The following is a 60,052-nucleotide window of genomic DNA, read 5'->3' on the forward strand; positions in this document are numbered from 1 at the left end:
GACAAATATGGAGATCTGGAGGGAGCTGCTTATTGTTGGTTCCCCCTGGGAATTCCCTGGGTTTGGGAAAGCCTTGAGCAAAATGCCCTCATGTGTGTGTTGGCCGGGGCGGGGAGGGAGGTTGCCCATTCTCCTTCGTCTCATCTAGTTGTGAGAGCCTCATAGAAAAAGGCTAAACTTTTGGTGGCTGAGGGAGCCAAAGAGCAATTTTGCTTTGTTTTTAAAGTCAGATAAATAGATTAAAGAGCTGTTGTTGTTTCAAAAACCGCTGTGAGAAGGGATGGAAGATTGTAAAGTGGGAGGGAAGAAAATATGATTGTGACTCATGGGAAAAGGGAACCAGCTCTGCCTCGCAGAAAATGAAAGTTTCCTTTCAGAGGAAAGAGCTGTCATATGACATCTGTATTTGAGCAGAGAAATGAGGAAGTGCAAGGAGCACTGAGAGGCTCTGGAGTAGAAAGAGGATCCCTGGGAAGAAAGACTCGGAGGAAAAGACACGGGCAAGAAAGGGAGAGGCCGAGAGAATAGGCAGGTAGCCAGGCTGATAAAGAACTCAGATCCCAAGGCAGGGCTTGCATGGCCTCGCTGGGGGCCCGGGAGGAGCGGAAGCCCCTCATAAGGCAGGAGGAGGCCCCTGACAGGCCTGCCACATCTCCCTTTGAGGGCAGGAAGACTGCCTGTGCTGCTGTGCTGCTGGTGGAGATTCTGGAGCGAACCGCTTTTTTTGGCATCGTCTCCAACCTCGTCCTGTACCTCAACAGCAGCAACTTCAACTGGGGCGGCACCCAGTCTTCGCGTGCGGCGTTGCTCTTCTTGGGGGCCTCCTACCTGTTTTCGCCCATCGGGGGCTGGCTTGCGGATGCTTACCTGGGCCGCTACTGGACCATCGCATTCAGCTTCCTGCTCTACTTGCTGTCGGCCTGCCTCCTGCCAGCCGTGGCCTCGCAAGATAGTCGGCTCTGGCTGTGCGGGGAGATGCCAACTTACCCAGTACAACCCGCCTGCAAAAATGGTAGTACGGACTGCAACCAGCAATTGCCAAGTCAATATTGTGCCCCTGTTATGTACAGTGGTCTACTGCTCCTGGCCCTGAGCATCAGCTCTGTCAAAGCCAACCTCACACCATTTGGCGCTGACCAGGTAAGAAGAGATCTGAGCTCACATCTACCCTTCCTATTTAAACAAGAAGGATACCGGTGCACTTTGCTCCTTGTTTCATGGGCTCCTTCTGTCTTCAATATACGTTGATTGAGTAAACACAATACCTCTGAAGTACATTCGAAATGGTTTGGGTTTTTTCCTTTTAAAGAATTCTGGGCAGTTTGATTTATTAAGGGTTGCTGGGAATTGTAAAGCTATGAGGGGGAAACCAGAGGGCCCAGCATTCTTTGAGGGAAATCATGTATTTTGGATGTGCTTTAAAGGCAAAGTATATATGCAGCCTTTGGCTCATTGTCTCCTGACTTGTTGAAAGCAGAATGCATTATTTGTGTTAATTTTTGCATACTACCTTATATCCTGCTTTTCAGTACAGATTTTCAGCAATAGCAATATAAGAAAACACAACATAAACCTAAGTGAATTAAATAAAAAATAGAAAAGGCCTCCAGAAATTTAAAAGTTTTTACCTGCAGCTGAAAAGATAACACGCTCAGTGTTAAGCGAACCTCTTTGGGGAGGGACTTCTAAAGTAGGGGCCCTGACTAAAGCATCTTTTTCAGTATGGAGGCTTTTCTTCTTCTTCAATAGTTTTTCAATTAAATGTAGCTTTTGTCTTCCTATGTGTTATTTTCTGAAAAAGACAATAAAAGAGTTTTCTTTTTTAAAAGTAGAATTATTGTTATTATTATCATCATCAATAATACTAACAACAATCCACCCTTCACTCTAAGATCCCAAGGTGGGTTAAAACAATTAAAACACAATGTTAAAAACAACTTGAAACAACTTGCAATCACAGAAATAAAGCAGGTCTTCAAAATAAACATCTAAGCTGTGAAAAGGCAGGGTAAAAAGTCCATCTTCAGGATTCAGCAAAAGCTGTGTAATGAAGAGGCCACCTCCATGATAAGGGAATTCCTTCTCCCAGGTCTCCAACCCCCTCCCCCCCCCAAAAAAAAACCTCTGAGGGAAAGAGGTGTTCTTTCAGGTATTTGGGGGCCCAGATCGTTTAGGGGTTTAGCATGAGAAGGGTTTCTGATGTCTGTACCAATAGGGTCAGTACTTCTGCCATGCTCAGTTTCCACCCAGAACACCATTAAAACCAAACAAACATGTGGAAAAGCATCTGCAGCCAGGGGTCTTTCAAATTTGTAGGAGATTAGGCAACTTCCGACTGAGCTCCTTACAAAGAACGAGGAAGAGCAGTATCTCCTTCCCCCCTGAGAGCGAATTGAATTTCCCTTATCCTGGTCCTAGAATGGAGCTACTTGTCTGCTTGTGGCAGAACTAGAGCTAAACCGGATTATTCTCCCCAAGTTCTCCATGCTATTTGTGGGTTGCAACATTGGGGGATGGGGGCAATTTTACCAAATATTCTTGGTGGGTTTATTTATTTGTTTTATGACCTGCTTCCCACGTTGGATATTGGTGGGTGAAGGAAGCAGTGGGCTAAGAGAGGACTGGAAGGAGTAGAGACCAAGCCCATTGCTTCCTTCAACTATATTAAGCAACACTATTTTATTGTTTAACAAAATAGTAGTTCAGTGGCAGAGCATCTGCTCTGCATGCAGACGGTTACAAGTTCAATCCTTGGCATCTGGTAGGACTGGGAGAGACCTTTAATGCTAGAGAGGCACTGCCAACTGGTGGAGAGACAATACTGAGCTAGATGGACAAGTGGCCTGACTTGGTATTGGCCAGCTTGCTGTGTTCTTATTAAAGCTAGCTCCACAGTTGTGCCAACATTTAATGGATAACAAAATTCAGGAGGCCATTTTGGTAAATATCCTCCAGAATGCAGCTAAAATCCCCCAACAGAACACAAAAAGAGCTTGCTGGATCAGGCCATTGACCCATTTTAGTCCAGCATCCTGTTCTCACAGTAGTCAACCAACAAGCAAGACTGGAACACAACAGCACTTTCCCGTCCTGCGGTTTCCAGCAATTGTATTCAAAAACATGACTGCCTTGAACTGTGGAGGCAGAGCAACGCCATCACAAACCCTCCAAGTGCCTCTATTTTCCAGGGACGTCCCTGATTTAGAGAAGCTGTCCTGGATTCTGATTTGATCCCAGATTGTCCCACTTTTCCTTAGGATATGCCTATTTTCATTGGAGAAATATTGGAGGGTATGGAGTTATGTGACCTCTGAGCCGTCTGAAGGCAATCCTGTATAGGGAAGGTTTCTTTTAATGTTGGCATTTTATTATGTTTTTATATGTGTTGGGAGCTGCCCAGAGCAGCTGGGGCAACCCGGTAAGATGTGTGTGGGGTATAAATAATAAAATTATCATGGAATGGGACATCTCTATTTTCATCGGAGAAATGTTGGAGTGTTTGGCATCATGGCTGGTAGTCTTTGATAGCTCTTTCCTCCATGAAAACAAAAGGGCCAAGCTTCAAAAGGAGTTTGAAAAATAGAAACCATGTAAGAAATTTATTTTCTGAATAAATCTGGCTTGGTAGACGGACCAGTAGAATGGCTTTGGTGTGTGCCCCCCCCCCCGGGCAAAAAAATCTAGGAGACGTTCAGTGTAGCTCCTGCAGTACTGATTGCCCCACCTTGTCCAGAACATTCCAGGTTAACCTTTCATCACCTCTCCTTTTTAGATTGCGTCTTCACAGTTACTTAGTAGCTCCAAAGCCAGCGCAATCAAAATGCTTAAACTCCCGCCCACCATCCAGTTTTTGTGCATCTTCATTAAAGCTGTCCTACCCCACCCACTTCCCCATAATTGTTCACAAGCCAAGAAGAAGCCATTGCCTCCCTTGCAGTGGATAAGTCTTCTCCTCACCAGGGTTTGGTGTGTCAGGATACAGCTGCCTCTGTCAAACTCGACCTCAGGGCCCTCTTGGTTTGCACCTCATTCAAATATCTTTTGTGGTATCCCACAAAAGAGTTTTCCATGTGTGCACATCAGCCTTGCAAATAAGACCACAACAGTTATCAACCCCTATAAATGTTTACTAGTCCTAGTCCACTTATACTTGGACGGAAAGGACCCATTGTCTTTCAGGTTTTAAATATATCCCTTGTCGGTCACATGGAGACAATTCTTACAGGGATAAGTCACACACAAGCAACTTGTCTATCCAAATATGGTCTCACTCCCCTGTGCTTTTAAAAATTTGAAGGTGACGGACCGTGGCCGGGATGCCACCCGACGTTTCTTCAACTGGTTCTACTGGAGCATTAATATTGGGGCTGTGATCTCTCTGCTGGTGATTGCCTTCATCCAGCAGAATGTGGACTTCCTTATTGGCTACGCCATCCCTGCTGGCTGCCTGGCCCTGGCCATCATCGTCTTCCTCCTGGCTGCCCCCACCTTTGTCACAAAGCCTGCGGCTGGCAGTCAAGTCTACCCCATGTTCCAGTTGGCCTTCCAGAAAAGCTGCTGTGGCCAAGCAATCCAGAAGATGACCACCAAAACCAGGTAAAGCAGAGAATATCTCTTTTGGCTGGCCAAGGCCATTTACTATATGGGACTTTCCTCTGAACAGTGCTGGATATGCGCTTAAGACTGGCATGAGCACCACTCAAAAAGCATGTTTGTAGCAGTTGGTTTAAAAAACAAAACAAAACTTCTTTAGATCAGTCAGAAAGGGTTAAGCATTACCTTCCGGCAAGGAGTTACCCTTTACCTAGACGGCATTAACACAGTGCAGGTGTACAGATGCAGCAAATGAGATGGCAGAATCTTGAGGGAATTATGGACTTTACCACTTTAGGATGCAAGTAGGGGGTGGTATTAAAAAAAACAGGGTCCACCAGATAAAATGGTTCTTGTTTGGTCTGTTCTCTTTGATGTTAGCTTTCTACTTTCAGAGAGTTTCTTAAACACACACACACACAATAATTTTTTTTAATGGCATCCCCTGCTACAGTCTGAAGTAATACAGCCTATTTGACCTCTTCATTCTGCTGCATTTTCAGACAAGGCCACATAAACTTATCCAAAGGGAATAGCTTCTTAATTAATTTAATATTCTATTTTTTCTATAATCTAGTGGGAAAAGGCACAGTGAAAATGTGACTAGCGAAGTTGAGCCCTGGAATCATTGGGAGCTCTCATATTATTTGGTTGGCCCACTTGTGTTGTGTGGAAAGGGACCGTATAAAAAGACCCCTCAAGAAGGGCGGAAAGTATCTTCCAGTTACAGTAGGTGAAACAATGCATGCTTCTCACTCACCAAGTGCACTGGAATCTGCCAGATAAGATACTGAGTCAGGCCATTAGTCCTTTGAGAGCAAGGGTGGGGCATCTTTGGTTCTCCAGATGGTGTTGGAGTTCCCATTATTCCTTACTACAGACCGTTTCTGAAGGGTCTGATGGGAGCTGTAGTCCAACAACACCTGGAGGGCCACAGGGTTCCCCATTCATGGACTAGTGCAATATTGTTTGCACTGACTGGCAGCAGGTTTGCCAAGGTTTTGGATGGGTTTTTCTTTGCCCTGCCTAAAAATGTCAGGAATTGAACCTGGAACCTTCTTCATCCAAAGCATATGCTTCACCACCCACAGAACTCTCTTTACAGCAAAGATGGAAAACCTGTGGTCCTTCAGATGTTGTTGAACTACAGCTTTTGTTGTCCTTGGCCATAGGCCGTGCTGGCTGATGGGAGTTGTGGCTCTCTATGTTATCTGATGCCAAGTTTCCTATCCCTTACAGCAGGACAGGAGAAGAAACAATTCTCACTCTACTTCCAACCCATAGGAATGCACTCTCAGGACCAAGGCTCAAAGGGACTGTGTGGACTTTGTGGGAAATAGATGGGTACTTTGTCCACCTTTGAACAGGTTGTTGAGTTCCGGGGAATGTCACTTCAGGCTCTGTAATAACAGTCTTGATTCCTATAAATGAAGTGAAACTGCTATTTGGGGATAAGAAGCCCACATGAACTCATCTGAAGCCTGGAGTGTGACCCTGGTCATGTTATAAAAGCCCTGATACGCTTTTGCTGTTCCTTTTATCTACAGAACACATAGTAACCAGTCAGAAGTGGAGGCTAATGGCTCACTTTCAGGTCCAAGAACCCAGCCTGTGGGGATGTCACATGAGCATATTGCCAACTTCCAAGTTATCATGAAGATCCTACCTGTGTTGCTCACTCTCATCCCGTACTGGATGGTCTATTTCCAGGTAGGGCATGGCACCATTTCCCAATTCTGGTCTGAAGCCCTGATCCGTTTAGTGCTGTGGCCCTCTGGATGTTGCTGAACTACAGCTCGCAGCATCCCTGACCGTTGGCCATGCTGGCTTGGGCTGATGGGAGTTGGAGTCCCAAAACATTTGGAGGGTTACAGCTTCCCCATACAGCGACTGAAGTTAGAAGGAGTGGAGGGTTAAAGGATGTCCTTTCATTGCCAAAATGTTCTTAAACCATGTGTGACTTCATACTTTCATAATAATAGCACATAATAGTAATAGTGTGGTGATCAGACTGCAAGGTTCCTAGCAGGGCTAGATTTGGACCTTTAGAGGCCCTAAGCACTTAAAGGATTTTGGTTCCATCTTCTATATCCAATTCAAAGTATAAACAATAAAAAACCATAAAATAAAATTTATTTTTTGAAATGAAATGAAAGATGGGAAATAACATTTAGTTTTATATATTTGTATAAATAATGTTTGTGTTTGTTCAGCTGTACCATATGGTCCATGGTAAATCTGGCAATGGGAAATTTCTGTGGTGCCCCCCCCCCCGGTGACCTAAGGAGGGGCTATAGAAAAAACAGGGTGTCTGCCCGTTTCATTTCCCCCTTGGTTCCTGTTGGCTTTTACAGCACAGCTGTAATGTTGACAAGCAGTTACTATAAAGTGAAATGAAATGCACGTTAAAAGCAAAGCTATGGAAGCAGAGGTGTTTCTATTCCCATACATTTTTTCCAACAAGGTCATAAATCCTTGTTTGTAGGTGAGTGGGTTGCCAGGGAAATGTGAAACCATTTATCCCAAAGAGATATTTGTGAGGGGAATGGAGCAAGCGTGGCGGCAACAATAAAACAGATTATTCTAAATGTTAAAAATTGCTTAGGAGGCTGTCTGTTTTGATACAAGCTCATGGTGTTTCCATACAACACGGTTTCGCTTATCCACTCTGAGGTACTATGGCACTAAGTCAGCTGTTGAGAGAGGTCTTCCTTCTCCAAGGCACCAGGCATCTCAGCAGGGATAGGAAACTTCCAGCTGTTGCTGGACTCCATTTGCTATCACCCCTGACTGTTGGCTATGCTGGGTGGGCTTAATGGGAGTTGGAATCCAACAACAGAGGGCTACAGGTTACCTCCCCCTAGCATTCTTTTTAATGAATCCATAATATGAATGAATAATATGCCTTTTAACTGATTAACCAATTCATGATTAAAATCAGAGTTGTGCCAAAATGGGACGACGATACACATTGCACAGAATACACAGCCTCTTATGTAATCAAACACACCCAAACACACTTTCACTGATTGCTGGAGATAGGTCTGCAAAACAGTGGGGAAATGGTACCTCATTCTGAGTAAAAGTAGGTGCCCTTGCTATGGTTGGCTTGGTGATGTCATCATGTAGCTAAATCTGATTGGCCAACTACAAGGCAACCCATCCCTGAGGTGCTCAGATAACGAATATCACTGTTCTTGCAGCACCTGCCCTGCAGATGGCTGGGAAACCAATGTGTACTGAAGACCCATGGATGGGTATGGGCACATCAAAGAAAGCCATGTGCATCTGCTTATTTATAAGGACTTTTGAAGTTTGTTAGTTTGTGTAGGCATGTGCTACATTTACATCCCTGACTTTGCTCTATGACGGAACTCACGGTGGCATACAAGCGTTCTCCCCAGATGTTCTTCCCATCCAAGCACTGACCAGACCCAGGCCTGAAACATGGTGCCTGGAGGAGTTTCTCTGGGTGACTCCTGGGGGCCAGGGCATTTTGGGGCTCCCCAGTGTTTTTTTGAGGGGGATGGGACCCTCAATTCTCAGAGGGCCATGCACATGACATCAGGACATCACCTTGGGCCCCCTCAAATATCTGGAGAAGCTGGCGCCTCTGCAAAGCTTCAACTAAGTGGTTGCATAATGGGACTCAGACCAGAACTTGGGCCCTACCTTCCTGTTTTCCATACTTTATTAGTGTTTCAGGGCTGCAACATATCCTTTGCTTGCAATGGATGAATAAGAGTTTATGGCAGATTCAACTAAGTTGTTTTGGGGTTGGTTTGTTTTTTGCAATTGTGACCCCATATATTACACAGGCTGACCCCATTCCTGTGTTTTTGTTTCCCTTACTGAAACCCTTTTCTGGTCTCAAGAGACATTTCTTCATGGTTCTGGCTGCTTTATATGACAGAAGTTAGGGGGTTTTGTACCATGCACAGGATTTAGGTGATAATTTCTACTTTTGTAGCAGAGGCAGCTGAATATGCAAATGCAGTCAGATCTGCATATCTAGCCACCAGGGAGAGAACACATTAAGTGTTTCTTATTGGCATTTAATATGATCGGGGATTTAAACAGCTCTGGCTGGCTTTATTAGATGCATTATTTGTGAGTTTCAGGGAGACTTGTTATCACTGACAATGATTTATGAGTTCCTGGATTTTACAACAGATTCATCTGTTTGTAAAGTTGGTGCAAAATTGTTTCCTTATTTCTTCACATCAAGGAACAACACAAGAATAGTTGTCTGTATGTGGTGGGCATTGTCAATGACGTCCAGACATTTGATCACCACAGAGCTTATACCAGTGGTTCCCAAACTTTTTTGGTTCCATAAACTCGTTCCCAGTGCTGCTTACTCTACCTTAGGAGAAGTTTTATTAGTAATTTGCATGCACCACTAAGGAAGATAATAACACAATAAAATTCAAAGCAGTAACAATTATTTGCACATTTATTAAAAATCCAGTTGAAACTATTTAGTTTAGTTAATTCAACAAAATTGATTGGCTTGATCCAGATATACCAGCTGCTCAAAATCTGATTGTCATTTACACTTCCAGTGCTTTCCTGCTGCCCCCTTGCCTCTTAACACCCTCCAAGTAATTCCCCCCTTTGGGAACCACTGGCTTAGACCTTGACAGTCAGCTGGGTTGGGGTCAATCAAAGACTCGTGATCTTTCTAGCTGAGCATATATATCTTTAATGGCATTCCTCTTGTCTCGCGTTTTAGATGCAGTCAACCTACTACCTGCAGGGTCTGCACCTCTACATCCCCAACATCTTTCAGAAGAGTCAGCAGAACAACAGTGCTTTCTCAGTGGCTGCAGATGGTCACTACACGGTAGGCCATGAGAAACATTGCTGTGTGGTTTTGTTAGACCTTGAGAAGATGGTGTAAGACTGTCCAGCCCAGATGACAGAGCTTGTGCCAAGCTCTGTGCTATATGAAGGGGATGAGCTGTGGTGACTTGGGTCACATTGTGACAAATGTGGCACCCATCACAACAAATGTCTCTTTTAAGTGGAGGAGATATGGGTGCTCAACAGCTCCGATAAAGAGGCTTAGCCTGTGGTGAATGTGTTAAGGAACAACAGGGCTTCTTCAGGGAAGGGACATAAAGCAACAGCCTGGTTCTTCCCAGAACAACATTCCTCCTCCTTTGCAACAGCCCAGGCACAAGCCCTGTTTTTATAGGCAGAATAGCTGCTGACAAGCTGCATGTGACTCTAGCAATGATAACAGGCCTCAGACACCACAAACAGAAGAGAAATTGTTCCACTTCCCCTCAGGCCCCAAACTGTGTTGTGCTAAGCTAAGGGGAGAGTTGAGATGGGAGTAAGGATGGGATGTATATGCAGGAGAGAATGAGGGATTTTGGGGAAAGGACTCAGGCATTCATGTTGGCTTTGGACTTCTTTCTTAAGGGAATGCCCTTCTATTTCATGAATAGGAAGCAGTCTCTTTTATTTGAAGGACTTAAACGGCATTGATTCCCCCCCCCCCCATCCTTTCTGATATTGCTTGCCCATCTCCTCAGCTTGGTAGCTGCAGTGGCGTAGCGTGGGTTGTCAGCACCCGGGGCAAGGCAAGTAATTTGCGCCCCCTAACCCATGGATTTGCGCCCCCTAACTCTAACCCCCAGATGTTGCGCCCGGTGCGGCCGGCCCCCCCTGCACCCCCCACGCTATGCCACTGGGTAGCTGTGGTGCTTTTATTACTGTTTCTCAACTTCATTCTGAGGAAAACATCCTCAGAATATGCAGCCATGATCCATATAGTGGTCTCTGGAAATTGCTGTTGAAAAAATGTATGTGTGGGTTCATTTCCTTCTTGCAGGGAGCCAACCATATGCAGAGATTGCCACGAACAGGACTGTGCTTTTTGCACACTCTGTAAAACACTCTATTCTGGGGAATATGATAAAAGCACGATCATGTAATTGGATTGCTTGTATACAACCAACCCATGATAATCAGGGGTGAGAAAGTACACTGTGATATTGGGCAGCCACTACATGTTTAAAAGGGACGCGGGTGGTGCTGTGGCCTAAACCACAGAGCCTAGGGCTTGCCGATCAGAAGGTCGGCGGTTTGAATCCCTGCTAATAGGAATGGGATAAAATGTGTTCGCTGAGCCCGTATCTTATACAGTCTGTATATGATGTTTGTTTGTTAATGTGTGGTGTGCTATGCCTAATAAAGGATTTTGAATTGAATTGAATCCCTGCTATCCTGCTATGGGGTGAGCTCCCGTTGCTTGGTCCCAGCTCCTGCCCACCTAGCAGTTCAAAAGCATGTCAAATTAAATAAATAAATAAATAGGTACCGCTCCGGCAGCAAGGTAAATGGCGTTTCTGTGTACTGCTCTGGTTTGCCAGAAGTGGCTTAGTCATGCTGGCCACATGACCCGGAAGCTGTCTGCAGACAAACGCCTGCTCCCTTGGCCTATAGAGCAAGATGAGCACCGCAACCCCAGAGTCGTCCGTGACTGGACCTAATGGTCAGGGGTACCTTTACCTTTACCTTACATGTTTTGAAGGTTGTACCAATTGGCCACAGCAGTTGGGGACAGTTGACACAACTAGACTAGTGCATTCAAAAATGTTAGTTGAGCAGAAGCAGTCCTGTGGTTCCTTCATCAGTTTGCAACTCAACCCACTTACCACAGCAGGGCAGCCATTCCTGGCACAGTAAATAAGGGTGGGATTGTGAGGGGTGAGCATTTGGGAGAAGCAATAACACCAGGTGTTGAAAGTGGTTGCTGAACTCTGCATGGACCCACTCACTGTGACAGTATGGTGGTGCGTATTGTCCCTTTGCAGCTCCATAGAATCCAAGCCTATTGCAGGACATCCCATCAAACAGGTGTTACCACATCCTCTAGCTTCATAGAAGTGTCAGTGGTACCTGTAAGCAGAGCTTTTTTTCAGCTGGAACTCACTGGCACTTAGTTCCAGCACCTCTCAAGTGGGCACCATAGCCATGATAAGAGAGGCATTCATGGTGAGTTCCTGCACCTCCTCTCCTAGAAAAAACAACACTGTCTGTAAATATATCTGAAGTGTGTGCGCTCTCTCTCTCTCTCTCTCTCTCTCTCTCTCTCTCTCTCCAGTTCCCAGATGCCTGGCTCCTTCTAGCTAATGTGGTGGTTCTGCTGGTCCTGGTCCCACTAAAGGACCGGGTCATAGACCCCTTCCTGGCAAAGAGGAAGCTATTGCCTTCAGCACTGAAGAGGATGGCTCTAGGCATGTTCTTTGGGCTTGCCTCAGTTGTTGTTGCAGGTGAGTCATTCATTTGTCTGTATCAATCCCAACCGCTTCCAGACAGGCAGGGGCGTAGCTAGGGGGTGGTGAGGAAGGCCCCTGTCGGGGGCGCAGGTGGGGGGGGGCACACAAAATTGGCTAGAAAATATGTCCATAAATATGTCTATAAATAAAAATATTGATTATTGCCTCATAAGAAAAGGTTTTAAATAGAGGATCTTTATATGATGTGCGGGGCCCTGTTTTCCCCTCTTTTTTTCTGTCCCACATTCCTTTTTCTTTAAATTTCTGTGGCCAGGGGGCACACTCTGGACAGTTGTGCCAGGGGCAGAAGATCACCTAGCTATGGCTCTGCAGGCAGGTAGCTCCAGGGGTGGAGGAAGGAGGGTGTGGTAGTGGTGGACCGCCCTGGGTATCATCACTGAGGGGGGGTGACAAAATGCCAGGCGCCACTCACCGAGCCACGCATCTCTCCTGGGAGAGACATGGTGGCTTGGGTGTACTCAGGCTCCCACACTGCCCAAACAGTCTGCCCGCCGCCTCCCCCTCAGCTGTGGGGCGGCTGAGTAGGAGGAGGCAGGCAGACTCCTCGGAGGCCCCTCAGAGTGTCCTGCCCCGGCTGGCCCCACCCCATGGGCTGCTGGCCCCTCCCCTGGGTGCAGGGAATGCGCACCGCCCCAGGCACCCGATTGGCTTGCTCTGCCGCTAGGTAGCTCCAAGTGCCACCCAATCATTGCTCTTCCATTGTATCTACCACTGCAACTACAATGGACTTTATGTATCTCACTGTGTTCTGTTCTCATCAATGGGCATGAGTTTTGTGAATGGAACCATTTGAAACTCAGCACACATTCACTATAACCCTTGTGGGTGCCATTATAATCCCATGTTACTTTTAAAATTGATGTTTTAATTATATCACTAAAACACCTATCCAAGTTTTATTAAGAATATTGAAAGAGATAACAGGGGTAATACACCATGCTGCTGTAATACTTCAGTAATGTTCTGACCCTACATTATAGTGTTATAATGCTAGATCTTTCTTTCCTGGTTTGTTTTTTTAATGTTATCCCTGGGAACACATTTTAGTGATAATTAAAACAAAAACAAAAACAGAGTAATAAAATGGTGCTTACCACAAAAATTATAAATAATAAATGCATGCTGAGCAGTGATAGGTTCAATCTCTCAGTATGTTACCGTCCGACATCAAACCCCCATTCTTTAAGAAAGATGGAAGAGTAGCACTAAACGCATCTGCATGTGGGGATTGTGCTGCTTTCTCATTCTTCGGGGCGGGGGGGGGGGGAAGCTGGGCATTCTGTGTTCTGAGGGAAGATGGAAGAATACAGTAACAGGAAAAATAGAGGAAGACAATAACGGGATGGCGATGCTTCCTGCAGAAAGTGGTTGACTAATGCACAGCAATTCTAAAGTAAATGCCTCATAAGGGAAGCACTCCCCAGTTCCTATTTTTAGAGTAAAACCAGTTGAGCCCAAAGCATAAAGGATAATAGCTTTATCAGCCACCTTGCTCCAATAGAATCAGAAACAAGGCTTCAGGAATAAGGAATGCTATTTTATCAGTTCCAGGAATCGATTTGTATTTCATGAAATAGCATGCATTACAGTTGTCCTGTGATTATACTACTTCACAATGCAGATGGGGGATTGTAGGTTTCTGAATTCCTCTGCCATGTAAACAACAACAACAAACAATAAAAACTCAGTTACCAGTACTTAAAAAATAGCACCCTGGGGAGAAAGCTAGGCTGTAACCCTGCATTGTGACATGTTATCCTTCCTTGGGAAGGGAACCTTTGTTAACAAAGTGCATTCAGTCATGCCTTACACACACAAATGCATACTACTTACTTACTACTAGAAGGACTATGCAATCTGTTTTTTTCTGAAGAGCTGCCCTGAGCGTTGCAGTCCAGATGTCCAGGTTGCAATGCAAATGTCAGGATGCTTTAGCCAATGCTGATTGCCCACTAGGCCTGGTAATCATCAGCACAGGCTGTGCAGTCCATATAGCTGCTTCCCTACAGTGTGCGCAGGGGTGCCCCAGATCAAAGACGCCAATGTTTCCCTAGCACATTTTCTGCCTAATGAGCATTACTGTGGCCAGTTGGCATCATCAGGGCATGCTCACAATATATAGATATAGAGTCATTCCAAACCCTGGCAAGGCTTTGTAGAGCAGCAGGGCCACCTTCCATGGCTGGAAGATGGAGAAGGGCAGGACAATTGCTACATCAACCCAGCACAAGAGGAGGGGGAATTAAATTGCTCTCCCCCTTGTTAGAAAGGCCCATCCCAGAGGCCAGCCGGAAATTCCTGCAGAAGCATCTAATGACCCAGTTCTGGACATTTGCAGCATCTGGGAAACTCCTCTAGAACTTCACACTGTTGCTGACATTTAATGTCTTGACTGGGAGCGAGACTGTACTGCTTCCCTGGTTGTCTTATGTAAGCCCAGTTTAGTCATGAGATGCCTGGCATGGTCTGAGGAGTCAGGAGCCAGGTTTGCCCTCACAGTGAAAGGACCATTAGGAACGCCTCTGTATAACTGAAACACCATGTATGTTCCATTCTTCCCTCATGTTAACGAGTTTGTGAGTGCAAGGCACCTATAATCCCTGGATCCAGGGTTCAGGAAACTTGATTAAAATATAAACCAGGCTAGCTTCTTCATGAGGTAATCACCATCAAGAAAGAAAAAAGGAAAGGCGATGAGCCATTGAGAAAGCAGTGGAGAGGGGGCTCTGTGCCGGATTGCAAATGGGTGGGGCTCTTAGATAGTGAGAAGGACAAAGCCTGTTTCTTAGAGAGCAGAGTTTTTTGTGGAGTGACCTAGAATAGGGGAAAGTTGCAGGCTGGAAAGGCAGAGAGAGAGAGTCATGGCTGATTTCTGCTTGAATCCAAGGCTGTGGCTATGGGAGAAACAAGACCCCTCTGAGCCTCCATCATAGGCTCAGGTTGCATATATGTGTAAATAACCATATTTCATAAAGACACCACAGTCTCCGCTGTGCCACATTTACAAAAGGAAGCAGAGGCACCAGGTAAGCATCTGGAACCCCTGAAATCTCACACTGCTCAGAGATTGGGGTGACATGCAACTTTATGTTCCATTCTTTCCCGATACCCTTTTTGTGCTACACTACCTGTAGCGGGTGGCACTGTGGGTTAAACCACAGAGCCTAGGACTTGCTGATTGAAAGGTCGGCGGTTCGAATCCCCGCGGCGGGGTGAGCTCCCGTCGTTCGGTCCCAGCTCCTGCCCACCTAGCAGTTCGAAAGCACCCCTAAGTGCAAGTAGATAAATAGGGACCTCTTTCTAGCGGGAACGTAAACAACGTTTCCGTGTGCAGCGCTGGTGCTGGCTCGCCAGATGCAGCTTCGTCACGCTGGCCACGTGACCCGGAGGTGTCTTTGGACAGCGCTGGCTCCCGGCCTCTTGAGCGAGATGAGTGCGCAACCCTAGAGTCGGTCACGACTGGCCCTGATGGGCAGAAGTACCTTTACCTTTTACCTGTCTCTCAGTCATTATGACCCTTAAAGAACCATTTACACCTCTTGCAATTGTGGCATGATAAGGACTCATTGAAACAGCAATCTGAGGAGGAGGGGAGATTCATTTGAAGCATTAATTGGCAAACGGGAAAGTGCACAGAAGTGTACCACATGGCTCTCTTTTAAGCTGTTAGCTGGTGGAATACTCTTATTAAAGGAACAGCGAACACCCACACCCACACAGAGGCATGGCCTATGATTAAATATATCCCATCTGTGAAATGCATCATTCCTATGGGTCTAAAGGCTGCTTCTGCTCAATAGGTGTTCTGGAGTCTGAGCGTCTGAAATACGTGAACAACAATGGGACCATCTCACAGAGAATTGGGAAGGATGTTTACAATGCAGCCCCGCTCTACATCTGGTGGCAAATCCCTCAATACCTGCTCATTGGAATCAGCGAAATCTTTGCCAGCATTCCTGGTAAGCAGCACAGAAGAGTTTTCTATCGCACTAGCAAGCCTGGAACTGCACACAAGGGGAAAAGCTGCTGGGAGGGGCTCAATGGAAGCCTAAATACAGTTATGGTTTATGGAGCCTTGAATAATGGTTTAAAAATAGCTGGTACCTTGCTCTTCTGATTAACCAACACTCCTTTCTCCCAGGGCTGGAGTTTGCCTACTCAGAAGCTCCCAAATCCATGCAAGGAGCCATCATGGGTCTCTTCTTCTTCATTTCTGGTGTGGGATCACTTTTAGGATCTGGCCTCCTGACATTGCTCTCTCTGCCGGCCGATGGCTGGATGCACTGCCCAGAGGATTTCGGTAAGTGATACAACATCTGCTGCCCTTTAGCTACAAGTAGCGGGTAAAATCTGACTGTGGGGAGAGTTAAAGGGCCTCTTGACATGCCCCTTCTAGGGTCTGGGCTTTGGCCTATATCCAAGTAATAACAGCAGGACAGCGTAGGCAAAAAAGGAACCTGGTGTGTCTGAGAGGTCGCAAAGAAGGTATGTTGTCAGGAGGCTGCTGTAGACAGAGAATACGAGGAAAGAATTGCCTGGAGTGGTGAATGCTGCAGTCCATGGCAATGGGACTCCCTGCTGCTGGCCTGCTTTGTGTACACTAATGGCTCTCCCTTTTTCTGCCCTAGGGAACATTAACAAATGTCGGATGGATTATTATTTCTTCCTGCTGGCCGGGATTCAGACAGTAACCTGTGTCCTCTTTGTCTGGATCTCCATCCGCTATGAGCGCCTCCGCTCTGCTGGCCGCGAGGGCAACTAACATCCTCTGCCTTCTTCCACCGGGACTGCAAAGAGGCGCCAGAGTCCCCTGGATCTCAGCTTGCTGCAGAATCCCCACCACTGTAGCCTATATGGTTAACTGCTGGGACGTTGCAGAGGCCAATGGTATATAAAAGGATTAGAGAAATTAATTGGGGATAGAGCCGTCAGTGGCAGCCAGCCAAAGTCGACAACCGCACGTTCAAAGTGTCATTAACGTCTTAGTTCTTGAAGCTGAGCCCGGGGAGCCCAAATTAATTATCCCGGGATATAAGCCACTGTGACTAAGTCACACGGACCCGTTCTCTGACCTGGCAAAGCTGCTCTCGCTCCTGTGAGTGCTTAGCATTCCTTTTGCAGCTCAGCTGTCCTTTTTGGTGGTGGGATTAAACCCAAAAATAAGAGAGGAGTTCTCCCTGTGTCTCTCCTCCCTCTGCCCCCTCCCCCCCCCCCATGCCCAAGCCAATGACAAGACCATTCTGTCTTTGAGCCACTGTGTAGCCTTCTTGAAAGTCACCTCCTCGGGGAAATTATTCTCTCTGACCAAGGGTGTAGCAAATGGAGATGTGGCTGGTGATGGGTTAAGACATCAAACATATACAGCAAAGCTTTTCACACAACGAAATCTGGTGTGGAGGGATCCACAGTCCTCTTCTGAGAATGGACATCTCCTTTAAGGTGTGCACCATCCGTTACAAAGAGCCAGTTTTGTCACAGAGAAAACAACACCTGTTGCCCTGCTTCTGGGGGGCATGGCTTCTGTTGCATGAAGAAAAGAAAGTGGTGGGCCTGGGATTTGAAGAGCACAACAGTGTTAATGGATTGGGCCCAGAGAAGATGGAAAGGAATGGCACTTGTGGAATGGGGACTTCCTGACTGCTCCCTCCCACCTCACGGCAGGCCTTAGACACAAACATCCAGCAATGGCAGGAGGTGGGGTATGGCAGGGACTGCAATGGGACAGGGAAATCAGAGGAACCTGACAGGGGTGTCTTGGGGAAGCTTTTAGTACTTTAAGACCTCTGTGGATCCTAGCACTTGTATTTTGAACTTATGCAATGTGAACCTATGTCACTTCATTCTACATGTGGGGAATACAGGGATAGAATTATGTTGTGGAATGGAAACATCGGTCACTTTCAATTAAAAAAACAATCACCCAATGTGTTTCTGATCCTGTGACTGAACAAACTTCACTTGCAAACGTGAGCCAGCACAAAATCTAAAATAATGTTTCAATAATTGCTTTAGTAAGCCTTCTTGTGGCCTTTTAAGTCCATCTCAGCATTCCTTTTGGAATGCAAAGAGTAGAATTATCTTTGCAATGCCAAAACCCCAAAAGTGAAAAGCTGGTTTCTGTGTGGAAGAAGCCTGGCATAGATGTGGGTCAAAGGCGACAGGTTGTTCCTAGTGTGGCATCTTTAACTTAGCAGGGGCTTTGATCTGGACCACAGTAGCAATTGCACCCAGCTGGGCTGGATTCCGCTGCAGCTCGTGTCAGCTCAGTGTGCTGGATTTGCTCTTCAGCTGTCGTTATGAATTTTTAAAATTAAAATCAATGCCAAACTCCCTATAGAAACATTCCGTGCTTGACAAGACTCCCATAGAATCCCAGAGAGAAGTTCCACAGGGCCTCGTCTTACTTTTCCTGGTAATATGAAATCTAATCCTAAATGATTTATGACCAGTGGGCCTGTAGCTTATCGGCATATTTGAGGAGTGACAGGAGGACGGAAGGTGGCAGTTAGAAGAGCCTCCCACAGAGACAAGTTTCAACAGCGCAAAGGAGGAGGGAGCTCCTGTCAACTCAAAATGCATGGAGGAGGGTTTTTTTGGCAGGTGTCTCCTGCAAGGATGGGGAAAGCGATACTTGCTGAATTTCCTTCCATACAGGGAAAAATTGGTGGTAGGATAGCATCAGCTCTAGGTTGGGCAAGACACCCCTTCTGCACTGAGTCCAGCACCTCATCACAGTTCTCACCAGCTGCTGCCCCTCTTCCTCTTCTGCCTCCTCCTGCTACCACCTGCTTGTTAGCCGCAGAAAGCCAAGGAGCACCCAGGCAGGTGAATAAGCAAGTAGGTTGCAAAGCTGGAGAGGAGGAGGTCCTCTGGCCACAGAGGTGTGGCCCACTGGCGACGACTGACTGCGCCAATCCCTCAATGCCGGTCCTCCTCCTGAGTGCCTGACCTGAATCTGGCTAGCAGGGAGTGTTGCCCATGACCAGCCAAGCAAGGAAAGCGCAAGCGAGCTATCAAGTCCAAAACACAGAAACCTTCGTTATTTTCAATTATCATTTATTTTTATTAACAATGTAAGAATTAAAAATCTTCCATAAATAAAAGGACTTGCCTGGCAGCCTCCCAATACTACAGGTATAAAATATGAGTGATTGTACAAAACTGTTAAAAGACACCAGGCACACAGCTGGGGTGAAAAAGGACCGGCCGGTGCTTGCTGGAGTTCTGCCCTTGCCCGGCTTGTTTTTCCTTTTTTTGGAGGTGGGGTGTGGGAGTTGCGGGGAGGGGAAGAGCCCCAGGCTCAAGACCACAGGAAGGAAGGGACACTCGCTGTTCAAACCACCACAATGGACACAAACTGGCAATGAGGGTCAAAGCAATAAGGGAGGTCCGGGGGAAGGAAGGCACCCCCACTGGCCCCCAGGATTCCCTTCCAGAACACATCGCAGTTGGCTTGCTCTGAGCAGCTGATTCCCAGCCTGCAAAGTCCTCAGCCCCCTCCCTCTAGTTAGAAACCTCCTGGGGTGGGAGTAGGGGAGAAGCAAAGAGGGCAACCCAGGTTCTGTCCCTGCGAGGGAGAGGTAGCTCCACTGAGGTCATAGCAGGAAGGGGAGGACTCCAACCCAGCGCATCCCTCTCCGGCATGAAAAGAGAGCGGGCTTAGTGGTGCAGCCAAGGAAGGAGATCTCTAACATAGAGAGAGCAGCCAAGTATCCCTGGCTGAGTAACCCAAGGCTGGTTTCCTGTTGTGTAGAGCCCTCTTCAGAAAGGGAGGAAAGAGGAGAAGGCCCAGCTGGATGACCCTAGGAGAGCACCCGGGGGGAGCTTGCAGGTGCCAATCCCTTATTGGTTTGCCCCTATGGGTACAGGTGGGGCACGGAAGAGCCCGAGGTCAGGAGCTGCCCCGGATCCTCTCCATGTAGCTGCGCAGCTCGTCTGGGTCGTGCAGCCCCATGTCCTCGCACACCCAGCGGATGTCGTCTTCGCTGGCCACCAGGATGGACTGAACGGCAGGAGCGGAAGGCGGGGGGCTGGGAGCGGAGCCAGGGGGGGACGCGAAGGTCACAAACTCCACGCGCTTCCGCCGGCCACCCACCTCCCTGCCCTCCTTCTTTCTAGACAAGGTGGTGGTGAGGGCTGGGCTCCCAGGGGCAGGCAGGCCCAGAGTGCTGGCAGAAATGCCCGTCTCTGGGCCCGGCGGTGGCAGTGGCGGCGGACCTGAGCTCTCCTGAGCCACAGCCTCCAGCTTCCCTTCTGGCCCCGCACAGCAGCAGCACCCGTCGCTGGTGCCGGAAGGGCCCAGGGGTTGGTCCTGGCAGTGCTGGTGGCGCAGATCCAGCTGCCGGCTAAGCTCCTCTTGGTCGGTGCCCAGCCAGACCCAGTTGTGGGGCTGCGGGGCAGAAGAAGCCGGCCCCGAACCAGCGTCGGGGGGCTCTTTGCGCTGGTAGCGGAGGACAAAGACCACGCAGTTGATGAGGAAGATGAAGATGGCGAGGCAGAAAACCCCCAGCAGAACATACATGCCTATCTCCAGATCCGTCACCTTGGCAGGGGCCTTCACTATCTCGTCCTCCTCCTCCTCCTCCTCCACCTCCACCTCCTCGGGGTTGTTATAGGAGCTGCCGCCAGGCTCCTCAAATTTGGTCATGGGTGGCCCCACTCCCACTGGGCTGCGCCTCCGTGACCCCCTTCCGCTTTCAGTGACGGTTGCGACCGTCACTGCTTCGCCTGACATGGCGCCTTCTGCTCGCTGGAAAGGCGGCTCGCCGTGGAGACCAGGGTCCTGCTTCTGTGGGCTGCCTGTGGTTGGGAGGTGTTGGCCAAAGTTCACTTCCAGCCACATGGTGCCCTGGGAGAGGGGGGCCCTATGCTTGCCCTTGCGGCAGGAGTCTGGGGGGTGCAGGCTCAGCTGCAGGAGGGATCCTTGGCCCGGCCCCTCTGCCACGGCCACGGGGCGAGCCTGCTCCTCATCCAGCCGCACGGAGACCACGCGAGGGTCCAGCGAAGAAAGCGAGAGCACCGCATCCCGCCAGCCATAGAGCTCTACAGGGGCCAAGGTGTGGTCAGTGAATACCAGCCAGATGGTCAGCACTGCTTCCTGCAAGGAAAGGGAATGTGGGATCAGGAGGTGGAGGAGACCACACAGATTATACACACCCCTGAGTTTAACATGAGGTAGGCTTGCCATATCTGGAGCAGTGCATGCTGGGACTGACCCCCTGTAACCTGGGTAATTGCCCCCTCAGGGCTGGAGGTCAAGAGTCCTTAAGAGGCTGGCTTTTATATGAATTTCATGCTTGTCTGATTTGTGCCTCTTTTTTTTTTTTTTGGTGTTGCTTTGGTGTTGATTCTGATGTTTTTTATGTCATTTGTACTGAAGCTTTTTTATTTATTGAATTGCATTTTGCAAATCTGCCTGGAGGATTTTGGTTGGTTCCCCTTTTTCAAGTCCTCATTTGTGGAGACAAGGAAACTCACAGCACAACTGTGCCAAGCCACATGTCTGTACAGGTAGATTTTGCCAGACTGGAGGAGGAGACACAAGGCTACGTGTTTCAGTGGCAGCCATGAAATCCAGCTCCTACCTGGGTGGACCAAAGCAGGATGGGGGCTTCATCTTCAAAGTGCACCCTCCATCACTTCCTTGGACCAAATGGCTGATGAGCCTTAAACTTGCCACACCACCAACTGCCCAATAGGGCCCTTCCTCTGCTACCTACTGCAGCATCTTCTCACCTGCTTCAGGGAGCGCAGAGCAGAGAGTCCCTGACATGTTGCAGTGAAGACATTCAGGTGTCCTGGCTCCACGGAGAGTGTCAGCGAGAGGCCTGAGACTAGCTGGGCCTGCAGCTCTGAGATGGAGACCTTCTCCTCCGTCACCACCAGGGTCTGCTCCCCCAGGATAGAATCAGAAACAGGAGAACGCACCTGAACCAGGGGATAGAGATGACATGATGACCCTCAAGAGGAGACTTTTCACAGAACCAGTACCTTTATTCTTTGATATTCTTCTGAATTGCTTCAGTTTGTAAATAAATAACTAGTACCAAGCGTCCTCTGGTGTGTAAGGGAAGCTGGTTTCCCACTAGTGATTGACAAATATATGTAAAAGGAAAATGCTTGTGGGCTATTAATATTTGCAGGACTGCCATATTCCCCTTTCTTTGTAGCTTCCCTGCATTCACCATTGGGGCGTTCACACATTACATTCGACAAGTGTAGAGTATGTGAACTCAAAACAGTTGAGCTGCACACTTGCATAATTATTCACATGTAATGTTCAGTGAACGTACCATTTGTGTGCCTGTGTACCCAACAGTTGAGCTGTACAAATAAACAAGTGTACACAGGTAACGTTTAACACAAACGCTTGTACATGTGTCAATACAGCTTGTGCTTGTACCCATCATCCTACCCTGGGATCTTTTCCACTTTGTTCCCCTCTTCAGTGTCCTGTCTTCTGACTCCCTCCTCTCACAGCAAACCATATCACCTATCCTAACTGTGTTCAGATCACACCCACCTGTTCCTAGGCGTTCACTCTTCCCATTGCTCCACCTTTCCCCCAAACACCTCTGCTATCCCGTAACATCCAAAGCACATGCCCAGACTTCTAGGCAACCCGCTTCATCTCAGCAGCCAACAAACAGCACCCCCGCCTCTCTTTCTCCACCGGCCAGCTCCTTACCTCCACAGATGTCATTCCTGGTTCCTGGCCAACCACTACATTTCCACCTTCCAGTGTTGCCACTCGGGGGTCCTGGATTCTAGCGTGCTTTTGCACCAGATGAGAGACATCCAGCAGCCAATCAGAGCTTGGCATATAGGTCAGGTGACGGCCACCATCTAGTGGGTGAGCCACAAAATGGGCAAGGAAACGGACTCCGGCACGCTGGTACTGGAGACGGCAGCCACGAGCTCTTCTCTCGGCTTCCTCTCCACCGTCTTCAGGCTCTGTTGGGCTGCTGCTCGGAAGAGGAGGGATAACTTGTACTGAGCATTTATAATGGCACATTTCAAGTAATGCACTCGAGGTGCATTATCTCAGTAATCCCGACAAAAGCTTTATAAAAGAGGCTGGAATTATCCCCAAGTAAACCCTTACATGAAATTAACATCTACTCCACCTTCCTACAAGAGTACTGAGTGTTCCAAGTGTGCACAATGTAATTCCTACCATTTTTAGATTTTATTTTAGCAGTCTGTCTCAACACAAGACCTCTAAGTAGTTTCCAATGAAAAATCCCAAAATATTCATTTGGGAAAAAACTGACAAAAGCAAAGATTAAAACCAAGTAAACATAACAAGTTAAAATTAAATCTGAACTTTTAAAAGGTACGTAGTAGAATTACATGCTAAAATTATATGCCTGGGTAGGGTTTCTGAAATAAATAAAGGTTTTCAGCAGGTGCTGAAATGCTACAGCAAAGGCACCTGCCCACATCAATGGGCGGGGAGTTCCAAAGACTAAGATGACATTTCCATTATAACTTGAGTCAGGTGGCCATCCTGCTGTGTAGCTTAGGTACTTTGCACCTTGGCAAAAAACATTTGTCTCCTTGCACACTCTCATGCTTCTCTTCCCTTCTCCTCCCTTACCCTTTCCCCTCTGTGTGTTATTTTAGATTGTGAGCTCTTAGGGAGAATGATGCGCAAAGCACCTAGTAGTTTGTAGGCACTATATTATACCATAATTAACATCATCATCTCTTGCTTGCTGTGCACTGGGTATTAATCAAGGCACCACCAGCAGCCATGCTTTGTTTGTCCGTTGATCATTAAAGATGTTCAAGGAACTTCCAGACAATACAATATGTCTGGAGCACTGTCACCATTAATCTCTCTGCCAAAATGCAAATGGAAATAATCAATTTCCCAAGTTATTTTTCAGCGATTTAGGTATCTCCCCAGCAGCCACCTGACAGGATAACAGGAACCATTTATTAAAGAACCGTAGAGGCCAGTGCCAGAAAAGGTACCAACGCAGGGAAAAGCCACTATGAAGACAGGAATCAAAGGGGAGGGGAGCAGAGCAGTGCTCTGTCTTGCTTTAGAGGAGCCATGTATTCCCAGCATCAACCAACAGGCTGATGTCGACAAAGACTATGGTGCATTTTGAAACCATGCTCCTAGACCATCCATGAGCAGAAACTCAGAAATATAAGCTAGGTGCCAAATGGCACCTTAAATCTAGGTTACGGTTGCCACAAAGGAATTTCTATTTGCCAGGGGGTTGGATTAGATGACTCTCAGGGTCCCCTCTAACACTACATGATCCTACTCTCTCAACTACACTGCTTGACTGTAGCTTGCTCTTACAACAATTCACTTGTCTCGGTATGCAAGAAGGAGAAAAACACACAGTGGAAATGGAAAGGGTATTAACTACAGACTAAGACAGAGGTTTTTAAGCTGTGATCTGTGAGTCCATTTCGGGGGGGGGGTCTGTGGAAAGGCTGAAGCACAGTCAAATATATCTGTACTCAGCCCTGCACTTACTTTCCTTGATGTGATGATGGAGGACTAAGATGCCCAACAAGGGGGTCATGATTTGCACAGAAGCACAAGACTTTGCTACACACAAGTCAAGGCAGGATGGAGATGGCAGTCATCAACCTGGTGCCCAGAAATCTCCAGGTAGTTACAACTTGATCCGCGCCAGTAGCAAAACATGGCTGGGGAATTTTGAACACTGTCCATGAATACATCATTCTGTTTTGCATTCTTTGTTCTCTTTGGCCCACATGACAACAGCTGTCTATAAAGAACCACTGGGCTTGCATGGAGGAATGAGAAGTCGCCCACCCTACAAGTATCAAAGCTCTGGCCGTTGACTAAATCAGGGATGGGGATCCTTTGACACCCACCTGCCAAGGTGTTGCTGGATTGCAACTTCCACCACCCCTCACCACAGGGCATGGTGGCTGGGGCTGATGTGAGTTGGGAGTCCAACAACAGCTGGAAGGCCACAGGTTCCCCATCCCCGCTCTAAACACTCCCTTGAGATTATCCCTCATATCTTCCCTCTCCTCTTGCTTAAGCACAGAGAGCACACAGACCTCACTCTGTGGCATAAACACTGGGCTCAGTCAACCCAACTTGGTTCCATAGCACTTACCCATCTGGGGCCGGACCAGGTACCCTCCAGCCTCGCACCTGCTCTAGAGAGGTGTCTGTCAGCTCAATGCGCAGGGGCAGCAGTGGGGCCCAGACAGTAAAGAGCAGTGAAGCGTGCAGCCGCCGGTACCAGAAATCCACCCGTACACCACGTGCCCCTCGGCTCTCTTTCCCCCCTACGTAGACAGCGTCACACACGTCGGATACCTGAGGGAAAATTGAGGAACACATCAAGAAGGTCCACAAATGCAGAGACAAGCGCCCAGGTGTATGCTGGAAGACCCCATAAGGGTGCAGAGCAGGTGAGAAGAAAGATGTTCAGGTCCCATTTCTGATTATGGACCTGGCCATAGGCCTGTTATATGCTTCCTCTTCCCTCCCCCTGATGTGCAGTTCATTCAGCGACTGTAGCCAGGAATTCTTATGGGGTCCCACCTTCTTGTACTGAAGAAGGCAGATCTGGCAGGGGCCCAAGATTTGTGGTAGGGGAAAAAGGAGAGTGGGGGGTTTGAGGGGGGCAGGGAGAGGTACATTTGACTTTCCTGTGGCCGAACATTTTTCACAGTCACTTTAGCCCAACCCATGAAAAGACAGAGGAAGAGGACAGAGTAAGCTCAAGACCCGTCATGGAGGCAACTAGAAGGCTGTGGCCTACATTAAAGAATGGGACAAATCCATGGTTTGCCAAGTCTGAAGCTGGGAGGCAGGAGAAAGGATACTGTGTAAGAAAAGATGAAACAAAGAGGAGGCTTGCAAGGAGCATAGGAAGACAGGTGCATAACAGCACTGCATGTTTAAGGTGGACAGATAAAAACACCAGATTTACACAAAATGGGTGTCTGGTCATTTTGGGAGCTACAGAGACTTGTCCCAGAGATATGGACAAAGAATGAAGTCTGGAGTTAAGACCCCTAGGAAGCGGATTTTAATCCTGTGGCCACAGAGAGGGAAACAGACCCTTTGTGAGGCATATTAGCTTCTCACCTGCAGGACCTGCTTGTTGGAAGACTCACAGCCCATCTGGTCCGTGACCTCGGATACTGCTCCCCCAGTCTCTACCACAACCAGCTTCACAGGCACTGAGTGGGGGATTCCTGTGAGGAGGGCAGTGTTCACAATCTCCTGCTCCTGAAGAAGGCCAAGGGAAAAAAAAGTGAGGAACCAATGTTAGATGCCCCTCAGGGGTACCTTATGAGGAGGGAAAGCACAGCCCTTCTAGGCCTCACCTTCACCAGTGGAACCAAGGCCCTCACATCTCGCTCTGACACTTGGATCTCCCACACCATCTTGTCCTTCTCAGCCTCGGGGTCCTGGCCAGGATACTCCACTTGCCAGGTGACAGGACGGTTAGAAGCTAGGCCCCCTGTGCCATTCTCCACGACAAAATCCAGATACAGGAACTCTGGGGAATCTGCTGCCCTAGATGGAGATAAGGATAGGCAACAACACACTAATTGTAAAGCAGAAGTAAACACAGAGCCCAGGAGAAGCTGAGTAGATCATAGAACTTCACTGTGCCTGTCCAACTTAGATCAGTGACAGAGGCCTTTCGAGATTGTCCTGCTACTATCAGAAGCACAGTTGGAAGAAGCAGGGGTGATGGGCACTCTCTTCTGTGGAGCCCAGGAGGTGGAGCACTTTGCCCTGGGCCCCCTCAGTCTTGGTTTTCTGTCATGACCTGAAAGGTCTTTATTCCAGCAGGCATTTGGCTTAACCTCTGGAACAATGCTGAGATTTATACTGTCTCTTAATGCTTATGTGACTTGTTCTCAATTTTTGTTCATTACAGAGTGGAAAGGTCGGACAGGAAGAAAAACACCCAATAATTTTTTCAAATAAATTCCTGAATTTCTATTTAACTGGCTGACCAAGCTTACAGGGGGACAAACAGTTAAGTTTCACACATCACCAGACCCAGTCTTTTATTCAGGCTACAGCGGAGAATAAGGAGGAGACACTATAATCAAATATTGCTTAGAGACAGTCTCGACCAATGAAAGTTGCTCCAGTCACCTAGTTGACATTCCTTTATAGAGGATAAGGAGAGGGTTTGGTGTGTTTTTCTGTCTCAAAGTTCTCTTATCTCCTTACTTTCTTCACAGAGAGAGGTGAAGGGTGAGCCTCTCAAAACAAGACTGACTATCTACATTACTGTAGCTGAACAGTATAGCTCTCCCTCAAGAGTCCCTTGTATAGTCTTTGTGTTCAGCAGACGAAACAATTCCACTGAAAGAGATATAGTAAGGGCTGTGAGTATATTGCAATTCCACAAGAACTTCAAAAAACAAACACCACAGAAGTGATACTGGGTACAGATTCCTATTTCCTGAAAATCTCAGCTTTCATTTGAAATAAACAAAAAAGTTTCTAGCCCTCATGATGCCAAGAGAAGTCCCATGAGCACCTACCTCCAGTCCAAGCCACTAGTAAGGGAACGCCGACAAGTGACCAGAGCGGTGTGGTGTTTGGCACCCTTGAACTTGTCCAGCTTTGCAGTCCAAGCCTCTGGCCTGGTAGGGCGAGCTGCCAAAACCTGTAACCCTTTCTTCACCTTGATCCTGAAAGGAAAAGCAGCAAAGTAAGGTGTGTAGACAGGAAAAAGCCAGCAAAACAGTTTCACAGCAGCTCTGGCGATAAGCTAAGGAATAACGAGGGCCAGGCCCCGGAGGAATGAGCACCCCGAGGCTTGAACTGCCTATAATTAAGGGAAGACGGCACCAGCAAGCTAGTGTAACATAGTGGCTAACAGAATGAGCTGTGGATCAGGAAGTCCCCAGTTTGATTCTTGCTTCTGTCATGAAGTGACCTTAGATAAACCGTATTGAGGGATAAGAATACTGACGGTCAAGTTTTTAGCAAGGATCACAACTAAATAACACATGCAAAGCGCCTGAACCCTTGAAAGTGCTCTCTGGTTGTTAAGAATTAACATAACCACCGTTGACTAGAAAGCTCCTCCTAAGAATTCAGATTCCTTTATCATTCACTGGAATGAGAACGTTATGGCTGGAATCCCAAGGCCTGGCTCCCCTGACTCACCGGAGGATCAGTAGGTCGGCCGTGAAGTTCTGCTGCAGGATGAGAGTGGCCGTGAAGAGCTGCCCCGGGCGAAGGGCCATGTCGGGGACGCGGACCATCACGTTGTCATCCAGCCGCACTTCCTGGCGCCGCGGCAGGCTCATTACCCTGATATCGACCGGGCCCACGTAGTGCAGTCGCTCCTTGCCCCCCTCAGCGCCCGGACGCGGCCTTTCCCGGGGTCGGACATGGGGGCACTCTCTCAGCGTCCTCCCGGGCAGCGTGGGCTCCAGGGTGTAGTACAGCTCAGCCCGCAGAGGAGTGATGGTGGAATCCTCTCCCTTCCTTTGGCTGCTGGCGGGTGCAGGAGAGAACCAGCGAGGGGGGAGCTCGAGTTCCACCACACACACACCCAGCGGTGCCTGGTCAGGAGAAGCAGAGAGAGACAAACCATGTGCTCCTTTTAAGTCCCTCCTCATGGTATGTGAACCCGTGCAGCAGCCTTATACCGAGTCAGGCCATTGGTCTGTCTAGTCCAGTATGGCCTGCTCTGATTGAGTCTCAAGGATCTCAGGAAAGGTCTCTCTCAGACTAGCTCTCTGGGGTGCTTATAATTGGAGATGCCAGAAACGGGCCTTCTGGACATGCAGCAACAGCTCTACCACTGAGCTATAGTCCCCTACTTTGGGAGTCCAAGAAAGCTACTCTCACCTCACCTTACCCTACAACCAGGGTCAGCCCAATACACTTTGATGACTGAAGCAGACCAAGAAATGTCACCCAACAGCTGCTCCTTCTCCCCGCCCCTCCTCCCAACCCGCCTTAAGTGGCAACTGCCACTCTTTTCCTCTCAACCAGCCTTGGTAGGGCAGCTATCCCACCTCACTTTGAAAGACACATTGAGTGACTGACCAAGAGGGCCTTTTGCTGCTGTGGTGCAAGGGCTGTGGTGCAATCTTTTTCTGGGCCTATCTCATGCCATAATACCTCACTCTGTGAAAGGGGATTGGGGGCAGGGTAGCTGCAGGAATATAGCTCTGTCCACTTTGGTCCAGTGACCAGAAATTAGCTTTTGTTTTGTTCTTGTGCCACTTAGTTGGGTAGTGGTCAGTGATGGTCGCTCTATGGCCTTGGCTGACACACACAGGGCCCAAATTTGCCAAAGGGTGGGTAGGGGACAGCGGGGTGGGACTGTGGGGGGCCAGCCATGGGGGACTGGGCAGTGGGAAGCACCATCTGCTGCCCTGCGCATTCTGCCACCTGAGTCAAGAGGCTCACCTTGGTTCATGGAAGGGCCCATCCTGCTTGTCACCATATTCCATTTCTACTAGTTCTGGCTCATCATCTCTCTCTCTCCTTCTGTCCCTGTCTTTTCTGTCTCACGTAGCCCACAAATCTTCTGGTGGGGATTTGAAGCCAGAGTAGTCAGTAAAGCAGGACCAGCATGCAGCAGGAAGCCCACGTCAAGGCAGAACTTCACAGACTCACTCTGACATTACCAGGCCACCAGCTCAAAAAAAGGCAGATCTGACAGTTACCACATGCTTGGCCTCAGGGTGCAGAGGGAGCTCTCTGCTGAGCTTGGCCACCACTCAACCAGTTGCCATCGGTAACTGACAGGGGGCTCGGGGAATAAAGCTAATGGGCTACTACAGGGAAGGCCAAGTTGAACTGCTGACATTTTGCAGCCCTTTACAAGTTGGATGTTAAACCTCCCAGGCTTCGGTAAGAGCAACGGAATGGCTTGAAGAATCACTGACTTGCTCACAAATGCCTCTCCCATGTTAACAGATTGAACTATCCCCCCCAATGCATGGAAGAACAGAATATGCACCCTCCCTTCTCCATATGAGCTCCCTGAGGGCAGCTTCACACATTACAGAAAGTCCTGGTAAGTAGAGCTGTGAGTCGCATTTGATTTCTGCACTTCCAGGAAACCTGCAAAAGTAGAATCCCTGCATTTCTCAATGTGTGAAGCTGCAGTGAAGCGTCCTCAGTACAGAAGCCAACACCTGCCCAGGGTAATTCCAATGCTTTATCATTTCGGTTTTCTTCCCAGCAAAGTACTAAACATTTTCACATGTGTTCTGAATGAACAGCGGAGAGCTTGTTAAATGTTGCTTTCTTTTGATGAGTGGTATGAGTGTGTAATTAAAAACAACAACCAGTTATTTTAAAAGCAGAAATGTTCCCCACACAGAGATATTTAGAAAAGAGCCTATTCATCTTTTTTGGGGGGGGGGACAAAGAGGTTTTTCCCAATTTTGGAAACAGTTTCATATTATCCAACATGCAACAGAAATAACAATGCTATAGGAAAAAAGGCACCCGTTGTATAAATTTAACGTTCTGTGTAAGAGGGGATTTTTCTCACCTCTGGAGACCTATAATGACAAGCTTCCTCTACTGAAATTCACTCTCCTTTGCAATCATTACAGGTGCATGAGCCCTAATGTCATAGAATCACAGAATTGTAGAGTTGGGAGGGACTACATGGGGCTTGAACCCACAACAATGAGATTAAGAGTCTCATGCTATCCATCTCTGCTCTAGAATCACAGGGCTGGAAGGAGCCTCATGAGTCCTGCCCCCTGGAACACCAGGGATTTGTAGACTTTAACCACAGCAGATGGATGTTTGTCCATTCTCTTCTTAAAAATTTAAAAAAAAAATAATAATCCAAGGAAGGGGATTCATATGACATCCCTGGCCAGCTTCGACATTCCACTTTCTAGTTTGTTGATAGATGCTTACAAGAGAATCCTTACAGTGAATCATACCAGAAGTTATTCTGTGGGCCTTAGTCAGCCTGGTGCCCTCCAGATGTTTGGGACTACAACTCCCATCAGCCCCTGTGAGGAGAGAGTGCTGGTAAGAATTGCAGTCCCAAACATGGAGAGAGAATCAGGCTGGTGAAGACTATCCTATGACATTTCAGGGTCATGTACCAAATCTCTCCCAAGCAAGGCAGTTGGCAGGGACGACGATGACTACCCAAAAGAGTGGCATCTCATTGACCAACCTGGAGGTGGCAGGCACGGTGAACCATTTGGGCCTGGTGGAAGACATGTAAGGTGACACATGGCAAGGCCTGCTGTCTTGACATCCAGTCCTGCCCTTGGAGGTGGAAGAGCACCCTGGTGTATGGCTCGTAAGGGGACACTGTGCCCTCAATGGACACAGCCCGGATGTCCCAGGCAGTGGAGACGTCTGTGGATTGGGAGTCATCAGCTGGTATTGCCTGGGGAAAAGAGGAAGTCTTGAGCTCTGCTGAAGCGCCTCACAGCAGGAATCAAGAAAGCAAAGGGAGTCCCCTTGCACAGCTGCATGTGAGTATTTACCTGCTGAGCTGTGAAAGGGGGGTAGCCAGCTTGGATGGTGGGCTTCCCTGACAGTCGACGGTGGAGGAAGAGGAAGGTCTCTGAGCGGGAGCTGAGGGAGGCATTTCCTGGCATGTAGCGGTCCGTACGCTGAAGACGGAAGTACTCTGGGCCATTTAGCACTTTTAGTTCGGCTGGAAGGTACACTGCATCAGGAGACTCAGATTCACAGTCCGCTGCAAAGAGGAGAACCACGTCCATCAACATCAGCCTTTCAACCTCTCCCCATACCCCAGTCCAGATATACACGTGCTCTTCCACAAAACCCTGACTAGCGATAGGAAAGGCTGAAATAAAGGCAGTGAATACTTGCCAGAGTTCAGATGTTCCACCTTCTGTGTGTTCCAATGGGTGCAGGCAGCATGGGGACATACAGACTAGTCGTAATCCCCAGAGACAAGTGCAACAGTCATGGCGCCTGGTGTCTGCATGTCTGGCCAGTGTGCGAAGGGGCTCCATGTGCAGACCGAGCTCCTTGATGCAATGCAGGACTCTGGCGCCCAATCAGAATGCTCCCCTCACATGGGGGAGTCCTAGACATGTTCACCAGTCAGTAAATCCCCTTCACACGCTGGCTGAATGCATGGACAGATGTGTGGCTGCTGCATGCACCAGCAACACCAGCCCTCACATGCTATTTCAATGCATGGGTGGGGCATTTGAAACTTTTAATCTTGTCTGAACCAGGAATCAAAGTCAAACCTCATGTGTTCCAGCCTCAGGCCTAGGATTCAAGAGCCAGAACCACTCTGACTTCCTCTGGCCCTCCTTATCCTACTAAACTGAAATCAAGATGTGGAAAAAGGAAAAGCAGTGACAATTCTCCACATAAATTTCACGCACATGCTGTTGCAGTACTCATACACATTCTGGAAAGCAAAAACACCACTTCCAATTTCTCTCTCGGGAAGATATTTCAGGAAGTTTCTCATCTCTCTCCAATTGATGTTCTAATAACTGTGGAGCCCTGATACCCACTCCTATTACAGTCAGATTATAGGTTTGGCCCCAAGCACAGCGTCTCTGATTCATGGCTGATCTTGCATTGTCTTATTTTTTATGATGATGATTTCTTTCCCTCCTTAGAAACCCAATGTTCAGCTGTCTGTGCAGCTGCCAAATGAGCACAGAGCAATGTGTGTAAAAAACCAAACCAAACCAAGAAAACCCAAACAGTTATTTGCATATCCCTGTATATTTAGGATTCAGAGTTTAGCATTTAGCTATCCCATCTGTTTAGTATAAGTGTGGTAGATATGCTACTAAAGGGGATAAAGGGCACAGTTGTCCATATACAAAACTAGAGAAAAATAACAAGGGGAGCCACCCAAACCTTGCATTCATTTCTAGCTAAATAGTTACAGGAATTGGAGTCTATCAGAATAACTCAATTTAACTACAGTATATTGAGCCTGATCAATAACAGGTGGTCTGTCTGTAGAAGCTTAAAGAATGGGCTGCATGTGGTACACCACAAAAATGGGCTGCGTGAAAAGGCACACCACAAAAATTGCCAAGCAGTTCTTGCTTTTGAATTGGGGTTATGGGCACGACCTCGGTTAAAGATTCTGAGTAGTGGTCATCATTAATTTGGTTGGGGGTGAACCTAAATCCACTACCAGTACGTTTCTGAGCACAATTCTAGTTGTTGGTGCTGACCTTTAAAGCCCTAAACAGCCTCAGTCCAGTATATCTGAAGGAGCGTCTCCACCCCCATCGTTCTGCCCGGACACTGAGGTCCAGTGCCGAGGGCCTTCTGGCAGTTCCCTCACTGAGAGAAGCCAAGTTACAGGGAACCAGACAGAGGACCTTCTCGGTAGTGCCAACCGCCCTGTGGAACGCCCTCCCACCAGATGTCAAAGAGAACAACAACTACCAGACTTTTAGAAGACATCTGAAGGCAGCCCTGTTTAGGGAAGCTTTTAATGTTTGATGCATTACTGTGTTTTAATATTTTGTTGGAAGCCGCCCAGAGTGGCTGGGGAAGCCCAGCCAGATGGGCGGGGTATAAATAATAAATGGGTGTGATTCGGAAGCAAAATTAGTAATAGGGACCTGCAACAAACATGTCAGTGTACAGTGCTCCTGTTCAGAGTTCCAACCAAACAATCATGCACTCTACCAGGATACTCCATTCCATTTCCTCTCTCCTGACCCCATTTTCAGCCTTTTCACTCTCAATAGTCAGTCCACATTCCATGCCCACTGAATACACTCAGTCCTCTATGGGCTGTTTTGAGATTCCCCTCCCCCTGCAAATATGATTTGTACTGAAAATCTTGGGGTCTGCCCAAGCCTGCTGATATCTCCCTCATATACAGATTGTACTATTTTGGCTACATAACAATCCATACTCACTCACTATTATTATACAGGCTACATCACCTTTTAGCTTCAAATCAGTTATTTGAAAAACGGGACTTATAATTGGTAATCTAATAAACTCTAACACAAGGACAATGCTACCAATTTTTTTTTACTGCTCAATAAGCATAACATTTCAAAGTTCTAAAAGATTAAATATGCAGGATTTTTTATGGTCTGGAAAAGGAGATTAAATTATGCCACATTCATGGAGAATTTTCTACCTCTCTTTGAAAATCCTACAAAGGTAGCACAGAAATGCATGCAACCAGAAAATGCATGAATGGCAGTGTGAGATGCATGACATTTGGCAGTTAGATATGAGCCAACCTAGTTCTGTTTATGGGATCAGACAGATTCCTAGCCCAAGGCAGTGCTACTCCACCTCCTGCCAAGGTCCATCTCAGGAAGTCTTCATGCTTGAATGGCAGCTAAGACACAGAAATCCTACCGTGTGTGTGTGTGGTTTTAAAAAAACAAAAACAAACCATATTTCTGAATGAATCCGAGAGCCTTTCATTCCAATTTACCGCTGCAAACTCAAGCTGAGCTGATTTGGGCATCTCACTGATTTGGAAAAAATCAAGCTCTATGATTTTGTAAACTGCACTTCATGGTACATTATGCCTAAGAGGCCTGAGGTGGTAGAGCAGAGTATATGAGATGATTCGAAAAGTAAAGATTAGGTCATTATTCAGGATTACGGACGCCTTAACTGTCTGTATTTTCAATACTCACAGAGATTTTGTACCATGCTTTGGAGAGACCTAAGAAACAGATCCTAATTTTACTTCCCCCTGGCTTCTTACTACTGGTTCTCATCAATCCATTAGCTTCCCACACACCCTGTGGATTCGATTTCAAGCTCATTCAGGGGCAGAATTACATGTTACGTGTCGACCCATGATTCTTTTTAGTGGCATTTCCTTCCTCTTCTGTACACTGCAGCCGACAAAGCTGAGATTTGAAGGAGAGCATTGGCACAGAGGGTGAGAGAGGCTTCATAAACCCTTTCCCTTGCGCTGCTTCCCTGCCAAAAATACCCTACACATTAAAAAAAAAACCTTACAAAGTAAAAAAAATGTGTATACACCTCTCCTTTCTTCAGCTGAGGTAAGAGAATTTGGGGAGGTAAATTTTCAGAAGAAAAGTAGCACAATTTATTTATTTATTTATTTATTTATTTATTTATTTATGTTTTCAATCTTACGCATTTCAATAATTTTACAATTATTTTAACATTTCAAAACTTGACTTCCTTCCCCCTCTTTCTGCAGTTCCTTAATTATTATTTTTTTAATATTTTCTGTACATTCCAAATTCGCTTAATTTACTCATTTATACATCTACTTTAAATAAGTGTGTATGGAGTTCCTGGGCTGCCTGAACAACAGGACTCCCCTCTCGCAGGAATAGATATTTACTAAAATGGAATCGTGCCAGGGCTCTTTCAACTAAAGACTTTCTCTCCCAATGCAGCAGTACATCAGTTTGCAGACTATTGCCCCCAGTCTTACCTGGAGCGTGGTAGACATAAGCGTACTGCAAAACGAGAGCATCGAGTTTACATCTTTTTAATTTCTTCAGTGTGTTAGTAATCCTAGGGCAGCACTCACCTGGGAGATCTCCTGCACAAGCGCCGCTGAGATGAATGGAAGCTGTGCAGGAGCCCTGCCGCACTCTTGTGTAGCTAGCTCCTGTTGTTCTCAATGGAGCCTGAACAAGAGATCTCCCGTGGTGGATTGTGCCATGAGCAAATTTAAAATCCTTAGTTGTCTTAATGTCAGGCTGTTATCTGGAACCGTAGCTGCCTTTTGGGGAAGAGAAAATGCTCTCGTTATGAAGGATTTTAAACCAAGGCATTTAAAAGAATCCAGAAGACAAATACAAAATAAATGGAATTGTAGAAGGAAAATGACATCCTTTTTAAAGACACATCCAATTATTAGGAGTACCTAGAGCTAGCAATTCTGCTTTTGTGTTCATGAAAAGCCTGGGGAGATTTTGTGTGTGTGTGTGTTAAAAAGTCTAAGGTGTTTGCATTTCTGCTTGTTTCCCATTAGATATGCAAACCTCATCTTTCTCTGAATTCTCTGGACACCCAGAGAGCGGTACAAACACATCATCAGATGAGAAAATGGAATGAAAAAGCTCAAGTAGCTGAGAGAGAAAGGGATTTCAAGTCAGATCATTTAACTCTTTGGACCCACATCATAGTTGTCCATCGCCAAAGAACTGAGCGACAGTCAGCAAAAAAAATATTTTTTTTAACAAGCCTCATCTTTTAATCTTCTCTCCCTGGAATTAATAAACCATGATCAGGTCAAACATCAGTTGGGTGGGGTGGGTGAATATATCAACTACACCAGTGTCAGAAAGAACCCCCCCCTTTTTTTTTTCTTTATGAAGAGTAGTACTCAGAAGGTGGCCAAAGACCAGCATTAATTAAGCAGGGGAAAGCAGGGATTAGGGAGAGCAGATACACATCTTTTTAAGGGATGTTCTTTATTTCCACACAAAAGCTCTGTCAAACACAATGGATGCCCCTTATTTCAAAAGCTCCAGAGAATGGACACCACAATTTTGCTCTGCCCTTTATTTTTAATTTTTGCGATTTGATAGAAGAACGGAACAAAGCCTTGGCATTCTTATAATCAAGTTTGTGCACTCTTACATCACATCTGTTAGGTGGGTTTCAATAAAAAGAGGGGGGGGAAACAATATGCTGGTCAAAATTGGTTAACGAGGGGTCATTTTAAGGCAGGTGTGGAACCCACCAGAATAAACCAGTAAAGAGCTCCTTTGGCACCCATTGTACCTAATGAAACTTCTGATCTGTCCGCTAATATGCTTTGTTCAGTTTTGTTAACATTTCTATCTACACCCCAGTTCCACCTGGGCTTTGAGGTTTTCCAAAGCAGCCATTTTAATGCTGTAGGATGTGCGAGGGAGGGATTGTTGTTCTGTTTTGGTGAATGCTGTTTTTCTTCCCCTCGCAATTATTTTGTGTATGGGGGGAAATATTCAAATAGATTTTGGGGTTTAGCTTTAATTTGGGATTTCTCCAGCTCCCAAACAATGTTAAAAATGATAATGATGCTGCTCTTAATTAACTGAAACCTAATTAGAGGCTCCGCTGAATTATCTATCTGGGGGAAAAGGCATCATGATCCTAGCATTAAAGGAGCCTGAGGGGGAGGGGGCACGTGTGGTGTGTAGTAGCAGGCTGCCCCATTGGGAGGACAGTTGTAGCGGTCCATCGGAGGGGGGGGAGGCAGTCATGGAAATGGCATTCAGCACATCACTCGGGATGAATCTTTTGAAGGCTGCTGCCTTGAGGTTTCGCTGTTTTTCAGCTGCCCTTCAAAAACAAGAATGACATCTCTAGCTGTAAAGACAGCCTTCCAGCTGAAACCTTAGCAAGATACAGAGGTGCCCACTTGTGTCCGAGGGGTTAGGTCAAGCACTGTTGCTGCTACAGCCACTGGGGCAGCGGATGGTTGCCAAGGCTATTAGTATCCCTTTAAAACTGGGCCAATGAAGGGTTGTTATTTTTTTTAGCAGGCAGCAAGTCCACCATCCCCTCCCCTCCAATTGTGAAGTGCCAATCATCCAAACGCCATATTCTAGTATGAAGGGGGGGGTGCGCTCTCAAAATGACGCTGTTCATTTCCCCAACACTAGAATATTCCTGTCCCACCATTCCTCCAGTGTATCTATTCTTTCCACAGATAGAAAGAATCATAGAATTGTAGAGTTGGAAGGGACCACAAGGGTCATCTAGTCCAACCCCTTGCAAGGCAGGAATATTTTGCCCATCAATCCTGAGATTAAGGGTCTCATGCTATCCCAGTATGATAGATATAGATAGATAGGGTCTCATGAGCTATCCCAGTATGATATAGATAGATAGATAGATAGATAGATAGATAGATAGAGATAGATGATGATAGATAGAGAGATAGAGGATAGATAGAGAGATAGAGAGATAGAGAGATAGAGAGATAGAGAGATAGAGAGATAGAGAGATAGATAGATAGATAGATAGATAGATAGATAGATAGATAGATATAGATAGATAGATGATAGATAGATAGATAGATAGATAGATAGATGATAGATAGATATAGATAGGGTCTTTATGTATGCATTTTTAATAGATTCTGGTCACAGTTCTGTAAAATGGGTTCACAGATAATGCCCTGTCCAAATGATGCACAGTAGGTGAGCTCCTTCTGGCTGGGTGGAGGTTTGAACCCAGGTTTCCCTGATTCAAATCCAACCCATTAACACTGTTCTGGCTCGGTCCCCCAATGCCAGAAGCTAATGTACAGCCAATTCTTCGGAGGGCACCACATGCAAAGAAACTGCACACAAAGGGCGTATAAGAACAGGGCAGTTTGGGGGGACTAAATGCATCTTCCCAGTGTCCCTGATCTTGCAAGTGCCATAGAGTCCAACCCTGCTCCCCTACCCATCTGCACTGCAGACAAGAGCAGAGAGATCAGAACTATCGATTTCACTCATCTTTCTCTGATATTATCTGCACATTTCCTTTTGTGCTTGTGGTTATCACATGTTTTGTAGGGTTGGGTAGCGTATAATATCAATATGAGTTGTCACATCCCTGTTTTTTTACAAGGATTCCACTCAATTCTTCTGGGTTAAAGTGAAAGCACCAAAGCAGGAGGATGTGGTCCTGGTACAGCTGTTTTCGTGGACATGTTTTGTATGGAAATTGGGAAATTTGTGGATGGGAATTGTGGTCGATCTTAGAAAATGCTTTAAGAATAAGTATTGATGTATAAGTTTGGATGAGAGCTAAGATGAGACAAAGTAAAATTGGTTTTTAAAGTGAATTAAATTAGGTGAGGACTTGCTGAGTTAACAACTTGAATTGGAATACAGAGAGGGGAGGGGCGAGGAGCTCTGAGAAATAAGATAAAAGAAAAGTAAGCAATTGAAATTCTATGTGTTTTTAATTGTTTTTAAGTTTTGTATTTTTGTATTTTTTGTATTTTTTGTTTTTCTTTTTGTTTTTGTATTTTGTATTAATTTGGAAATGCTAATAAATATTCATTAAAAAAATATCAATATGAGTTGTCACATCCCTGTTTTTTTTACAAGGATTCCACTCAGTTCTTCTGGGTTAAAGTGAAACCACCAAAGCAGGAGGATGTGGTCCTGACACAGCTGTGTTCGTGGACATGTTAACACCGCACCTTTTTTTCCCTCCCGCGTGCATCTAGAAATAAGGGTACAGCACAAAGCCAAACACCTTTTGTTCATGACAAGCTCAAAGGAGATTCTGAATGAACATCAGGAAGAACTTTCTGACAGTAAGAGCTGTTGGAATGGACTTCTTTGGAAGGTGGTAGACTCTCCTTCCTTGGAGGTTTTTAAGCAGAGGTTGGATGGCCACCTGCCATGGATGCTTTAGCTGAGATTCCGGCATTGCAGGGGGTTGGACTAGATGACCCTCAGGGTCCCTTCCAACTCTCCCATTATGAGCTCAGTGTGTCACACGGGTGCTGCCCTGGAGGACAAGGACCAAGCCATAGGCATGGGTTGGCTTGCATGCATTGAATGAAGAACGAGCCTTCCCACTCCCCCGTGCTATACACATTCATGCTCTGCTAGAGTTGGCCAAGTGATGTTGGGTGAGAATCGTAGAATGACAGAACTGGAAGGGACCTCAGAGGTCATGATAGTCCAACCCCTGCTCAAGGCAGCACCAACAATGCAGGGTGCAATGACATCATCCCGGACAGATTGCTATCGTCTGCTTAAATGTGAAAGAGATCCACACCCTTCCAATGCAGCCTGTCCCACTTTTGAACATCTTGTACATTTCTCCTAATGTTTAACCCAAATCTTCTTCCCTACCATTTCTGTCCGTTGGTTTTAGAGCTGCCCTCTGCAGCAGCAGCAGAAAAAAAAGTCTGCTCCACCTTCCACATAGCAGATATTCAGAGTGCACTATCCTGTATGTCTTTGATCTTGATGTTTTCCTGGGCTCCTTTGGGAGAAAGGGCAGGATATCAATTTAATACATAAATGAACCTTCTCTTCTTCGGGCTAAATAAGAGAGTCAGCATCAGTCAGATTCTAGGCATCAGTGGAGCAACCAAACCAAAGATACTGGCTGTGATTCAGGGAAAGCAGTAAGATTTCAAAAAGACTAAAAAGCCAAATCCCTAGATGGGAGCTGGCAAGTGATTCCCCACCCAAATCCCCTTGCTCTGCATATGCCATCCCAGCTCACGGAATTAGGAACGCCCCAACCAAAATATTACAGTCTGCCATCCAGCACTACAAAAAAATGGAAATGCAGGCACAAAAAGGGCACACACAAAAAGAAATCTTCAGAGAAGATCAGATTCCCTTAAGCAAGCAAATAAAAGACAAGAAGGGACTAAGAAAGTAATAGAGAAAGTCAGAGACTGCAAAAAAATAAATAAATCTGGAGATAAGGGTGAATTACAAAAGAAAGTTTATTTCAGGCTTTCTTGGTCATTTGCCACAAAAGAATGTGTGTGTGTGTACGCAATTTAAAGGAAAACTTACACTCCCCTCTTTTTCCATAAAGATAGTTTTTTTAAAAAAATCACATTTTATGAAAACCAGAAAATTTAAATCTACCCCTGAGAGCATGTACAACTTTTTACAATTGTTGAGCAAGGATACCCTTCACTCAGACTTCGAACAGCACATTTTTATTGTGCGACAGCCATGTAGAAGTTAGAAAAATTTCTTTTTGACCAAAGAAAACCATATATCCAACAAACGGACAGTGCAATCCTGTCCTCCTCATCTTATGTTTGCCAGACAAGGACAGTATCTTGACTATATTGCACTGATCTTGTTGTTTGTTGAGTCGTTTAGTCATGCCCGACTCTTCGTGACCTAGCGGTCATTAATAGTGGGGATGTAGAAGTGCTCTGCCCAACAGTAAGGGTCTTGTGGCACCTTAAAGACTAACTAATTTTATTATAAAAAAATTCCTTCCAGTAGCACCTTAAAGACCAACTGAGTTAGTTCTAGGTATGAGCTTTCGTGTGCATGCACACTTCTTCAGATACCTTGGTATCTGAAGAAGTGTGCATGCACACGAAAGCTCATACCTAGAACTAACTCAGTTGGTCTTTAAGGTGCTACTGGAAGGAATTTTTTTATTTTGTTTTGACCATGGCAGACCAACACGGCTACCTATCTGTAATTTTATTATGGCATACGTCATTTTAAAAACGGCTATGACTTTAAGGTGCCACAAGACTCTTTTGGTTGTCTTTGCTGTGACCTACTAACAATACAGCTGCCCCTCTGGAAACTGCCTAACAATGAAGCTAACACACAGACGGAGCTGTGCATCCCTGGCCATAATGAAACCTCCATAAACTTGAGCAGTTCTGCTCTCCCCACTCAGTCCTCTGTATGCGGAGCATTAATGATGTTGAGCCCTGCGGGGATCCCCTTATCGCACCTCCCACAGGCCCTGGGTCGGGTCACAGACTTTCCCCTGAGGAAGCAGCAGATGGCTGAGAGATACCGTGACATCACACCCTGCCCCTCTAGGTTACAGAAGGAGAAAGGAAACAAGTGGTCTCTTTAAATTTTAGCTTCTTCCTCCCTCAGGGTGAGACCTCTTGTCACCTCTGCTCCCCCTCTCTGCTAATCACTATTTCTTCCATCAATTTCCCCCTCGTCAGCTTGACAACATGATCCAGATATATAACCTGTCCTCTTCATTCTTGGATTGATTGAGTTTCCCCCCTTTCCTTCCATACAAACCTCAGTGTCTGTCTATCTATCTATCTATCTATCTATCTATCTAACCATCTCCCTGTGTTTCTCTCCCTCTGTTTTTGACCATCAGAACTCTCTTCCTTTGATATGCCATCTTGTACACCAGTTTTTCTCCAGGGACGCTCCCATTTAAAGCACCCACCAGTTCTGCGATCACTTCAAAAGCAGCGGCTGTGAACAATAAATGTATCCACCACCGCTTTGAGATATTTCAGGCAATAACCATTTCCTGGCAGCTTCACAGGCTCCCCTTGAATGAACAGGACCAAGGGGAGGATTTATTCATCACTTTTTATATGGTTCCGACGATGACTGATGCTCAGAAACATCCTTTGCTCCAAGGGGACTAAATGAGCTTGCTGTCAAGAATTCAACACAGGAACAATCTGATCAAAACAATGTTGGGCGCCTCTTCTTTGGCCAAAACCATCAAAGATACGTTGTGGAGGATATCATGCATGCTGCCAAAAGCCATCTGCATTAAGGGATCGACTTAGGTCGTATTCCTTCGTCAATGGCTGTGCATATGGCTCTGGAGGCAGTTTTTAAATCAGCCAGGCACACAGTTGTACAGTTAACATTAGTGAAGGGGCAGAAGCACTGCTTGGCACCCTCTGCTTAATAGGAATTTATACTAGAGCTGGGAGAATTGGTGCTATAATCTCAACAATTGTGCTTAAAAGAGGAAATGATGGAGGAAATGCTCGCTCTTCAGAACAGCTGAAAAGTGCTGCTACTCGCTACATGGTATGTGGTCATCTATAAGCCTTGATACGAGATTCTAAACCAGCGCAAGACTAGTGGCACATTCTGACTACAACAAATTGCCTGTGGAGAAATGACTGTAGAACATCAAAGTCAGAGAACAGTAACAGTCTCAGAGCAGGCGCAAATAAATCAGCATAAGGACCCATATTGGGAGAAAAGCTTCTTCAGAAGGCTGAAGTGAGGACTGGGGAACAGGGTGGAGCATTTGAGAGGAGAGGTTCAGCCAGAACAGGTAGAATTCTGCTCTCTCTTTCTCCACACAATATACAATTTCATCAGCTTCAGCTTCCCAAGGGAAGAAGTATCAGCTCTAAGGCTTGAATCATTTGCAAGTAGCCTACCCATCTTGCAGGCTTGGAGGGTGGGGGGAGATACACTGTGCGGAATAATCATGCCTTGCTGAAAAAAAGGGGTGGGGGTTACCAAAAGCTAATTGAATTACAGCAACAACTGAAGAGTCATTTGCATTTCCAGATAAGTCCTAGGGAAATCTGTTTCTTCCCTCACCCCCCCCCCTTCAGCAGCAGGTAGAGGAAAGACGCATAAAAGATGCGATAGCAACGGCAAAGCACATGGGGGGGGGTCCTATAGGGTGCAGAGTGGGGGCCCAGAGCTGGCTCGGTTCCGAAGCTACCTTGGGGAAAACGTCTGTTTTGAAAGCCGGCGTGTAAATCGGTAAACAAATAAACGAAAACGCGGGGTGGAGGGGGTCGAAATGCTCCACTTCAACCTGATTGTCAGTACGGGGAGATCGAGTGGGGTGGGGGCATTGCTGGCCCGGGAAACAACTGGAGGGGCACCTCCTTGGAGATCAGGGAGCAGCGCTCAAGGGTCCGGAGAGGGGGAGCAGGGGGAGAAGAGCCCATTGGCTCCCCACGCACACAAACCCCGCAGACGCGCAGAGGTGTTCAGCTGTTTCCATGGAGATCCGAAGTGAAGGCAGTATAGTTTTTCAAAAGCCGCTTTTTAAAGAGGGTCCCTACCAACCAGGGAGAAGGGACGGCATCGGTTTCTGACGGGGGAGGGCGGTCCATCGCTTTAGGAACATGCGAGACCCCCACATCCAAGTTGCGATCGCACCCCCATTTCCCAGCCAGGGGCAAAAAAACGCAGCTGGATCGGCGAGGGGGCTCCAGCCCCAGCCAGGACTCACCTCCGGGGGCGCGCAGGTGGAGCAGCGCGACGGCCAGCAGGAGCCAGCGGGCAGCAGCACGAGGGGACTCCATTCTCCAGGAGCCGATCCGTTCCCAACTCCGGCTCAGATCCCCACTCCCGGCGCTGTGGAGCGCATGTTCTCTCTCTCACACACACACACACAGTCACACGCACACGCACGGCAGCCCGGCTCCGCTGCGGCGCCCAACTCCAGGTGCTAGCGGGCAATCAGCGCCGCCAGCCGTGCGCGCTCGCCGGTGCGCTGCGCAAGCCGCGCATCCCTGCCCGGGCCGCCGCCGCCGGGCTGCTCAGCCTCAGACAATAGAGGCAGGCAGGCAGGCAGGCAGGGGGAGGGGAGCGGAGCACATGGGATCAGCGCCTTCCCGCTGCGCCGCTGGGTCCTAAAGCGCCTCTGAGAGCCCCCTCGATGACGGGCGACCCAGTGCCCCACTAGCCGCGCCGCCCCGGGCCGGCGGGAGAGGCGCGAAGCCAGCTCGGAACAAGGCGGGGAAAAGGGGCGCGGCGGCGGCGGCGGCGGGAGAGGGCGAGTAGCTGAGGGCAGCGAGAGCGGCATGGTCAAAACGCGAAGGGGAGGAGGAAATCCAAGAAAGTGGCTTCCCGCGAAAGAGAAGGGAGAAGGAAAGGGCGGTCGCGGAGGGGACTCTTCCAGGCGGTTGTTTTACTCCAGCGCGTTTCATTATCCAGTACAGAACTGTTCGCACACTTCACTTCTGCTGTTGTTTCCAGTGGTTTCCAACTCTCACCCTTTCGGACAAGAAAGCGGCCACGCGGATGATGTCTTGAGATGATGAGAAATTCACCGTAGTTTTCCGGAAGGTATCCTGGGAAAATAATAAATGATTTTTATTATTTATACCCCGCCTATCTGACTGGGTTGCAAAAGAAAAAAATAAGGTGCGATTTCAGTATTAATATTTTTTTTACAAACCACAAAAAGCGACTGGATACTAATAAACACCGGTTAAGTTTCCTTAATGCCGTCTGCCCCTCCAATGTGGTTAATTTTGAGGCCTGAAGTAAATTTAACAGTTGATATAGGGTGGATTTCCAAGCTTTGTTCTTTTGAACAAAGCCTTATAGAGGCATGCAAATGGTGTGGTCCCCCCCCCCCCCACTTTTAAATTTTAATTTTGCAGGTGACATTATTTCCTATTCACATTAGTTTACAACATTTGGATTTGCTGTACAGGGAAATGGCCTGGAGAAGTAGGATTCAGGCAGCACACAAGGGACCTTTTAAATTCAAGACTTCATGCAATCCTAAGAAACAGAAAGAACTCTTCTCAGGTTTGATCAAGCCCTCATTTACAGATTTTGACAGCCTGTCAGACAACAGAGGAGAATCTACCTAAAATAATTCCCCAGTTCACATTAGTCTGACTATATGGAACCATCACTGTTGAACACATGAGTAAAAAAACAGCAGTCTGAACCCACTGAAGTTAGGTTTCAGCCAGCTAATCGAATGCCAGTTCAAAAGGACTGTTGTTGTTTAGTCATTTAGTCGTGTCAGACTCTTCGTGACCCCATGGATCAGAGCATGCCAGGCACTCCTGTCTTCTACTGCCTCAAAAGGACTAGCTTGCTTCAACTAAAAGATCAGCAGATCCCTCCTCCTGTCTACTGACTGAATCTTCCACAGGATCTCATTTCTGCCCATGGACAGAAGGAGTTCTTGCATTCAAGGAAGCCTAGTTAGCCTAGTTAACACTTGATCCACTTCCCCAGTATGTTGAAATCCACACACACCCCACATGAAATTAGTGGAACTTAACATTTGAGCAAATGTCCATAGGATTGTTCTGCACAATTTCCTTTTTGCAGAAGGGAAAGTGAGGCTGACACTCGGCTGCAATATATGATTTGAGGTAGAATAAGGGCTCAGGATTTTGTTTTCAAAACAAATGCTGAGTCCTGGAGCAGGCAAAGCAACAATGGAGAAAATATCTCTGAGCGTTTGCAGAATTCATCTCTCTCACCACTAAGCAACCTCTGCCATTTAGGATTAAGGAGTTTAGAATTAAGGAACAGGATTTCCAGAGTTGCTGAGATGGCTCCCAGGCAGACTTGATCACCATTCCATTTAGTCTGAAAATCAAAAAGCCTTGGAGATAATATTTTCTCCAAGGCCATCAAGTGAGTTCTGTGACGTGTAAGTTGAGACCTGAATGTCTTTCAGAAGTCAGGCATGCACCAAAATGTGAGAGTCCTTCTGTTCATATTGCCAGCCAGCCATGCTCTTTGCCAGGAAACACTATTCCATTCCATCTCAATAGGTTTCTGTAAAGTGGCTTTTGTTTTTTTGTGCTTATGCAAACCTCAGAGTCTCCCTGAACTTGCTAATGCCTCCCTTTTATGAGTGGGTTGTGCCATTTTGGCTAACTAAAGATAGGCAGTCAGAGAAGGCATTTAGGATGCCTTCGTTTGCTCTGGTAATGCTGGCTCACATACCTCTACTAGTCCTTATAAACAAAAATGGAATATCCTTACTCAGAGGCAGTAGACCTCACATCCCTACCTGCAGGGAAGAAACAAAGAGGTATGGCTATCCCCAAAATGGCCTACTTCCGAGTTTCCTTGGGGCAAGAGATTGGCTACTGCTGGAACCAGAGTACTACTAGCCACAACTGCTGTGCTTCACCTCCACTGCCAGAGGTGGTGTGCTTCTGAATACCCATTGCTGGAAACTGCAGGAGGGAAGAGTGCTATTGCACTCAGGATGCTGCTTGTGGGTTTTTCCTATGTATCTGGTTGGCCACAGTGAGAACAGAATGCTGGACTAGGCAGGCTATAAGGGCTAATGTTTTTATATAGTATGCAGCCCCAAATGTAGTTCGCTTTGTAGAATTGTGTTGGTTACCTCAGGGGATGCTCTAGCACAAATGCACATCAAATCACAGTGCAGAAGAACTTGGATAGCCAATTTAAACCCAGTGGTTAAGAAGGCAACCTGTTCTGTTGTTTAAAAATATATATATACAGTGGTGCCCCACAAGACGAAATTAATTCGTTCCGCAATTTTTGTCGTCTAGCGAATTTTTCGTCTTGCGAAGCACGAAATCCCATAGGAATGCATTGAAAATCAATTAATGCGTTCCTATGGTCAAAAAAAGTCCAAACAAAGCCAAATTTGGTACAACAACAGTTTATTAACTGCTCTTTAAAGTCACACATACTGTAAAGAGCAGTTCAAAAATTGAAGGGAAAATAAATTAACTTTATAAACATGACAGAAAAACATTTAAAAATCAACAAAGTGTACAGTACATTTTCTAAGACTCTGGGGGACCACTCGAAGAAGGCTCCTCTTCCACTCTTTGCTTCTTGGTCAAGAACCTGTCCATAGTCTGCTGCTTTATCCGCCTTTTCAGCAGCTCCCTGAAAGACGACATGACCCTCGTATCATAAAAGTTCCCAGCGTCATGTGCCACGTGCTTCTCATGGTGGTGTAGATCTGCAAAAGTCTGCACCTCCTTCCACTTCTGGCAAATGTCCCTCAGTCTTTCAGAGGACAGCCGTTCCTCAGTTGCTTCCTCCTCTTCCAGTGAGGCCTGCTCCTGCGCAGCCTCTGCCTGCAGAACGTAGCCCTCCGTCGTCACAACCTCCAGGAACTCCGCTGCAAAGTCTTCAGCCGCAGGAACATCAGAACTGGCAGCCTCTCCATGCCTGACCACACTGTGGATGCCAGATCTTGTCTTGAACCGGTCAAACCAACCTCTGCTAGCCTTGAAGACTTCTGGCTCGGCTGAGGTTCCTGGCTGTTCCCGGATGAGGTCAGCGTGCAAGGCCTTGGCCTTCTCACAAATGACGGCCTCAGACACTGTGTCCCCTGCACGCTGCTTCTCTTCTATCCAGATGAGCAGCAACTTCTCGACCTCCTCCAGGACAGCTGGGCGGTTCTTCATGATCCTGGTGACTCCCTTGGCTGCATCAGTCGCCAGGATCTTCTCCCTCATCTTCAGGATGGTCCCGATGGTCGATGGGTTCCTGCCGTACTCCCTGGCGATGTCCGTCACACGCATTCCGCCGTCGTGCTTCCAGATGATCTCCTTCTTCATTTCCAGCGTCACCTTCTCCTTCTTCCTCTCGCCGGCCACCGCAGCAGCAGTCTTCTTGGGTCCCATGGCAGCACAGCTCCTACCTTCGTAAACTCAGAAACAGAAAAAAAAATCAGTGATGTGCTTCAAACCCAAAAAATACAAAAGCAGCCAGCCACCCACCACACAGAAATTAAAACCCAGAACCAAGGCCTTGAATCCCAAGCACCCCAACCCCAAATCCAAAATCCAAAAACCCCCAAAAAAGTTTTAAAAGTTTAGCTTACCAAATGGATGAAAGAGAAGTTCTGGAAAAGCTTCAACAATCAACCACCGACGTCCTCAGAAACCTCAAATGGCTGCAAAATAAGTTTAGGAAAAGCTTCAAAAATCACCAATGTCTTCAAAAACCTCAACTGCTCCCACAGACACGCACCAACCCACCCACAACACAGAAATTGCAAACCCCTCCCCAACTGCTCCCCCAGCCCCTCCCCAACTGCTGCAAACCCCTCCCCAACTGCTTCCCCACCCAGACAAAAAAAAATTTCAAAAAATAACAACATGGCCAGCACTCAGAAATTCAAACTCAGAAAATTTTTCAAAAAAAATCAACCTGGCCCAGTGGTCACAGAAAATCATAAAAATTCCCAAAAAAGGCCCACAAGCCCCCAGATTATCGGAAACCCCTTCCCAACACCAAGTCCTTGAATCCCAAACACCCCAACCCCAAATCCAACCCCCCCCCCAAAAAGTTTTAAAAGTTTAACTTACCAAATGGATGAAAGAGAAGTTCTGGAAAAGTTCTGGAAAAGTTTTGGAAAATCTTCAAAAGTGAGCAAAGTCTGAGAAAAGGCTACCAAACCACGTGCTAACAGTTGCTCCTCGAAGTCAAGTCACAACTGCAGCTGCTCAAGCTAAGCACCCTTGGTTTTAACGGTTTTTACACAAAGGAAACAAAGTCGCGAGACGTTTTCGTTTTGCGAAGCAAGCCCATAGGGGAATTCGTCTTGCGAGGCAAATCGCGGGCGAAAAAACCTTTCGTCTAGCGAGTTTTTTGTCTTGCGAGGCATTCGTCTTGCGGGGCACTACTGTAATTGCAAAGAAATGCAGTAAGAATAAGACAGACTTAAGTAGGACACATAATAAGCAAATATAATGTAAAATAGAGACAGATAGGGAAACAAATCGGTCTCTAATATTAGATGTGAATCAAGCAAATGTTTATTCACTTGGGTATCTGCCAGACCAAGAAGATGAAAAGCCAGGAGTGGGGTAGGAGACTTGCATTAAAAGGAGAATTTCCACCAGTTGCAGCTTCACCTCGTGTTCACACTGCCACAGTTACCAAAGCAGTGCCGTGTTATCCTGTTAGTGTTGCACGAAAACATGTAAGAGAACAGAATGTTGGGACTTCCGGGTTGGCGCCTCCGGCAATGGCGGAGCTCCTCCGATCGGAAGGAACTTGCTCCGTGGAAAGTGGGGTCTGAACTGCCACGGCGAAGGCGGAGACCCACTGAAATCACAAGCAGAAGAAGCTTGTGAACCTGGGATTCGGCTGGCACCTTTTGCACCTCCCCTACTCGCGGGGAAACCCTGTTTTGGGGATCTGGAGTGACGTGGGGTGAGCGGCGCGGTGCTTTGAATCGACTACTTCTTTCACGGAGTGAAGCTGCATTGCTGTTGCCGGAGAGCGCTGACTTTTTCTTGTGGACAGTTGGACTTTAAACAACAACCCGTGAGTAGTACGGAAAATTGGATCTTTAAATATCTTAATTTGACATCGAACGGGGAAGGTTCAAAACAGGAAGTCCGCCTTCCCCCTTTGTAAATAGACTGAAGCAAAGAGCATACAATGTAGAGCATACCTCTCTACCTCTACCTCTCTTTTAAATCAGAACCAGTGAAGGCGGTGAAGGTCCTGTGTGAGTGTCTGGAGGCGGCTGGAGGATGGATGGCGGCTAACAGATTGAGGTTGAATCCTGACAAGACAGAAGTGCTGTTTTTGGGGGACAGGAGGCAGGCAGGTGTGGAGGATTCCCTGGTCCTGAATGGGGTAACTGTGCCCCTGAAGGACCAGGTGCGCAGCCTGGGAGTCATTTTGGACTCACAGCTGTCCATGGAGGCACAGGTCAAATCTGTGTCCAGGGCAGCTGTTTACCAGCTCCATCTGGTACGTAGGCTGAGACCCTATCTGCCTGCGGACTGTCTCGCCAGAGTGGTGCATGCTCTGGTTATCTCCCGCTTGGACTACTGCAATGCACTCTACGTGGGGCTACCTTTGAAGGTGACTCGGAAACTACAACTAATCCAGAATGCGGCAGCTAGACTGGTGACTGGGGGCGGCCGCTGAGACCATATAACACCGGTCTTGAAAGACCTACATTGGCTCCCAGTACGTTTCCGAGCACAATTCAAAGTGTTGGTGCTGACCTTTAAAGCCCTAAACGGCCTCGGTCCAGTATACCTGAAGGAGCGTCTCCACCCCCATCATTCTGCCCGGACGCTGAGGTCCAGCGCCGAGGGCCTTCTGGCGGTTCCCTCATTGCGAGAAGTAAAGCTACAGGGAACCAGGCAGAGGGCCTTCTCGGTAGTGGCGCCCGCCCTGTGGAACGCCCTTCCAGCAGATGTCAAAGCGATAAACAACTACCTGACATTCAGAAGACATCTTAAGGCAGCCCTGTTCAGGGAAGTTTTTAACGTGTGATATTTTATTGTATTTTTGCTTTCTATGGAAGCCGCCCAGAGTGGCTGGGGAGGCCCAGCCAGATGGGCGGGGTATAAATAATAAATTATTATTATTATTATTATTATACAGGTTAATGTCTTGGAAAGCCTTATGTAAAGGATTAAACTTCCATCGATTGAAATTATTAGACCCCCCTTGGAAGCAGGAGAAGAGGGGGGAAATTTTGGACCGTGTATCCTGCAGGAGAGAGTGATTAGAATTAAATTGCCACTGCTCTGAACCTGGGAATGGGCTGACAGTGATTGACGTTTTGGGAGAGTTCATTGACAGCGAAGAGAATGGATGTTGACAGTCCGTTGAATAAGAGAAATATATTGTTTCCATTGTCCGCTTCTGCGTTTAAAAGGGAGGAAAAGTAACTGAAAATTGAAACCAACTTTATTTTTTGAACTGTGTTTGAAAGGATTGATACAAGTGGAGACTGTTCCCCTCTAGAGGGAGCTTTTGAAACTGTTACAAGAGTGGAGCTGGGAAATCTCCAGCTGCTTGATAAGAACTGTGAGAACTAGAGATTGACCTTGGACATTCGAGAATGTCGACAGGAGAAGCCTTAGTGACTGCATTTTGTAAGATAAACTATTTGTTGGAACAGCTTCATAAAAAAATGGATGTTATGACTACTAAAATTGACATTTTGGGACCAAAAGTGAGCACCAATACAGAAATTATTCAGGATTTGGCACAGGAATCTATTTTAACAGGACAAATTGTTGAAAAGGAGAAGGAGAAAGTTGCTGCTGTAGAACCTAAAGTAATACAAGGGGGAGCCTTAGCCTTACAGAGGCAAATTGAAGACTACAAGTTGAGGCCCTTTATGACTGAAACTAGAAAAAGTTAGATTCTGAAGACCGGAGCCCAGCCTGGACTGGAAAAGGAAAGTTGGAAAGATCCCTCTATGCAGGGATTAACTGACTTTTGGAATATGGACTTGGGTCAGGAGGAGATTGGAGCTCTGGGGGGGGGGGCCTTTGGATCTGGAGGAATTTTGAAACATGCTCTGAAATACTTTATGGATCCTAGCTTTAACTATGGAAATTTGGCTGACCTGTCGAGAAGGAATAAAAGTATCATTAGATTGGAGTTTCCCCGAGATCTGCTCCTTAGCATCAAAGAATATGAAGAAGACTGGCAGAAGGGACGTGGAAAAGAGTTAAGAGCCTCAGAGATAAGATCTCCAGGTTGATGGACTGTATGGAGTGGACGGAAGTCTCTGGCAGAGTCCGAGACCAGGGAGAGGAGATGGTGGAAGAAGACTGGAAAATTTAAAGTCTATATATAGAAATATTGTAAAATTAATGAGTGACAGGAAAATGTTGGAATGAAATTTTATGGCCTTAGTAGAAACGCTATAAGGAGTTAAGCTTAAATAAGTATATTAATTTTAATGGAAATAAGATTAAAAATATGTTAAGACATTTATATGATAGAAAATAGAGAAAGATGGAAAGGAATTGCTGGAACAATTAATGGAAGTGGAATACAAAGAGGGAGGTGAGAGGAGGTCGATGATACAAGGGAATGAAAGATAGAATATGGAAAAGGTATGATGTATTTTTTTAATTGTTTTTGTTTTGTTTTGTTTTGTTTTGTTTTGTTTATTGTGTTAGATTAATGTTTTAAGGTTATGTTTTGTATTGTTTATATATTGTATTGTACTGTTCTTTTTTTCCTCTGTTTTTCTTTCTTGTTCTTTTTTTCTCTCTTGACTTTTTTTTCTTGTTTAAAAAGTAATAAATATTATTTTTTTAAAGAGAGAGAGAACAGAATGTTGGTACTGTTAGATTTCTGTTGGGGAGAACACCGAATTGAGCCTTTTATATTTTCCAACTTCCTATAACCTCTTTTATAGGATGGGGTTGAGCAGAAGTGGGTTTCATTCTCAAAAGAAAGGCATCCTGATTCAATACATGCTCAGGGACCCTGTGCCCTCAAATCCTGTTTTGGAAAATATAAACCTTTGTTGTCAAGACAACGACACTCAAAAGCTGATTCTCTGTGACACACACGCTATGCAAGATGCCAGGTTTAAAAAATCACATCAAAAGTTAGAAACCTGGGATGAGATGGAAGACTGTATGAACCAAAAGCCACAGAGGAGCTTTTAATGGATTTCAGCATTTAGAGAGTTGAAGAGGGTATTTCCTTTGTTGAAGAGCAGCGGAGGGGTCGTGTTGCAGCTTGTCATGAACACTGAGGTTCCCTAACACTTCCCTGTGGTATTATCATCACCTCTGGGCTTTCATACCCAAGTGACAAGTTCCAGCTCGCCTGCCCCCAAGAAAATGAGTGAATGTATTTCTGGGCCCAGCAAGAAGAATTACCAGCACAATTACATTGCTCTTAGAAAGTGCCCCATCCTTTCAGCCTAGAGAAAGGCACTGACTGATATATTTTGGTGGTGGTGGGGCCCTCCCCACCCTCTTTCACGTCCTGCATTCAAAACAGAAATCCAGATTGCAGAAATGACATCATGGCTGCCATTTTGTGGCTGTTGCTGCTGCTCTGGTGTACACCACTACCAGCACTGGGTGTTGAGGACTGAGGGAAGTGAGAAGTTCACAATGCAAGATAACTTTAAATCCCAGTTCACACAATGCAGGCCGAGCGCGAATGGCACCTGCATTCCGGCGACATGCGTCAAACACGCTATGTTAAATGTGGGGTTCCCTTTAACGTGCCTGTATTTTGAAAGGAAGGAAGAAGAAAGTTGCTGAAGGGGAGGGGGGGGGAGAGATCAGGATCCGATTGCAGGAGTTTCATTCCTGAAGCAAATACGCCAAATCCTTGAAAATGTGCAATTATTTTTGAGCCCACAATTTCTAGGCAGGCTTCTGTTCAAATTTCTAGACTGGTAAATGAATTCCAACCTCTTATGTGGCAAATAAATGTTTTCTATTTTGCAATAAGCTGTCATTTGCATATCAAGTCGTGCAGAGAGGTGGCAGCGTGCAGCTGTTGCTTGTTGGAACTCGCCTGTCTGATCACCGGCTACCGCACTGCAAGTTATTCACTCATTTAATGAACACGGTTGCTGTATCGCGGCCTCACAAATCCAGGCAGCCTCATTTACATAGGATGTGATTTATTCATGATGAATAGCAACCTTATGGATGTGCACAGTGCACATGCTAAATTAGCATACTTTACTCATGCTATTTCCAGCAGATGGTTTCTCTCTGTACCAGCTGCAAACAAGGAGGAGTGAAGGCACATTCAGTGGAAGGACTTATCTGACCATTTCTCAATGTCAGGGGAGATAAAAAGCCCTGAGAGGAAGCACAGAAATACCTGTCGACAGGATTACCTCTTTTACCCGCTCTGTCATTACGCCTCCGTCTGTTAAAACACTGGCAACCTTATTCTCACAGTTAAAATGCAGAAGATCCCCATTATAGATAGAGGTTCAGTGCTGATTTAGCATGCTTCAGCTCATTGACTTTACAAGGTTGAATTGACACCATTACATAGTGTACAAACTGGAATATACAAGTAGAGCCTGCAACAAAATGTTACAGCACGGATGCTTCTGTTCCAGATACAGTAGTACCTTGGGATACAGATGCTTCAGGTTACAGACTCCGCTAACCCAGAAATAGTACCTCAGGTTAAGAACTTTGCTTCAGGGTGAGAACAGAAATCATGCAGCGGTGGCGCAGGAGGCCCCATTAGCTAAAGTGCTTCAGGTTAAGAACTGTTTCAGGTTAAGAACGGACCTCCAGAATGAATTAAGTTCTTACTTTGGTTTACGAACTTAATCCGTTCTGGAAGTCCGTTCTTAAACCAAAACTGTTCTTAAACCGAGGCGCACTTTCCCTAATGAGGCCTCCCACCGCTGGTGCCCTTCCACCGTTCGGCTTCCATTCTTAGACCGAGGTAAAGTTCTCAAACCAAGACACTATTTCCAGTTTTGTGGAGTTTGTAAACCAAATCGTTCTTAAACCGAGGTACCAATGTATTTTATTCCATCGCCCATCTGTTTTCTGCCCCACCACCCAACAGTTAGCATTCTGTTTCCACTGAGGAGCCTACGCAGCCTTCGGTATTTTGTGTGTGTACATCTATAAATTTTATTTCCTATTTGAGGTTTTGGAATAACCGTACAAATCGGCAACAGATTAGCACACTTATTCGAAGACAGGAGTCAAGATATCTGTATACAATATATGCAGCTGCTCTTGTTTTGTTTCTTGGTGAGCTTCTCCATCAATGCAATTTGCCATGGTTTGATGTATCAACAGTCCAAATCTGCCCCTTTCAAGTCTTTCTAGTAATGTGCCATTGTCACTCTTGCTGCTAATAGCTTATGACTGATTAAAGTTTTAAAATGTAACATTCTCATGTTCTTGAGGAAGGAGGGTGTGTTTTTTTGTTTTGTTTTTACAATATGGGGTACCAATTATTTTGTTCATTTCCAGAAAAAAATAATATCCCAAAATTTTGCTACCTCACCACAGGTTCTCCAGCACCATTCTGAAAGTGTGGGATTGAAGTATTGCATTTTCACAAGGGTTTCCCTGAGTCAGCGACATACAGACCAGCCGTGGAATATCTGCGATTGCTATTAGCTTATAAGATAATACTGTGTGGCCCTCCATATATCACTGGCCTACACCTTGGAGAGCCAGTGTGGTGTAGTGGTTAAGAGTGGTAGTCTCGTAATATGGTGAACCGGGTTCGATTCCCCACTCCTCCACATGCAGCTGCTGGGTGACCTTGGGCAGGTCACACTTCTCTGAAGTCTCTCAGCCCCACTCACCTCACAGAGTGTTTGTTGTGGGGGAGGAAGGGAAAGGAGAATGTTAGCCGCTTTGAGACTCCTTGGGGTAGTGATAAAGCGGGATATCAAATCCAAACTCTTCTTCCCATCATCCCCAATTATTGGTCATGCTGGCTGCAGCTGATGGGCTGTAGGTTCCCCATCTCTTCTGTACTGTATGTGTCAAAAGTGGAAACAAAGAAAGGGAAACAAAGAGGGGGTAATGCAAGCAAATGGAGACTGAGAGCACAATCTGTTTTCTGTTCTGTGGCCTCAAATGCAAGGAATTGTGGGAAAGTTAAATTATTGGATACTGTGCATAGCTCAAACAGTTGCAGCATCATAGCCAGAGAAACATTTCCCCTTAACGGCTCAGAAGGATTGTCAGTTTGCAGTCCAGAGGTCATTTTCCTCAGCTTTAGCTGACCCCGCACTGCAAAAGAGACATCTTTGCTTGCTCAAGTACTTTCAAGTTGTGCAAAGCAGGTTCAGAGGCAGCCCAAGACATTTTGCTGCCTGAGGCAGTGCAGCAATTTCCTCCTCCGGAGGTCATAGTGCATCAGTAGCAAAGACAGGTCAAGTTATTTTGACGCCTGAGGCAAAGAAGACAAAACAGAAGTTCATAAGCATCTCTCCCGCCTCTTCTTGTAGGTGAAAAGACAATGAGAATTGTATTTTGCAGCCCTTTCCATAGGCATCTGTTTGGGCACTGTGAGGAAGCTGGCTCACTAGTTAATGCTAAATTAACTTAATTAACTTAATTAAGTTAATTGCTAAATGGGGTATGTTGCCTTTGGGACACAGAAAGTGACCTGCAATTTTTGACATTTTATTATTGTCCGGTTTTGCAACTTTTTATTGGGCATCAAAACTCTGCCAAATCCGTTTGACATGAGACTTACTCTGTGCCAAAAGCAGAGCACTGACCCCATGGGCTCTGAGACACTCATAAGAACATAACAGATATGCAGGATCAGGCCAAGTCCAGCACCTTGTTCTCAAAGTGACCAACCAGATGCCTATGGAAAGCCTGCAAATGGGACCTGAGTGCAACAGTAGTCGCTACAGGTCTGATTCCCCAGCAACTGGAATATTCAGAGGCACACTGGTAGAACATTGAGAGAGAACATAGATGTTATGGTTAGTAGTCCCTCTTCCCTATGGTACGTCACCTGTTTCACAGCTGAGCCCTGACATTCAAAACAGGTCAGCTTGCTAGATGCTTTGAGGGGTGACTGTAAAGTGGGCTGTACTGTACAGTCTTCCTGTCTGATAAGGCACCAGACACAGCTATGTGTTTTTGAAATGGTACCATCAGCTTTGCACTTGATATGTAACAGTCTCAGTGCAGCAAGATGAGATAAGGAGCCGGAGGTGGGGGAGGCAAGGAAACACTCTAGAACTTGCAAGCAAACTGAACACAAGAGGACAGTGGCTGCGCAGGGAAGCAATTAGAGACGGATCCGGAAAAGAGAGCAAGACTGAACACAGAGAGGATTAGAACATAAGCATCTTTTAAGATCAGAACATCCCAACTGCTGTCTTCCCAGAGCCTGTCCCTAGGGGATGGGCCATATGAGTGGCAGCAGGATATAGAGGATAGAAAGCTTTTTATCTGTGGGATGCTAGTTTAAACCCCGCAAAGGCTAAATCAATATTTGAAGCCATTTGTATATTCAGCACATTTTGCTTGTTTGTTCCTGCCTCCGTTGCATTTAGAATCCATTTGAAAATGAAATTCACAAGGAGATTGTGACATTTGGCCTCAGCCAGATGTTTCCCAACAGTTATTATTTTGAGCCTTATTAATTTGCTATTTTCGCATTATGGGATTGTCTCCTCACCATCACAATTCACAAGGCAACCTTTTATTTGATGGATGAGTGAATAAATAAGAAGTGTGGGGTGACACGAGACTCTAATGAGCTGAGCTTAAATATCTGACTAATCAAAGGATTGGTTTTGATTTATTCATTTATACATTAATTAATTAATTTATTAAAAACAGACAAACATCTGATTTGTTAAAGGTCTGCAGAGCATGCAAGATCAGTTAACATATTGTTAGCTGATTAACAACTGGAAGCTTAAAAATCCAATCTACGAATGAGAAGACGCTGTAAACCCAAGGTTGCTAAGTGAACAAAATCAGTTTCTATCTCGCAAACAACCTCCTGCGGCCCCATTATTAAAAGCTGAATTGTTGATACAGCAGCGCCTTCATAGGATTAGGTCAGGGAGCTCCAGCACTGGCATGAGGGCAAAACTGGTGCTGGGAGCTAAGATCTGAGCTCAGTTCCACTCCTCCACTACAAGCACCAGCAATAAGTTCTTTGTCAGAAACCGTAACCAACAAGACTGTGGTGCACCATAGGTACAATTTATACAGTATGGCAGGGGTCCCATGTAATGACCTCCAAAGGTTGTTGGACACCAACTCCCATCATCCCTGCCCATTGGTCATGCTAGCTGGGGCTGATGGGAGTTGGAGTCCAACATCTGGAGGGCCTCACATTGACTACTCCTGCAGTAGGCGATCTGGTGTGCCAGTTGGGGATGGGAAGTCTGGGTCTTCTGGCACCTCATTTAAAAATAAAAAAGACTGTGTTATTATTATAACCGCAAACTTGCCAGACTTTAATTTGAAACCCCCACTCTGGTAATCTGAAATGTCCTCCTGATGCAGGATTTTTTTTAAAATGGCTGTTGGATGTGGAGGCAGATTCAGTCCTATTAGGGTTAGCAGAACAGGGCAAAGCTAAGATCAGGAAATAGGTGGAGGCTGAAGAGCTTCCTAAACTTCTAATAAGCTATAGAGTCACAGATAAAAGTGGTTCATGGACCCAAGGTCTCACTCGGTAGAAGGCCATTTCCTATGCTCCTAGTGTCTGCTTTCTCTTGCTGAGGTTATTCCTTTTCGAACTTGTGGGACTGATTAGGCTTTAAAGGAGCAGCTCACCCCAAGAGCTATTTGCTGGTGCAGATGTGTAAGCAGTTGGGTTGCTGTATGAATGGGGGGGGGAGAGAGAAAAGGTCTGGACTGCTTTTTAATAAGCCCAGGGATGCTGCCCAGAGGTGCCACTGTGCAAATTGCTGTTTGTGGCGTGACAGCTAAAGAGAGGCTTCTGCAGCAGGCTTCGAGCCAAATTCGTATTTATAAAAGGCAAAAAGGCTGGGATGAGAAAATCATTACATAACAATGAGAGGAGCAGGCACGAGAAACAAAACCGTTGAAAACTCTTTGCATCTTCAGCTTACCCAGGAAGAGAAGAGAATTGCCAGAACTAATCTCTCATTAGGTCCTTAGAATACACAGCATCACCTAGAGGAAAGAGCTCGGTTTCTGGGCCAGGAGATTTACAGGCTGGCTGGTGTTACTGACTATATTCATTTTTGCAATTTGTGGATGTGAAGCAGGTTGGCTCTGCTGAATATTGCCTCTTAGCTCCCAGAGAATGGCAAAAATGCTTCCCTTCTGTGAAACTCCATCCCCTCCCCACCTGCACGCACACACCCCTCTAATCCAGGCAAGCACACAAGAAGCTCCTGTGCAGGATTATAAAAGACACAGCATCTCTGCCTTTGACTTTGTTTGGATCCCACATGCAGGGACTCTATAGATTTGGATGGCAAGAAATTGGGCATCCATATATTTACAGTACATTTCTACCTCACAGAGGAGGCATCTGGAGAAGGCTTAAGTTGGCAGAGTGGGATATGCATTTCAATTGTCTAATGCGTGCCCTGCACAGCTCCACATTCAGATCCTGGGAATACCAGTGTTATCCACTTTTTAAGTCCCATTGAACCAACTGCACGCTGTCTGTCCAGATTCATATTCTGGCTTCACACCTGTATACAGTAGTTTCAGGTACTTGAGGATTCTTGAGCAAAGGAATGCAGTCCCTCTCCTCCACCACCACTGTCCATTCAAACGTCCTCCTCCCTTGCATCTAAGCTATACAGCCACCTGGGGAAAACTCATAAAGTGAGCAGCAGCAGTGATGGCAGAGCAGCAACAGGAGGGGGACCTAGAGATTTGCACAAGGGTCCAGCAAATGCCCACTCCTGGTACTAGGCCTGTCTCTATGGTTCATGTACCACACCCTTTTTACTGCAGTGTAGTGGGAGTATAGATAGCACAGCTATCCTGCAGAGGCAATGTAGGGTTCCCATAGGAATTTATCTACTGCCAGCCACTGCCGCTCTAAGTGCAGATTTTCAATAAGCAGATACCCTGATCCTAAGCCAATTACTCATAAATAAAAGAGCAGGGTTCAGATCCCCACTCAGTCATAAAGCACCGAGCAGACCGTATTTCCTTGAATGGTTAACTTCACTTGTGCCATGTGATTTATTGCTGACCCGCTCCTGATACCCACTCCCAACGAAGTCTCAAGGTATCAGCGTCTGCCAACATTTTAGTGCATCAAAGCCTGGAGAGGAGTCATCCGGGAGAATCCTGGTAAAAATGGACTCGGGGACATGCTGAAATAGTTATTAGACACATTCACCAAAGCAGCCCCAATATTTTCAGCTACATTGCAGTTTGGTATGAACTGTGAAAATGCACACCTCTGTGTTAGAATAAGGTTGCAATACTATGCAAACTTAGAAGCAAGGGCCATTGAATATGCATCAGAACATGGGGTTTGATCACTGAACATGATCAGATCACAAGATAGCCCTGCAAACATACACATAGGTGCACCTATTTTTAAAATATTGCCTAGTGACTGGGTCAAACCAAGGACAGTTCCAGCTCATACTTTAGACATTGCTGCTAAGAGAGGCTTATAGTGGTCTAGCTCAGGGATTGACAGATTGGCAGCTTTGAGGTCTTCCGCAGCAAACATGAAGTCTCTGAGCCCTGCTTCCCTAGTCACTGCCCCTCTTAGTCATGCGGCAGTAGGGGTGGTTAACGTTTTATTTCTTGAAGAGTAAGCCAAATGAAGGAGGCAGCTGACATCCCATG

The 60,052-nt window shown here is 46.4% G+C and overlaps 3 protein-coding genes and 2 long non-coding RNA genes across 5 annotated transcripts; 2 read left to right on the forward strand and 3 right to left on the reverse strand.

The window, feature by feature from the left end:
- The first annotated feature begins 377 nt into the window (after positions 1-377).
- Positions 378-17,830, forward strand: SLC15A3 (solute carrier family 15 member 3). Its single transcript, XM_081837302.1, has 8 exons — positions 378-1,140; positions 4,298-4,596; positions 6,141-6,303; positions 9,329-9,439; positions 11,711-11,879; positions 15,707-15,865; positions 16,048-16,206; positions 16,535-17,830. Exons 1-8 carry the CDS (start codon positions 577-579, stop codon positions 16,666-16,668), a joined length of 1,758 nt encoding a protein of 585 aa, XP_081693428.1. The 5' UTR covers positions 378-576; the 3' UTR covers positions 16,669-17,830.
- Positions 17,831-18,947: 1,117 nt separating this feature from the next.
- On the reverse strand, positions 18,948-43,982 carry TMEM132A (transmembrane protein 132A). The gene is made up of 11 exons (XM_081837196.1): positions 43,513-43,982; positions 31,383-31,597; positions 31,064-31,282; positions 28,063-28,463; positions 27,432-27,581; positions 26,250-26,442; positions 26,008-26,151; positions 25,025-25,230; positions 22,594-22,870; positions 21,642-21,833; positions 18,948-21,003 (listed from the first exon to the last, which is right to left on the reverse strand). The coding sequence occupies exons 1-11, from the start codon at positions 43,583-43,585 to the stop codon at positions 19,798-19,800; spliced, it is 3,276 nt and encodes a 1,091-aa protein (XP_081693322.1). The 5' UTR covers positions 43,586-43,982; the 3' UTR covers positions 18,948-19,797.
- Positions 43,983-44,173: 191 nt separating this feature from the next.
- LOC309328115 lies at positions 44,174-46,447 on the reverse strand. Its single transcript, XR_014150707.1, has 2 exons — positions 45,987-46,447; positions 44,174-44,356 (listed from the first exon to the last, which is right to left on the reverse strand). It is a non-coding gene; the product is annotated as an uncharacterized lncRNA (long non-coding RNA).
- A 360-nt stretch (positions 46,448-46,807) lies between these two features.
- LOC309338203 (putative CENPB DNA-binding domain-containing protein 1) lies at positions 46,808-47,659 on the reverse strand (the record flags this gene model as incomplete). Its single annotated transcript, XM_081855213.1, has 2 exons — positions 46,808-47,101; positions 47,177-47,659. 2 exons carry the CDS (start codon positions 47,657-47,659, stop codon positions 46,808-46,810), a joined length of 777 nt encoding a protein of 258 aa, XP_081711339.1.
- Positions 46,855-47,808, forward strand: LOC309338212. Its single transcript, XR_014154811.1, has 2 exons — positions 46,855-46,959; positions 47,399-47,808. It is a non-coding gene; the product is annotated as an uncharacterized lncRNA (long non-coding RNA).
- Positions 47,809-60,052: the final 12,244 nt, after the last annotated feature.

Source organism: Podarcis erhardii, assembly GCF_964252035.2.
Source record: "Podarcis erhardii genome assembly, chromosome: 1".
NCBI classification, from domain to species: domain Eukaryota; kingdom Metazoa; phylum Chordata; class Lepidosauria; order Squamata; family Lacertidae; genus Podarcis; species Podarcis erhardii.

What these genes read in the sequence shown, in the direction of transcription:
- TMEM132A (XM_081837196.1), bottom strand. Translation starts at nt 43,585, where the DNA reads ATGGAGTCCCCTCGTGCTGCTGCCCGCTGGCTCCTGCTGGCCGTCGCG. An exon ending in ACCGTGCCTGCCACCTCCAG is followed by an intron (nt 28,464 to 31,063) that starts GTTGGTCAATGA and finishes TCTCCTGACCAG; the next exon opens with GCACCGCTGGGTGTGTGTGT. An exon ending in CTCTGCGCTCCCTGAAGCAG is followed by an intron (nt 21,004 to 21,641) that starts GTGAGAAGATGC and finishes CTTTCCTTGCAG; the next exon opens with GAAGCAGTGCTGACCATCTG.
- SLC15A3 (XM_081837302.1), top strand. Translation starts at nt 577, where the DNA reads ATGGCCTCGCTGGGGGCCCGGGAGGAGCGGAAGCCCCTCATAAGGCAG. An exon ending in CACCATTTGGCGCTGACCAG is followed by an intron (nt 1,141 to 4,297) that starts GTAAGAAGAGAT and finishes AAAAATTTGAAG; the next exon opens with GTGACGGACCGTGGCCGGGA. An exon ending in TGCCTCAGTTGTTGTTGCAG is followed by an intron (nt 11,880 to 15,706) that starts GTGAGTCATTCA and finishes TCTGCTCAATAG; the next exon opens with GTGTTCTGGAGTCTGAGCGT.